We start from the raw sequence: 69,708 nt of genomic DNA on the forward strand, positions 1-69,708 counted from the left end.
ACAATTTCTCAGAGCCTATCACGTGCCAGGGTGCACTTTTGAATCTTCACATCAGGGTTTAGCGTTCCCACTGTACAGTTGAGGAAACTGAGGCCCAGAGAGCCAAAATCATGTGCCCCAACTCGCACGGAGAGGAGATAAAGGAACTCAGAGCCAAGCTCCTGACCTTGGTGCTGAACTGTGGCTGCCGGCCCTTAGGCGGTGGGATGGGAGGAGACCCGACCAGAGATGGAGAATGGGAGGGGGTGCGATGGCTGGAGAACTGGGATGCGGTTGTGCAGGGAAGGGCTGGGGCTAGTAGGGGACCCACAGAGCCCAGGGTAGCCTAGAGCCAAACCAGGTGGGTGCGGTTAGGCATCGGGTGTGAGTCACAGCCCCCGGGTGGCCCCAGACATCCTAGCGCCACAGAAGGGCCCTGGCAGGAAGAGCATGGCAGTGGGTGCACTTACCGCCGTCCTGGGGAGGGCGTGGGGGCTGGTGGCGGGGGGGAGGGGGCTGCAAAACTGTCAGGGAGGCCAGGGTACGTGGCCATCCAGGCTGCCCTTGCTCCTGCACTCCATCCTCAGAGGGGGCCCCCCTCACCAGTACCCAGGCTGGACTCCCCACTCAGCCCCACATCCCATCAGGTCCTTCGCCCAGATGTTCACGCCCCACCCGAGCCCCGTCCTTCCAGGCCTGTCCACTGTCCTCCTGCCCTCTGTCCCCAACATCTGCCACCTTGATCCTCCCCTCCCTGCCTGACACTGCCCAGCTGGTCTACACCAGCAGTTCCCAACTGCTATGACAATCCCTCCCAGTTTCATATCCTCCATGGCTCCCCGCTGCCCTCAGCACAGACCCCTTGACCTGGCATTCAAGGCCATGTGGCCCCTGGCTTCATCTCTACCCTGTCACCTTCCCATCACTCAGAACTGTTTGCTACCTTCCCAGTTCCATTCTCCATACCTCTGCACCTGCAGTTTCCTGCCCTAGGGACACTTTCCTAAGCCTTTCCAGGATGCTCCGTCACCACTGCTGCAGAGTCTTCTCCATGTCTCCCTCACCCAGCCTGGGCCCCGCCTTGTGCACATGACCCCCCCCCCCCCGCCCCCAACCCCGTGTCACTCAGTACCTTTGATTGTAACTGCCCTGTGCGGCTGAGCCCCCACCCCTGCCCCCATCAGTCCTGGTAAGCGATCCCTTGGCGCCCCCTGGTGGCCACATTGAGGAAATTCTTGGACTTCACTGAGCAAGAGAAAGGAGAGAGGGAAGCTGGTCTCTGAACACCCACCGTGAACCAGACGCTGTGGCCAGGTATTTGATATACACCGGCCCAGCGAACCCTCATCACAAACCCTTGGGAGAGGTACTACCGCTCCCATTTCACAGAAGTGGAAACTGAGGCTCAAGTTTCTCAAGGCCACCCAGCTAGTAAGAGATGGTGCGGGGACTCGAACCTAGGTCTGCCTGACTTCAGAGCTGTATTCTCCACCCCTCCCCGCCCCCCTTGGAGAAGGGGAACAGGGTGGAGGGGAGGGCAGCACGGTGGAAAGGAAGCACGCCCGGTGGTCACAGCACCCGTGGTTTGACCGCGGAGGTGCCCCCAGAGCTTAGCAGCTCCGAAGGGTAGGGTGCGGGGGACGGGCAGGCTGGTGCCTCGGCACCACTGAGATCTGTCCGGAGTCGGGCGGGGCAGGGTTCACACAAAGCCAGGCCCAACTCGGGGTACAATAGCGATAAATAGAATTTATTTTGTACAACTGTTACCGACATACACACAGCCACGGGGGCTTCCAAAATGGGTGTTGGGGCCGGAAGGCTGGCCTTTGGCGTGGTGCCTAAAAAGTGTGGACAGACACACACAAGGATGTGGACTCACAGCAGCTGTGCCTGGCTGCCCCTCCGTGGGAGTTGGGTGGAGGGGTCACAAAGGCGAGGCCCATAACTCTAGGCCAGTGAGACCCCGCGACCTGGAGTGCCCAGAGCATGGGATGGCAGGGGTTAAGCTGGGTGCTGGCTGAGAAGCCAGGGAGGTCTCCCTTCCCCCTAAGGGGGTCACTTGTCTGTCACGTGGAGGCAGTGGCCAGGGCATCGGCAGATCTGTGGTAGAGCTTGAGGGTCCAGGAGGGGCAACAGGCAGAGCCAGCTCCCAGCCCCTCAGCCCACCTGGGGTCCCAGGGAGCCCAAGAAGCAAGGGAGGGCAATGGGGGCCCCTGGGAGGACAATCCCCCATTCTGGGGCAGGTGCATGGAATCACAGTCTTCACTGACCTCTGAAATAATCTTGTCCACGTGTAGCAGAGGCGCCCAGAGAGGGAGACTGACTTGCCCAAAGTCACACAGCAGAACCCATACTGGAAGCCAGCACTCAGGACTCCCAGCCCAGTGCCCATCCCACCACGTTTCACGTCCCACCGCCTCTGCAACGGGCTCTGTGTACACCAAGATATCTCAATCCTGCCCTCCCGTCCTGCTCCCCAGGGGTCCGGAGATGCACCCGGGTGTGACGAAGGGCCCGGAGCGGGGGCAGGCCAGGCCTGGAGTTCTGCTTCAACTGACCACTGCCTGTCCCAGCCTGGGGGGTGGGGATGATGCCAGCAGCTTCCCCCTCCTGGGTCCGGATGGCTCCGCCCCGCAGAGACAGTCCAGACAGGTGGCCAAGGCGGGGGCAGGGGACAGCCCACAGGCTGGTGCTGGCCGTGGGGGCAGAGGTCCTATCCACCTGGAGTTGACACTGTGTCTTCACCTTGTGCTTCTGCGGCCTCACCTGCAGGGTTAAGAGAGAGGAACACACCACGATGCGGGGAGACGGGAGCGGGAAGGGCCTGCCCCAGATCCAGGCTCTGGGTCTTTCCATCCCACTGGGGACCCTCCAGGCCCCTCCCTCCCGGCAACCACCTAGTCCCTTGCAGGCTCCCACCAAATCCTCCCGCTGACTCGTGGGCAGAGGTGAGGCAGCATTTATTAGCCCGGCTGCACAGATAAGGAAACTGAGTTCCGGAGAGGGGCCGATGACCTGCCCAAGTCACCCAGCATTTAAGTAGCAGAGGATTCGAATCCAGGTACACAGATCTCAGCCCAGGAAGTGACAGAGGAACAGGAGGAGTCACCCCCCTCCTCCCCACTCCCACCCACTCCCACCCTCTCCCCCCAAACAAGAGCTGAGGACTGGGTCTGACCTGCTCAGTTTCACCTTCAGAGCTGGAGCCTGGCTAACAGCCCTGCACAGACAGAGTGGCAGCGAGGCAGGCGACAGGATAGGTGAAGACATGGGGCAGGAGACACAGGCAAGCAGAAGACACTGGTTGTGCCCAGGCCAGATGAGCCCAACCCCTCCTGGCCTCAGGGGGACCTCGTGGTCCAGCACCCACCCCTGGTCCCCTTGGACACCTGTCCCCTTCCCCCAACAGCTAACCCCCTCCTGGGTGAGTGTCCCCACAAGGCAGCCTCTAGGCTGGTCACATCCGCCCTGGCCAGCCCTCTGGCAGCTGCACGTACCAGCTGGGGCGTGTGCTGCTCAGATGCCTCCAGCTGGATCTTGATCTCGGGACACGCAGGGTCCCCCGACTTGCTGGCGTCGGGATGGGGTGACCGGGAGGGTCCTGGGGAGGGGGGCAGGAGGGAGCCACCTCACTGGCCGCGGGGAGGCACCAAGGAGATGGACGCATGGATGGGCGGTAGGCACTGGTGCTCCGCGACCCTGCCCCACCCTTAACTCCCATCTTTACCCACCCCTCTGTCATCCTCCGAGACCCTTCCAGAAGCCATGAGCCCTCAACCGTCTTAGGCCAGATAATGACCCACCCACTGTCCCCTATGTCAGGGGAGGTCCCATCACACACCCACCCCCTGGGGCATGAGAAGTCGTCTCGACCCTCTGTGCCTGTCCCTGTCCCTCTCCTGCCACAAGAATGGCTTGGCAGGGGAAGCTGTCTGCGGCCTGGTACCTGGGGAGCTGCCCCCACTCGTGGTGCTGACACTATCCTCCAGCCACGTGCTATAGATGAAGGAGTCCCGCTTGTGGGGCGTCCCTGAGGACGAGACGCTCTCCTGGGGATGGGAGGAAAAGGGAGGTTAGCCCTCGTCCGTGGCACTGGCTTTGCTTCCCTCCCCTCTCCCAGCGTCCTCTGCCTGCTGCAACCCACAAACCCTCACCCTTGTGCCCCTGCAAAGAGGATGGGGGCCCAGCAACGTCTGCCCCGGGGAGACCCGGAGGGCAGAGTAGGAACAGGCACAGTCCCAGCCGTTACACCACACACCCCCACGCGTTCATTCAGCAAACATTCACTGATGTTCTCCTGGGCCAAACCACTGAGAGAAATCAGGCCCGGTTCCCGCCCTCAGACAGTGAGGTCTAGGAGGCAAGACAGACTGTGAAGAACTATTACAATCCTAGAGTCTGAGCCCCATCGGGCAGGGCCACGGTCTGCTGTTCCCTGCTGCACCTGCAGCACCTGGAGCAGGGCCTGGCAAGGAACACATGGCCACTAAAGGTTTGATGAATGAAGAATGACACAAGGGTGCTAGGGGCAAAGCCCCAGGGGGGCCTGCGAGAACATTAAATGGGGGGGGGGCGGTGGGGGTGGTTCCTAACCTACCCTAGGACTAGGCGGCTTTCAGAGGTGATGTGAGGCTGAGTCAAGAAGGATGAGTAGGAGTCAGTCGGACAGAGAGGGAAAGAGGAGGCAGGCAGAGTCTTCCAGACAGAGGAAATGGCAAGTGCAAAGGTCCAGAGGTAGGGTAAGCCTGGTATGTTGGAGGGACTGCAAAGGAGCGCAGATTGGCCGAAGTGGTGAGAGATGCGGGGGTAGGGAGGGACTAGATCTTCAACGGTCTCAGAGATTGGGTGCTCTGTGGGCAACACTGGGGAGCCATGGAAGGCTTTACAGTAAGGGAGGGTTAGTCTGCATTGTTCCTTTGGACTGGGTCCCCTGATCTCATCTCAGTCACACCCAAGCTCATGTTTCTGCCTGCAGCATCTACGGGGACCAAAGAGCCCCCCTCCGGGCCACTGTAGAGAGCCAACATTCCCTGGGCCTCTCACCAGGCCTGTGTCATCTGCGTCCACACCCTCGGTCTCCTCCACCACGCTGGCGAAGCTGCTGGCACTGGACGAGGAGCGGGAGAAGTCCTTCAGCACCTCGGCTCTCTGGGCTGCCGTCTCCGCTCTGCCAGACAGCACCCCGTGAGCCCACGTCTGTTCTGGGCTCCTCCTGAGCCAGACCCCGGTTCCCTGCCCCGGAGGCCCAGCCTGCAGCCAGCCAAGTACCTCTGTGCCCCCCATGACGGCTGCCTAGGCCTCTGAGGCTCCCCCCCCACCACTGTCCTTCCTAATTCATGGATCTGAGCATGCCCCTCCCCTGTACAAAGCCCTCTCGTGGCTCCCCGTTGTCCCAGATACAGTCTAATTTCCCTGGCTTGGTATTCAGTAATAATAGTAACTATTAACAATAAAACTATGGTCTAGTGCATGCTTGACTGGGCCAGGCACTGTTTCAAGTGCCTTTGCCCGAGTGGTCTCATTGCTATCATTATTAGACCCGCTCTGCAGATGAGGAAACACTGAGGAAACACCATTCAGAGAGGGTGGGTGCCCAGCCCAAGGTCACCCAGACATAGGTGGGAGAAAGGGGCTTGGACCCAGGCCTTCCAACTCCACACTCTACTCTCAACCCTCTCAGTTTTGCTCCAGGCCCAGGACTTTGTGTCTCCCACCTGGAGTCTCACTCCTTCCCTCAACTCCCAAAAAGCAAATTCATCTTTCAAAACTCAGCCAAGGTTTTGGAGCGTCTCCTCCCTGATTCCTCCTCTCAAGGTGGGAATAGACCTCCTCACTCTGGGTGTGCGAGCCCTGTCTCTCCCTGTCCCTGCCATCCATTCCCGCTTCTCTGTTTACCTGCCTGACTCTTCAGCAGAGCACAGTCCTCTAGAGCCACAGCGTTGAAGGGAGGGGTGGCCCCTCCTGCGTCCGTTCTTCCCCGCCCCACCTCTTCACATCGTACCCACAGTCAGGTTCGAAAGTCTCATTCCTCTTAACTAAAATCCCAAAGGCTCTTTCCTGGCCCCACTTAGAGTAAAACGCAAAGTTCTCAATATGGCTTCCAAAGCCTGGATCTAGCCCCTGCCCACCATGTTGACCTCATCCCCGACATCACCCAGCACAATGTCTGCCGGGGCCCAGCTCCTCGCTCACTGAGCTCCAACCATACCACCCTTCTTTCAATCCTTCAAGCACGCCTCAGGGCCTTTGCGCCTGCTGTGCTTCTCTTCCTTCTGCCATGCCAGTCCTAGCAGGGCTGGCTCTTCACTGAGCTCTCAGTTGAAGCCTCCCCCACCTCTGGATGTCTTCCCTGAGCACCATCTACCCCCCGCCCACCTTATCATTCCCCACTGTACCCCCAGCTTTGTTGTTCTCTTGTGGCACCGTCTAGAAATAGCTCATCAGGTCATGCTACGCTGGACTGTCAGCTCCACGAGGCAGGGGGTGTGTGTGCCCAGCTCACTGCTGGATCTGGAGCCTGGCATGGGGCCCGGCATGAATGAAGCTCTCAGTGGGTATGGGTACGTGTCAACGGAGGGCCTGTGAGAGTACCCAGGCCCCCCTGACGCCCTGATGTGGCAGCACCAATGCTCCCAGGCAGCCCCAGGCCCACGCAGGGACTGGAAAGGGTGAGTCCGAGCCCCCTGGCTCGGCGTGCCCCAAACCCCAACCTGTTCTTGGTCGTGGGCATCTCTGGGGAGCTCTGAGTGGATGAGTTCTCCGACTTGGGCTCTTGTGAGACGTGCCCGCTGTCTGGGGTCTTCTGGCCGGCGGGGGGACTCTCCCTGCGGGGCACAGGGGGGCAGCGGGGGGATTCAGCACCGGGCCTGGCACCAAGGGTAGAACGAGGCCCAGGTGGTGAGAGAAGGTCACGGGCGCCTCCTGCCTCGTCCCCACACCCTAGATCCTCAGGGGCCAACCCCAGAGCAGTCCCTGCAGCTCCCTGGCTGGCCTGGCCGACGAGAGGAACAGGCAGTGATGGAGCGCCCACGTAAGACAGCACCCTCCTTATCCCTGGTACGGATAAGGAAACTGGAGTCCAGGGCTGGGAAGGAATCCGTCCAGGGACGCACAGCTAGGACATGGCAAAGCCAAGGCTTAAATCCAGGCTTCACAGGATTCTGGGCTCTCGTGGCCGTGAGGATGGCACCACCTCCGCTCTGGGGGGCACACCATACCTCTGCCGCAGCCCCGGGTTGTTGCTCATGTGCTTGTCCTCATTTTCCGGATTGGGACAGTGGGGCTCAGAGAGGTACGGTGACTTTTCCAGGGTCACACAGCCCCAGTGTGGTAGAGACAGGACTCATTCAGGAACTATCCTCCGCTTCCCAGGGGCTGTTCCGCTGCTCGCATGGCGTGCCGCCTGCACCCTGCCCGCACAGACGCATCCGCAGACCCCCACAGACCAGGCCGTAAATCCCGGCTCTGCCTCTCCCTGGTTGCGTGACCTGGGCAGGCAACTCCTGAACCCTCTCCCCTACAGCATCTTGACATGCAAGGTGTGACCCCCTGGGGAGCCACCAGAACCGCTGAACCGATGAAGGCATCTCACGTTAGGTGACGAGCTGGCCCTGGGGCCTGACACACAGCAGGTACCTGACTGTCCCCAGTAAGGAACAGGGAGCAGAAGAGTGGGCACTCCCTCCTGCCTGCGTACCTCTGCCACAGCACGGGGGTCAGGGAAGGGGCTGGGGGTGACAGGGGACCCATCCCACCCACCTTTTCTCCTGCACTTCCTGTATATTCTCGATCCCGATGGCGCTGCTGCGGCGAGAGCCAAACGGGCCCGACTTCTTCCTCGTGGGGCTCTTCCCAGGGACGATCAGTGACTGCAGGGAAAGGGCCCAACTCAGTGCCCACCTGCCCTGGGAGAGCCACTGTCCCCCACATACCACCTGGAGCCCTGCTGCCCCAGGCCCTGAAGCAGAGGCAGTGAACAAGAAAGAATGAGAGGAACGCCCATCTCCAGAGACAGCCCTGCAAGTTAACAGAGAGGGAAGCAGGCCCGGTGAGGGCGAGGGCGCTCGAGATCACATAGCAGGGCAGCGCCTGGAACCGCATCCCAGGCCGAGTCCTCAGAATGGCTACCGGCTCTCGGCCCCTCAGGGTATCATGGGACCTGAAGCCTCAGGGCAGCGGGGAGACAGTGGATGCAGCAACATAAGCCCCTGCCCCACCTCGGAATCTCCAAACTGGCTGGGGGAGATTCGGGCCCAGCAGTTGCAAGATACCTTCCCTCCCCCGGTTTCTAACCACACGAGGGGGGGGATGCCCCAGGCACCAGAAGCATGCCCCAGCTTCTCCGGGGAGGCGGGAAGGCGGGCCCCAGGGAGGCACGGAGGGGCAGGAAACCCTAGGCCAGTTCATGGTGCGGAGGGGGAATCAGGGCAGAGGAGAGGGATGGAGGTCCATGCAGAACTGGCGATATTGGGGGACGTGCGGCTGGGCATAGGGTCTTTGGGCACCAGATTCTGGCAGGGACTGGGTGAGGGTCCCCAGGGCCAGGGCAGGGCCAGAAGCCCCAGGTGGGGGGCGCTGGCTCTGACACAGGTACCAGGCCCCAAAGCAGGTGCTGAGTGCCATCAGAGCTGCCGGCACCCCATCCTGCACACCCCCGGGCCCAGCCCGGGGGAAGGGGGGGGCAACGTCCCCAATATGGCCTCCGTCCTGAGAGCGAGCAGAGAACAGCACGTGCAGGCAGCCTCCAGAGCCGGCGGCCCCGCGGACGACAACCTCTTCCACCGTTCCTATGCCTATGGCACTGCCCCGGCGTCCGAATCTACTCGCGCTTTTCCCAGGAATAAGCAATGACTGGCAAGCAGCAGAGGGCAGGGGCAGAGAGAGACAGACAGACAGACATGGAGAAAGACAGAGAGAGATTGAGATGGGGTTGACAGAGAGAGACACGGCCAGGAAGGGGTGGCACAGCGGACGGGGGAAAGATTGGCCAATAGACAGAGACACAGGTAGGGACACGTGGGGGAACACACGGAGGTCACAGAGTGAAAGACAGACAGAGAGACAGAGATGGAAAGAACAGGGAGGCAGAAAGGAGGAAGCAGGGAGAGAAAAGTGTGGGGAAAGAGGAAGAAGAGGAGGAGGACAAAAGGTGTCAGTGGGGGGAGCAGGAGGGAAAGAAAGAGAAGGGAAACCAGGGAAAATGCAGACGGTAGAAGGAAAAGGAAACAGCAGGAGAGAAGAGAGTTGTACAAAAAACAAAAACAGAAATGGGTCTGGTTACTGCCATGGTGGGTACTGCTGGCCTGGCCCGGCCCCGGGGCCCCTTCTACAGCACCCACAGGAGGCTAGGCCACTCGGAGGGAAGGGAGGGGGTGGGCCGCTTCTCCAGTGACAGTGGGCTTGGTGACTGCAGGACGGCAGAGGTCCCGCCTTGTTCCCCGGGCCGGGCCAGACCATGGGGCAGGGGTGGCTGGGGGGTTGGGGGGTGGGGAATCTCCTGCCATGTGACACGGCCTTACAGCACTGAGCACAGGGCTTGGCATGCAGCATACAGCGATAAAGGACAGAAGTAAGGACGGACAGATAAGTGGAAGAAAGATGGACAGACAAGGAGGAGCAGAGTTGCGTGTGCAATGCCAGGGGTGGCCACTAGGCGGCGGAAAGCCGATGAGCCCACAGCCGAAGGCCTCACCCACCCCGTGCGCCCAGCACCCCCGCTCAGTGTTAGCAGCAGAATCCCACAGAGGCTGGCAGACAGGAAGTAATCACACAGCAGGTGCTCACACAGAAGCCCAGTTCCTGACACACAATAGGGAGCCACAACCACAGAGGCCCTGACACACAGTAGGTGCTGACACAGCAGTCTAGGGCCAGGGACACAGAAATAGATGCTCACAGAATAAATGCTCACACCACACAGCTCACTTCCTGGCACAGAGCGCAGATTCACTGATATCCAGGGCTTGGCACATATTGTGTGCTCAGTCAGGAGTTCATCTCCTGACATACGCTGGGTTCTCACAGAATAACCCAGGGCTGGGCATACAGTAGATACTTACAGAGTCGATGCCCGCACAGCAGCCCGGGACCTGACACACAGTAGGTGCTCATGGAAACTCAGGGCGGGCCCACTGTAGATGCTCACACAGTACACGTCCACACGGCAACCCAGGTCCTGACACAGTAGGTGCTCACATAACAGCCCAAGTCCCAACACACAGGAGGCACCCACCAGCATCTCAGAGCCAGGCACACAGCAGGTGCTCACACAGAAATCCAGGTCCTGACACACAGTAGATGCTCCCGGCAACTCAAGGCTTGACATTAGGTGCCCACAAAGCAGCCCGATTCCCAGCACATGATAGACAGTAGGTGCTCGATAAAGAGTGTCAGATAGAGATAGCCCCAGAGCTGACCCACAGAAAGTCACCTGAATAAGGGGCCAGGGGGAGGGAAGGGGGCTGCAGGCTCTGTGCACCCCAGTGTCATGGCCCGGACATTGGACCCCCATGGAGAGCAGTGGCTAGACTGAGTCTAGAACCCAGGCTGGGCACTCAAATGCCAGGGCAACGGGAGGAGGCGGGGCCGGGCCTCGGAGGTCGGGGAGAGCGGAGGGCTACTGGGGGTGGCACTCACTATTCCAGCTGCCTTGGCCAGGTCGGGGTTGTTGGGGGCAAAGCTCCCGCTGTGGCTGGTGGACACGGTGTTGGGTTTCTTGTTGCTTAGTCCCATGGCATCCATGGACTGGCTGCGGCTCCGGATGACCCGCTGTGAAGGTGGGGTGGGAGTGGAGGCGGCACAGACTTCGTGAGGTCCCACCCCCCACAGAAACCCAGGAGCCCAGGCGTCTGGCCCCTCCCCACCAATGCCACTCCAGGGGACCTCCGGAAGTCCCTGCCTGTGAGGCCCCAGGAGAGGTGAGTCCACATGGTGCCTAAGGGCAGTTTGGGCCTCAGCTCTGCCACCAGCCTGCTGGGGGCCGTTGGGCAAGCCACTTCACCTCTCGGAGCCTCCCGGCACTCTCATGTGGCTGTTGTAAGGACTGCAGAAGATGCTGGGGCATGAGCCAGAGCACGCAGAGAGCCCTCCAGAAACCTCAGTTTCTTGCTTTTAGGGTCCTTTAGGGCTTCCTCTCCTTGCTTTTCTTTCCTCCTTCTCTCCTTTTCTTCCTTGCTTTCTTCAGCCAATCTACACTGAACATTTCCTATGGGGCCAGGTACTTTATTCTCATTTTCTCACTCAATGCACCCTACCAGGTGGGCATTATTATCATGCCCATTTTGACAAATGAGATGAGCCTGGAACCCAGATGCCAAATCACATGCCCTGCACTGTGGGCTCTACGGCCTCTAAGAAATTCTTTGACCTAATCCGGCACCTACTAGATTTGAGACCACTGGAGCCCTCCCTCAAGAGCCCCCAGACCCATGTTCACCCCACCCATTCCCGGTCTCTGGTGGGCACAGGCAGGGCTCTCCTCAGTCCCCTTTCTCAAAGAAAGTCTGTTGGCCTAAGTCCAGGGCAGGCCCGGGCAGCTGGGCCAATCCCCTTATGCAAACCCGCGTCTCCAGCTTTGCTGTCTGCCCTGGGGTGATGGCGAGGCCCAACCAGCCTGGCTGGGCACCCAGAGGATGGGCAGCCCCCCTCCTGGGAGTGGAGAAGGTGGCAAAGGAGCCACAGCCTGGGGACCTGCAGCTTGGGGGCGTCCAGGCCCTACGGGGGAAAGAGACACTCCCTCCTCCTCTCTCACTTTGGACAGCAGTTGCTGAGGTAGGTTGGCTTTTGAACTTACGTTGCACTAATCTAGCTGCTTTACAAATAATTCTCAACAGTTGTATGAAGTAAACGGCCATTGCCCTACCCAGGAGATAGAGAAACTGAGGCTCAGGGGTGCCTGGCTGGCTCGGTCAGAAGAGCATGCGACTCGATCTCAGGGCCGTGGGTTTGAGCCCCATGTTGAGTGCAGAGACTACTTAAACAAATACAACTTGAAAAAAAAGAAAAGAAAGAAACTGAGGCTCAGAGGATGCTCAAGCTGGTAAGTGAACCCAGGCCGTCTGTACCCTTAACTCTAAGGTAATGCGGAGACAGCCATGGTAGGTCACACAGGCCTAAGGTCATACAGGCCAGGTTCCTCTCCTACAGCCACTCGGTTCACAAATGGCATCTCAGACTTCTGTTTCTCTCCCTCAGTGAGGACGGAGACCTCCTCCTCTCTTCTCTGCCTGCTGACCTGGTAGCCACCACCAGAGGCACCAGAGGCACTTGGTTGCCGCTCAGAGGCTCGAACCTTCGCGGAACTCCCAGGTAGACTCCACCCCCAAGCCTAGGCCCCGCCTCCAACCATTAACTCCTCCCAAGTCAGAGCCCCACCCTAAAGCCTAGGTCCGTCCTGAGGCTCGCTGTCACCCAGACTCTACCCCCAGGTACTTGCCACCTAGCTCCTAGCTCCTCTCACGTCTAACAACCCCACCCCCAGACTCCACCCAGAGCTCCGCCCCCACCCGACTCCACCCCCAATGCGAGCCGCCTCCAGCCGCCCCTCCAAGCCTCGTCCATAGTCCCACCCCCGACTCCACCCGAGCCAGTTCCCAGTTTCTCTGCCCCAGGTAGACCCTGGCCCTTCACCTTAAAAGACTCGAAGAATCCGCCGCCCCCGCCGCCATTCTCCATCTTGTCCTCGTCACCGCCCAGGCCCATCATGGACTGGCTGTGGATGTGCAGTTCCTCATAGAGCGTCTCCAGGAGGGCAGCCCGTGTCCGCTCCTGTGGGCCAGGTCCAGGCCATCAGGAGAGACCCCAGTGATCGGCCCTTGGTTCTACAATTCGAATCCTGGCCACCTTCTCTGCGTCAGCAGGGAGTGGGCCTGGGCCCCGGGCCCCAGGAGCCCATGCTGGCTTCCCCGGGACCCCCACCTCGCAGCTCCAGCAGCGCTCAAGGCTGCTCATGTCCCAACCCACGGTCTGCCCCTTCCCTCATGGTGCCCTCTGTGCCAGCCTGCCCAACTGCGAGCACCTCCTGGGACATTCCTCACATACCCCTAGAAATGCCCTAATTCCTCTCCCTGGACCACAGCCCTGCTGCCCCTAAATCCACCCCACCCCAGACAGCTCTCCCGGAGACCAAAGTCTGAACCTGGCATTTCCCTCCCCAGGGGCAGGGTTGAAATGCCAGGTTGCAGGCAGGGGTCCAGCCCAACAGCCCATCCTCACCTCCAGTTTGGCAAACTTCTCTGCCTTGTAGCAGGCATATTCAGCATTGATCAGCTTTGTCAGCAAAAACTCCTGGAACTCAGGCCCCTGGGAGCCCCCGAGAGTGGCGAGGAGAGAAAGGGCTCGGGTGAACACAGAGACAAGGGGCTGGAGCTCCTGAGCCGCACCCTGCTGGGGCCCTGGGGCCATCCTCGTCTCTCTCAGAAGGGGGCCTCCTTGGCCTCAGCCCCCCAGCCCAGGTACCTGTGAGGGCCCCCTAGGCCCTTCATGGTTGCCCACCCCTTGGAAGAGCAGACCTCATAGATGCAAGGGGCTGGCTGGGATCTCCCACTGCCTCAGTCTGGGGGAGAAGTGAGGGGTCTGAAGCCAAGGCTCGAGGTGTGGCTTCTGAGAGATGAGAGAAATGTGTTGCCCCCTTCCCAAACATTTTAGAAGGAAGAAGACTGTAATTGTCAAAAAGATAATACAAGTTAGGAAGGGCCACAGAGCCTCTATGAGAAATCTAAAATAATGATGCAGATTGTTCCCTGACTTTATAAATAAAGATCACAGTGTGTATCCATCCGTGTGAATGAGAAGCCAGTCCCCGGTGACATGGTTAGGGGAGCCCAGCTGCCCTGGCACACAGTGGGGCCTCAGGACCTCTTACAGCAGACTGTGCACCCCCCCCTCGGCCCCCACCCATTTTGTCCTACTCTGTCCATGACTGGGGCTGGGGGCTGCCCCTCACCTTCCTGAACACAGCAGGGTCCGGGAGGGGGGGCCCAAAGAAGGGCACGTCGTCTCTAGCGGTGACAGAGACCTGCAAGGGAGAGCAGCAGTCTCTGTGGAGTCCCCACCCCAGCCAGAGACCCCTAATTCATCCCTGGCCTGCCCCCTGCTGGGGAAGGTTCAGTGACTGCAGACTGGGTGAGTGAACCCCAGGATTTCAGCTCGTCCATCCTTGGTCCTGAATTTGAATGGTGAGAAAGGGTGGAGGCTCTCAGAGGTCATAGAGGATAGGGAAGGCCTAGGAGGCTAAAGGGTAGAGCAGGGCAACCAGCTCCTTTGAGGCGGGAAAATTGGGGGAGCAGGGAGGGTGGGATGGGAATCCTCTGTCAACAGAGCAAGGGGGTGCTCAGAGCCCTCCGGACAGTCCCCCTATTTACAGGTGGGAAGACTGAGGCTCAGAGAGGTCTCAGAGTGACTCAGGGAGGGGCTGTGGCTGAGAGCCCTGGGAAGCTCCACGATCACCCACCTTGTAGAGCGGGCCATCGGGCCCCCCGCCCTCGGCCTGCACCACCACATAGGCATGCAGGAAGTTGGATGCAATCATGTCAGGCACAAAGGGTGTGTTCTCATCCTGGAAGACTACAGCGACAATGTCGTTCCCGATGTGCCGCTTCCGCTGCAACTGAGCACAGGGCCACAGGCCTTCACAACCTGGCCGGAGAGGGGCTCCCTGGGCACGGGGGAGGGTGCCCGCGGGAGTGTGGGAGGGCTTAGGGTAGGCAGAAGGGCACGTCTAAGAATTTGCTTCCCCTCAAAACAAGGTCGTGAGAAACTTGTTTCAAAATTATTTTAGTTTGCTTGGAATCCCGCGACAGATGAGGAAACTGAGGCCAAGAGAGCAGTGACTTGCGAGGCCCTGCGGTGAGTCAGAGGACTCGAACAAACTCAGGGCTCCTGGTCCCCAGGCTCTACCTCCCAGCCCTTCTCCTAAATGCCCCACACATGGCCTCTCATGAGCAAACGGGTTCCGCTCGGTATACACTCATGTTGCTGAGATGAACGGAGGATCTTCTTAGAAGAAAATCAAAAGACACTAGAAACAAATATTTCCATTTTTCTCACATTACCCTTTTATCCCCCTGGGGTGGGGGCACGGAGGAAGGTAGACGGCCCTGCAGGCAGCCTAGGACAGGAGTTCAGCTCCCAGAATATGCCCCCCACTTCCTTGCCTCCAGGCCTCTGAAGAAGGTGGAAGCCATTTTCTCCACCTGGAACATTCCCCCTCCTTCTCCCAGCAACTTGGCAGGCTAAAAATCACTTTATCTGGAAAGCTTTTCTTGACTCCCACCTCTGCCACGTTTAAGTGCCCCCATGTCACCCCACAATGCCCCTTCCCCCGTAAAAATACTAATTCACATTTATGGAGCTCTTGATATGTACCAGAGACTGTACCAGCCACTCTAGATGCATCCCGTCTTATGCTCATCTATGAGGTAGGTGCCATTATCATCCCCATTTCATGGATGTGGAAACTGAGGCTTTCCCAACACTGTAGCAGCTTGTCACCCTGCCCCCGCTAGAGCCCACGAGTTGGGAGAATGGATCATTTCCATCTCTATATCCCAGGGCCCCCTGAACCTGGTGTGGTGAACACTGAACAGACAGGTAGATGCGAGGGACAGGAGGACAGGTGGGAAGCAGGTGGCGGGGGGGGGGGGGGTGCCCAGGCTACCTGCTGGGCGTCCCCTTCTGTGTAGGGCAGCTTGGTGGACACGTGAAACATGATCTCCTTGTTGCGGAAGTTGCAGTACACAGACTCGGTCCCCGTCTGCCCGTGGGTCACGTCCAGGCCTCCTCGGAACCTGCCCCGGCCCCCCCCAGGCCATGGCTCAGTCTCCAGCCCCAGCCAGGCCTCTGTGGGGCCAGGACAGGGGCTCCCTCCCTGCCCGAGGGCACAGGTCCAACTAATCGATGCTTGTCCCCCCTAATGCTCACCCTTTAAAGTCCTGCAGTTTGACCTTCTGGCCGAGAAATTCAAGAAACTCCACGAAGGCAGGGCTCTCCTCATTGGTGCTGAAGAGCTCTTCCTCGGAGGTCTGGGGACACATGGAGAACTGAGGTCACCGAGCTGGCGCTGCTAAGCAGCTGCTGTCCCTCCCCCCACCTGCACCCAGAGAAGGCTGGGAGCCTCTCGCACCCCACCCCCAGGTCCTGGGAAACGGAGTCCCTGGGCAGGTGCTCCCAGTGGCAAAGGATCCACAGCCAGGCGGGTCGGAGGGCAGGGAGGAGAAGGTGAGCGCACCTGCCCCAGCTTCTGATAAATGACTCCAAACTTGAAGTTATTGCTGATAACATGCTCATCAAAGGTGACGATGAGGCGGGAAGCCTGGGGGGAGAGGGTGATGGGTGAAATAGGCCGCTTTTTTAAGTTGCCATTTGCTGCTCTTCGTGCCAAGCACTGTGCCACGAAGTTTACCTGTGTCATCTCATTCAGTCTTTAGGACAAGCCCACGAGGGAGACAATGCTGCTGTCCCCATTTCCCAAAGGAAGAAACCAAGGTTCAGAGAGCTTAAGTAACTTGTAACTTGCCTAAGGTCAACTGCTGGCAAGTGGCAGCGCTGGGACTTGAACTCATGTCCAAAGCGTAAACTCACTGCTCCTGAGTGTTGCCCACAGGCCCCCTGCCCTATTCCATCCACTCTGTAACACCTGACTTGTTCCTTGGCTCCTCTATAAACCCACAGCGTCATTCTAGAATGAGCCAAGTCTCACCAACTTGAGTGGAGCCTTGAGAAGTAGCCCCTTCCCTCACCTTGGGCCTCAGTTTCCTCTTTTGTATCCAAGAGGTAACGTCTGATTTCTGAGGCCCCTTCCTTTGGGGGACCTCTCCTGTACCCCACCACCCCTCTCCTCGCTCCAGAATTCAGTCAGAGCCACAAGGGCTTACATGCCTTTTGGGGCCACCTTTTCCGGGAAGCACCCCTGACTCACTGAAGACAAGCCACCATCCCTTCCCCACATGGTCATAGCACCTCAAACCCAGCGCCAGAGCTGGGAGCGTGGCTGCTGTCTATGGGGCAGCATTTACAGAGGTGCCTGTGTTATTATTCCCCCTCCCCTGTTCCCCTTGGGTCAGAAGGCAAGGCCAGTGGAGTCCCCTGGCTCAGGCACACTGACTGCCTTGGGAGGGTCCCCAAAAGGCATTGAGAGTAAGGCCGGCCTCCAAGGCGGACAATACCAAGTTTGAAGGCAGGCCTCCTTTATCCACTGTGCATCGCTGGATAAGACACAGAACAGTTCTGAGCCTCTGCTTCCTCTTCTGCAGACTGGTGACTATGCAGCATTGTTGTGAGGGTTAACTGAGAGGACTTAGGGGAGACACCCGGTACGCAACAGGTGCCCAATGAATGCCCAGTTCCCTCGTTCCCTACCCACCCCAGGGAGCAGGGCCCAGATGCAGCCATACCTTGGGGTAGAGCACAGGGTAGAATCGATCCACATTCACATCTTCACACACCAGCTGCAGGAAGAGAGAAGGGAGAAGCTGAGGCTGGGGCCTCAGGGCCTCCCTGGCCACCGGCCGCGCGGGCTGGAGAGGACAGCAGCAGAAAGGAGAGGGAACAAGGGAGTTTGCAGCAGGACTGGGGGCTCGCTGTTGCTCAGAATGGGGTCTCCCGTATCCGAAGGTGCTCTAAAGTGACCCAAAAGCACCGGGCAGGGGACAGGAGCCCAGAACACGTGGCAGCATGCCAACGTCATGGGACACGTGAGAGGTGGGACCTTGGAGACAGGGCTGCAGCACGCAGGGCTGGGATGTGGGGCTAAAGATGACAGCGTGCCAGCTGTGTGCCCACCTAGGGTGCCCAAAGAGGCCTCACCTTTGCCATCTGGACCACATTGGGGAACTCAGTGAGGCAGGAGATGGGGATGACATCATGGTGTGTCCGGCACTTGGTCCTGGGAGGAGAAAGCCCGCGCTGAGGGGCGAGGCAGTGGGAAGGAGAGATGGAAGGCCCTCCACACACAATAGGGGCAGAGGGGACACACCCCGGGGAGGACCAGAGGTGACGACGGGGCCAGGCCTGGTTGGGGTGCTAACTTGCTGAGCAGCCTCAGGCAATTCCCTGCCCTCCCTGGGCCTTGGTTAGAAGAGTGGGCTTTTAGATGGCAAGACCTCAGCCCCGGCTGCTGTCGCAGGGCCCCTCACCCCACCCTCACCTGAGCAGCAACCGCAGGTGCTCCTGGTCCCCGATGACCTCGTACTTGAGTGAGAAAACAAGGTGGCCCAGGGCAGTGTCCAGTGAGTAGTAATTGAAATGCTCCTGTGGTGGGAGGAGGGGGGGCGGACAGAGGGCAGAGCTGAGCTTGGGGTTCCAGAAACCAGGCCAGAGAGCCAGCTCGCTCCCAGATGGGGGGCTTTCACCCAGCAGCCGGTGTCATGGCTAATGGCAGACTCTGCATCAGACGGATCTGCCTTCAAATCCTACCTCTGCCACCTGCCAGCTGGGGAGCCTGAGAAGGTCACCTCACCTCTCTGTGTCTCAGTTTCCCGTTCTGTAAAACGGGAGGCCAACTACCTCGTGGGATGGTGGCAGGGGCTGAAAGAGATGAACAGTCCAGCATAGAGTAGGCGTTCAGTGACGGTTAGTTACTTTGTCTGTCGGGGTCCTCATCAAAGTCAGGACCACATTTGTACCTGCATCTCTGTCTCCCCGCTCCTGCCCTTCTCGGGGCTGGGCACACAGTAGGTGCTCAATAAAAATACTCTGATTGATTGCTCAATTTGTGGCTCTCTGGCCCCTGAAGCCAGGGCTCGTGAGAAACAGGAAGTGAAACATCTCATGAACACACTGGGCGGCTCACCGGACAGGTTCCCACCCTCCTGCCTCACCTGGAGAAGCTACAGGGTTGGGAAGAAATCTTGCAGAAGGCCCGAGGGGAAGCTGTGGCAGGAACGGTACCCCCAGAGAGGAGCCCGGGGCTGGCACCTCCAGAGGGGGAAGTCCTCAAATCAAGGGCAGGCCAGGAGTGCCAAGATATTCCACCTCAGCCCGGCCCTGGGCTCCCCCTGCTGGCCCTGGCCCTGGCAGTGGGGCTGGCTCCCAGCCACACCCTAGGAGTCATCCTGGAAGTCAGTTCTGTTGAAACGTGAACACCTGTGCTCGGAGGGCAGGAAGAGAAGGAGGCAGGGGCAGGGGATGTGCCCCACAAATCCGCAGCTCGGGGACAGTCTGAGTGGGCCTGGAGCCAAGAGTCCCCCCCAGCTCTGCCTGGGGACAGAGTGGCGGAAACCCCCGAATGCTTGGCACCATCTGCAGAGAGGGAGTGGCAGGTCCTTGGCAAAGAGGGCTGCGCCGAAGTCCTCGAGTCCTCTGAGCCAAGAGCATAAACCCTCCCGGCACGTCTTAATGGAAGGTCAGCTGGAGGTAGGTCCAATTCCTGGCTCAGTAATTGTGTGACCTTGGCCAAGAACTTCACCTCTATGAGCCTCAGTTTCCTCTTCTGTAAACACTAGAGCAATCCTGATCTCACACAGTAATTATGAAAATGTAGTAATAGCTAACGTTAAGTACTTACTATGTGCCGGGCATGGTTCTCTATACTTCACGTGTACTTTTATTATCCTCATTTTTACAGATGAGGAAACGGGCTCAGGAAGGTCAAACGACTTGCCCAAGGTCACACCATCAATAAATGGAAGAGCCAAGATACACACGCAGGCCATGAGACTCCAGAACCCACAGCCCACTCCACCAGCTGGGCTGGAGATGGGTAGAGGTACAGCAGCTGGCATGGGGCCTGGCACGCACTAGGTCCCAGCATGGGACCTCCCCTCCAGCTACCACAATCTCACCCAGTAACTTCTGCCTGGAGCACTGCTGGGTGACACTCTGACCAGTTGTTACCGGGCAGGATCCCTGCTCTGGGGCTGGAGACGGGGCAGGGGTTTGTGCCAAGCCAGGTCAGGCCATGACACTACACTAGTCTCCCAGCCCTGACCTCATGGTACCTGAGGGCAGGGCCCGGGTCTGTTTGGTTTGCTGCTGCACTCCTGGTGCCTAGAACACGGCTGGCACACAGCTGGTGCTCATTATTTTCTAACCTTGACTGAGCACTCACTCTATGTTGGACCCCATTCTAAATACCTTACAAGCATCGTTCTCATTAAAGCTGTGCAGCATCCCCCTGAGGTGGGTGTCATCACCCTCTCCGTGTTTATGGATGAGGAAACAGAGGCACGGGGAGGGTAAGTGACTTGCCCATTGTCCCATGTAGCAAGTGACAGAGCCAGGATCGTGCCGCGGTACAGTCTCTGATGTTAACCACTATGCCATAATGTTTGTTGAATGAAAGCGTGAATCCACCACAAATGTTCCGGGACGTGGGACTCAGGACTACCACCCAGCCCCAGCCCTTGGGTTTGGCTCCCTCCCGGGCCCAGCCCCCAACACCAGCGGGCCACTCACCTTGCCAAGAAAGTGCTTCCGGTAGATGCGGGCTGTGGGGTTGCACTCGAGCTTCACCTTGGTCGTGGGTGACTGCAGCGGCTCTGTCTCCGGGATGCTGGTGATTTCGTGGTTGGTGCCTTCAATCCAGTAGCCCCCGAACTGGGGCAGCAGGATGAGGGGGAAAGGTCCTTCTCGCCCCAGGACCTGACAGAGGACTCAGCTGAGAGCCACCCACACTGCACCCTACCAGGGCCTCAGGACATCCCCCAACTCAGACCCAGGGTCACTTCTGCCACGGCTTAGGAGAGCTAGGGAACAACCCAGAGCCCACGTGGACCCCAGGGCTTGCATCCACCCCCCCAGCTTACTTGCTCCAGCCCTTTCCCTCCTACTGCAGGCACAGACCCAGGCCACATGGAACTCCCTGTTCCAGTCTCCAAGAATGGGGACTTGGTTCGGGAAGGTAGAGCTGGGAGAATGACCTTGGCCAAGAGGCTGAAACATCGGGATTAAAGGCCTAAGGGTTCACATGGACTCTAAAGACTTGGGCCAGTAAACTGAGGCCCCAGAGCCCATGGCAAGGTCTATGGTCAGGCTCCTGGCAGGGAGGAGGACCTGAGAGTCCAGACTCGGGGTGAGGATGGGTTCAGGGGGTCCAGCCAGTTACCTCATGGACGCTCGGATAGGGAATGTAGTCCTCCTCTGTCTACAAAACACAAGCAGGCCAGAGACCCAGCTGGGGTGGGACCCTCACCCTTTACTTACTTCCAGTCTCCCCAGAATGCTCCATTGCTCAGCCAGCCACCTGGGCTGGGAGTGTGGATGGGGCTGTGTCATCTCCCCAGGGCTTCCCAGGGGTGACCCCATGAGGCAGGGGCTGAGCAAGCTTAGCTCACTGAGTGCTGGCAGTCTCCCCTGGGTGTCTCTCTGCCTGGGGAAAAGGAGGCTCACCGCCTCCCCAGAAGAAACCCAGGGACCAGTGATTCTCAGTGCATCAGAATGGCCTTGAGGGCTCCTTAAACACGCACTGCTGTGCCCCATCCCCAGTTTCCCAGGGTCTAGGTGGGGCCCAAGAATTTACATTGTAACAAGCTTCCAGGTAATGCTGTTGCTGCTGGTTCAAGGACCACACTTTGAGAACCCTGCTCTGAACAACGAATCAGGCATATGCTCACAAGCCCCCTCCTCAACCCTCACCTTGAAGCCCTGGGCGTCCCCCTGTTCCCTCCCAGGCCAGCCACCAGTCTTCTTGGATTGCTGAGGTCCCAAATCCAGCATAGAACCACATGCCTATCTGGAGGGGATGTGCAACTCCCACCCCAAGAAAATCCTGAGTCTAAACAAGAGCCTCCCTGCATCTCCTTCCATCCCCCGCCTCCTCTCAGTCTCCTCGCAGCAGGCTGGGGGGCAACCAGGCCACTCCTCCCATCTCCTCCTCTCCTCCCCTCCCCATCTGCCTTCCCAGGCAGAAGCCTCCTGGGTCCTGGGTTTGAGTCTTCCTGTAACTGCTGATCACGATTGGCGAGAGAGTCTCCCCAACCCCTCCAGGTCCCAAGGCCTTTGGAGAGACTGCTCGGGAAGCAGCACAGGCAGACGGCCACAGAAGGGTAGGGTGGGGCCACGGTTCCAACCTACTTTGAGGGGTGGTGGGAAGGAACATCGTTGTTCATCCATCCTGCTTCCCTGCAAAGAGAAGGTAACACGTCCCGTCACACCCCCCCATGCCTATTGCCAGCGCTCCCATGGGAGGCTCATACCTCTTCCTGTGAAGGGGGAAGCCAGGGCTGTGCGGGGGTACTCCCAGGGCAGGGTGTTGGCCGGCTCTGTTACTCAGGCCTCTGCAGGGAGGGCTGGGGGCTCTGTGCAGGAGTGTGTGCCACTGGGGCTGGGGGCAGGGGTGGTGACAGGGTTGGGGGCACGCACTAGTGTGTGAGTATGGGGCAGAGGCCATTGCATCTACACAGATGTGTGTTTTTTAAATTTACTTACACAGATGTGTGTTTTTAAGAGAGAGAAGGAGAAGAGGACAGAGAGAGAGAGAGACAGAGGAGGCGAGAGGCAGAGATAGAAAAACTACAAGAGGCAGAGAAACAGGAAGGGGCAGAAGAGAGGGTTTGGATGGTGAACTGACATGGGGGGGAAGCTCCTGAGGTTTGTTCAAGTTGCCCCACCCCCACTCCCGCCCACCTCCCAACATGTACCCATGCACCAGAAAGAGGCCTGGGAAGACCAGGGCTGGGCATGGAAAGTGGGCAGGGGTCAGGCCAAGGGTGTGGGGCACCTCCCCCTGCCTGTGGCACAGCTTCTGGTCACCCTGTGCCTGGTATCTGTCCCTTCTCCCATTCTACATGGGGGTCCTGTAGAGCCTGTGACGCCTCTCAGGGGGATGGGAAATGTGTCTGTGGATGTGTGGATGTGTGTGCGTGTGGGTGTGTGCGGGAGATGTGTGTGCGGATGTGTGGGGGGGGATGGGGGGATGAGGCACCGAGCCCAGCCCTGCTGGGGACCTGCACAGGAATGGGAGAAGGGGAGACACAAGTGGGGCCCGGGCCTTGGGTCAGACAGGGAGTTAGCACTGCCGGTCCCCATCCTCTACTCTGACCCCCAGACCGAGGGCTCAGGAAACTCACCGCCGCCATCTCCTGCCAGCACAGTCTGCCTGGGGCTCCCGGCCTATCCTCAGAGAGGCTGCAGGACTGGAGCTAGAGCAAGGGCCCTCACCCCAGCCCACCCCTCTCCTTGGCTCCCCGAAAAGGGCGACAGAGCCAACCTCACCTGCATCCTCTCAATCATGTCAAACAGATCTGTGCTCTGCAACAGAGACGGGGGAGGGCGGGTCAGTCGTCAGGTGGCCCAGCCGACCCTGCTAAGTCCCCGAGGAGTCTCCACCCACCTCTGCCCTCCTGGTTCCCCCAACCCTGACTAACCACGTGGGCCTGTCCGAGCAGCAAGAGGAAGTGGAAAGGGCATTGCAGAAGGGAGCTCCGTGCAGCTGACCAGCAGGCCCTGACCAACTGCTCAGTGAAGTCAGCCCAGGGCTCCCCCCCTGGCCCTGTAAGCAGTATGGACTGGGTTGGGGGGGGGGCGGGGGGCTGTTGGGAGAGACAGCGCCGGGATGTCCCATTGGCCCAACAGCTGTGTGAGTCCACACGCACCCCCTCCCCCCTCCTGCTCCAGCCAGCCTCTCCCAGTGCCAGCCAACGGCACACACAGGGTTAATCCGGGCATCTGCCAGCTGTGCTTGGCAGCTTCAGCCTCCTGGAAGGCGGCATCCTTGCCTGCTGGTGGGGTTGGGGGTTGGGCCTGGGAAGCCCCCAGGGTCTCTAGGACAGTGCCCCTCCCCCAGCAGTTCCAAGGCCTCAACTCTTTTGGCTCCTGCTGCCCAGTGGGGGCACTGCCTGAGCTCACATACATGTGCTATGGGGTTGTGCACCAGGAAACACATTCTCTCTCTCTCTCTCTCTCTCGCTTGAACGCACAGCCTTGTACACCAATATTTAAACACACTCTCACTGTACCAAAGAAACCAAACAGACATGAACACCCCGCCCCCAAACCCAGGGGATCTGTGCACACCAATCCTGAGCCTCAGAACCGTGCGCTAACAAATACACACGGCAGCGTCCGAAATTACACAACAGCACACACGCATAGACCCACGTACCACAAAGCCACACACACAGATGCAAACCCACCCCTGTGCAAATGTGCACACCAGTAATCGAACACGAAGCTACACAAACACCACAAAACCACTCTCGCACCTGTGCGCCGAGAGACATGATCGCAGGCGCTCGCAGACACAGGCAGCTGTGTCCACAGCAACTTGGCCACAGAGCCCCGCTGCCACATACAAGCTCACCTTTCCCTATCGGTCACGCAGCCCGGTAACAGGCAGGACAGGCCTGACGCCCCCAACGTTAAATGAGTTTTGAGAAGCAGGAAGAAACAGAAGCACGCAGCCACCGTGGAAGTGGTCAATCGGCAAGGATGGGGGTACAGGTCTGGTCCTCACACACGCCCCCTCACATCCACCTGAGTGCACACCACCCATCACAAAGACACAGCTTAAAGATCCCGAGACACAAACACCCCAGGTGCACACTCGAAGGTCCGCCACAGAGGCAAAACCCACACTGTAAAATGCACTATGGGAGGCCAGAGGAGACACTGACCTACGGTCACCTATGGCCACACGCAACACTCTGAGCTTGGAAGAGCCAATTCCATAGGAGCTACAGCAGAAACCACTGATGGACGCCTGCAGTCCAGGTAGACAAATTTGCCTGTTAGCACCCTGTACAACAGCAACATCGGCATCTATGCCTGGGTCACACAGTCTCAGCTCAGCACAGTCCCGGCACGAGAGTGATGTGGGTGCATTAATGTCTCCCAGAGCTCCCCACTCAGGGCGACCAGGAACAATGCACCGGGAGTCACAGCCATATAAACATTGACACATGGTACTGTCACCCAGAGAGCACACACAGCAACAAGTGACACCCACAGTTACAGCCTCACAGGCGCAGCAAACGCCCTGACACATGGAAGACTGTGAGCAAAGTGGCCCAGAGCACCAGTCAAAGTTACACCGCGACATCCAGACCCCTCCTAAAGGGGGCAGGGGACGGTGGAGCGGTCCCTGAGGCTAACAGGCACACGGACTCAAGCACGCACAGTACCACTTCAGCCCAGAGCCACGGTGCCACCACGGGCACTCTGATCCGGGGACAGCTGCAGAAAGAGCCCCAGGCCCGGGACCCCAGGGCAGGGCTGCGCCCTGTGGCCGCTGTGGCCGGGTGTCAGCCCAGAAGCTAACACGCCCTCCATGACGGAGACTCGCACACCCGCCCTGGCTGGGGCAGAGCCTGCCCGGCTCCGGGAAAGTCGGGCTGAGCCGGCTCCGCGGACCCCCTCGGGCAGGCCGCCCTCGCTCTGGTCCTCACCTGCCAGCCGGCCCCAGCGGGCAGCGAGCCTCTCCGCGGACGGCCGGGAGGCGCCAGGGGCCGCGGCTGCGCCATCCCGAGCCTGGCCCGGCCCGGCCCCCGCCCCGGCGGCGCTTCAGCTGGCCCGGCCGGCTCCCGCCCGCGCGCGCCCCTGCCCGGGCCCCGCAGCGCCGAGCTCCGCGCTCCCCGCTCCGGGATCCCGGCGGCGCGCTGCCTGAGCTGGGCTCGCCTGGCCGCCGGGCCCGGAGGGGGCGGGGCGCCAGGTACGGGCGTCGCGGGGGCGGGGCTTCTGAGATCCGGGGCGGGGACAGAGGAGCCCCCGCCCCCCCCCCCCCCCCCCCCGCCCCGCCGTGCGGGCCCGGCTCGCGGTTCCCGGACACTGCGCCTGCGCGCTCTCGCCGGCGCGCTGCAAGCTTTTGGCGCGTGGGGCCCTACGGAGACCCGAGGCTCTGCTCAGCGCGCCCCTATCCCGCCTTCTTTGTCTTCCCACACTCTGGGGATCCGCCTCGGGGCCTCAAGGACGGGGTTCTTGGGACAGGCTGTGAAGCCGGGCAGGAAGAGGAGAGAGGGTTACTTCATAGACAGCTTTCCTTGAGCACCTACTTAATGTTGGACTCTTGGCGAGGATGACCTCTCCCCACAATCCAGGAGGTACGAGTATCATCCCCATTTTACGGAATAGAAGACTGATTCCAAAAAGTGAAAGATCATGCCCAGGTTCACACAGCTAGGAAGAGGCAGAACTGGGAATCCAGGGAAAGGCCTGGAGCTGCTCTCCGCTCCCTCCTCATCTCCCCTCACCCTCTAATGCCTGACAGTGGCTGGTGGGTTTCCTTCCTTCCCCGGTTCCCGTGCCCACACCGGACCCTAACTGCCCCTGATCCTAGGGGAGGGAGGAAACAGGGACTGCCAAGACCCCACCGTACAGAGTGCACTTCGGGACATGAGGGTTCTAGCACTGGCCTTGCCACAACTTGCTGAGTGGACTTGAGTGAGTCCCTGTCACCTCTGTGGGCTTCAGTTTCCCATCTGTAAAATAGAAGGCCACCAGTCTTCCCACCTCTGCAGACCCTTCCGGCTGACCCTGCATTGTGTCTGCCGCCACTGTGCAGTGGGGGGCCGGAGCCTCAGCACCCCTTCCCCAGACATACTGGGAAAGCGGCAATTGCTTCCTGAGCTGTGGCCAAGTCAACACCTGCTGCTTTGGACCCTGCAGGGGCAGGCCTGCCCACCAGCTCGGTGCACAATCTCTCTTCAGCTTCCTGGAGAAGCTGCCAGTAGCTGCCCATCACCCTCCATCTCCAAGGCAAGGGCTCCTGGAAGGAAGGCACTGGACCTTCCTTTCCTCCAGACCTGGCCCTCGGTCAGGCTGGAGCCCGGCAGCCGGCGGGAACTCTGGAGATGTGTGTTCCAGACACGGTGTAGCTTTGTTTTTAATAATTAACAGCAGCAAATATTGATTTACACAGGCACTTCCAGGCCTGAGCGCTTCCGGGCACCCATCGAAATGCAGCCAGAGAAATGTCCATTCCCATACTGGGAGGAGGTGAGACCTGCTCACATCATTGGAGATGTCTGTGTGACAGGTGGAGTGGAGAATGTACACACCCCATGGAGAATGTGCATGCAGCTGTGTGTGTGTGTGTGCGCGTGTGTGTGTGTGTGTGTGACTCTCAGACCAGATGAGGCTGTGTGTGCATGGACATCATGGGTACCTGTATTTGTGTTTGTACATGTGTATCTGTATACACATGCATGTGTACATGTGCAAGTCTCTGAATATGTTTGCAGACATGTGAATTTGTCCATGGACATGGGTGTGGGCAGATTGTGCACGTACATGTGTGCAGATTTCTGAATTCCTAAGTGGAGAAACCCCTATGGGGGGCAAGGTAGGAGGGCCCCGAATAGCTCAGTGTCTGTACAAATGTGGTCTTCCAATGAGAGGGGAATGTCCCTTCTGGGTGTTCTGTCCTGCCCTGGAAATGTAGCATTGCTGATACAGTTCGGCGTCTTGATTTCCACTTTCCAAAGTTACTTTCACGGTCATCGCCCAGCTGCAAGCCAGCAAGGTGAGTAGAGAAGAAATTGGCACCTCTGTTTTACAGATGATGAATCTGAGCCTCAGAGAGGGCCAGGGACTTACCCTTGGCACAGGGAGGTCACCTGCCCCTCAGACTGGCTCCATCAACATGATAAATGTTCACAGACTTAGGGGTGCTGGAGGAGGGGCATGAAGAATGTGTCATTGGCCTGAGTCCCCTCAGCCCCACCACTGCTCTGCTGGGCATCCAGGGAGATCACTCAGTCTCTCTGTACCCTGATTTCCACCTGTCCTCCCCCTACCCCCGTCAAAGGAGGATGACCCACAGACTGGGTCTTGATTCTGGAGTAGGGGTGGGCTGTCAGGGTGGGAGTGGCTTGGAGCCCGCTGTCTGGGCTGTGTTGGCACAAATGGAGGCTTTTGGCCAGCTGGGTGGAGAGGCCAGGAAGCCTGAGGGGAGGCGGCTCAGAGCTAATCCACGAAAGCCAGCCCCAGGCTGTCTGAGCAGGCAGGACTCAGGGCGAGGGGTTGTTTCAATCCTCATTTTCCTGATAGATAGTCAGAGGCCCAGGGAGGGGAAGCTATGGTCTAAAGGCACACAGCCCGTGGTGAGAATCAAGGCCTCTTCCTGTATGCTTAGGGGGAGAGGGACTAGGGGGCCTCAGTCATGAACCCAGGTGCCATTGGGTTGTTCCCTTCCTGCCAAGCCCCAGGATCCACATGGCCCCATCTTGGGCTTTGGCCCAGGCACAGGGAGCAGGAGATGGTCTCAGGAGCCCCCTGATGTTGCCCTAGGATCCCCCTTGGAGGTGGTGGAATCCCACAAGGATTCCAGTCCCTGGCCATCTGCCTTCCTGGCCAAGAAGAGGTACATGGCCCTTCTTCCAGGCCCGAGTGTGGGAGAAGAGCTTAGCAGGCCCTGTGCTTGCTATTTCCTGACTGTGTGACCTTAGGAAAACCTCTCTGAGCATCTGAATCCTCACCTGGAGAATGCCTGCCATCCAAGGTTTGATGAAATGACCAAGAGGCATGATGATGTCTGTGGACATGCTTTAGAAACTATAAAGTATACTGCAAAAGAGAGGGTTCATTTCCTTCTGCATCAAGGAGGCCACAAGGCCAGGCACTCTGGTCACACAGCCTGAGTTCCGACCCCAGCCCCATCATAACCTATTTGTGTGTCTTTGAGCAAGTAACTTAACTTCTCTGAGCCTTGATTTTTTCCATCTACAAAATGGGACTCATAGTAGTAGCTATCACGTAGTACTTCCAGTTTGAGGATGAAATGAAATACTGCCTATAAACCATTAAGTACCCATCTGGCATATAATAACTCTCAATAAATGCTGGTGGTCGTTACTGGTATTCTGCACAAGTTGCTCAGTTATTTATCTCTTACCTGGACTATGGCTCCTTGAGGACAGGGTCTGTGTCCAATTGATTTCTGGCCCCTCAGCGCCCAGCACAAAGTCTGATACAAATCAAGTGCTCGGCGAACACGTTTGATTTTGATGATCTCATTCACAGGGCTCTCCCCCTGTGCCAGAGATCATGGGTGGAATGTTTTATTGGCACTTTTTTCATTAAATACTCACAATAGCTCCGTGCCAGGTACTATCATTATTCCGGGCTTACAGACAAGGAAGCTGATGGGGATGTTGATTATGAAGGTGATGGAGAATAGCTGTTTGGCCAGTTTGTTCCCAGCTGTCCTGCCCCCTCCCCAACAGTGATATAGGCCCCGGCCCAACGCGCTCAGGGGTGAGGAGTGGTGTCCCCTCGGGGAGCTAAGCCTCAAGCAGCATCTGCATGAACACTTGACCGCTGTCCGCTAGTCATTCTTAATTCTCTGTCAGCCCCAGGGTCTCCAGACCAGGGGCAATGGGGAGGGGGCACTTACCTTGGGGTGGAGTGAAGCAGTGTGGGAGGGAACGAAGTCCACTCGTGGCAGGTCTAGGGCATGAGGAAAGCACTGGTTCTGCCCATCACTCCTCCTGGGAGAAAGAAGGGGTCTTATGGTCAAGGAAGGCTCCAGGCTGGGAGGTTTGTGAACTCTGGGAGGAAGAATCGCTCTCAGAGTCGGAGGACAGATTTCATGGAGGGGAGGTCATGGGTTGCCCAGGAGGAGGGAGAGGAGGGGCTTCTGGAGCAGGGTTGCCAAACAGGCTCTCCTTCCCCGGAGATCAGAGATGTGGACAGGGTCTCTCCCTGAGTTCTCCATTAGGCCTGCCCAACACGTTCCTGTCAAGAGGACGTCCACAGCCCATTCTGAAGCCCATTCTGAAGATGGGTAAACTGAGGCAGGGGGCAGTGAGGGTTGCTGTAAAGGGCTGAGTCCTGATCTCTGTACTAAGCAGGGAGCTCAACCTCTATAGACCCCTTCCTGAGCCTTCAGAGAAACGCAGCCTTAGGGCTGAGAGGACACTTGGGTGACTGCTATTCTTTTTTTTTTTTTTTTTTTTTTTTTTTTGAGAGAGAGACAAGCATGAGTGGGGAGGGGCAGAAAGAGAGGGAGACACAGAATCTGAAGCAGGCTCCAGGCTCTGAGCTGGCAGCACAGAGCCTGATGCAGGGCTCGAACCCACGAACCACGAAATGGTGGCCTGAGCCGAAGTTGGATGCTTAACCGACTGAGCCACCCAAGCGCCCCTGGCAACTGCTATTCCTAATGACAATAGTAATAGCTGACAGCCACTGGGCCTACTATGTGCCAGGCCCTGTGCCAAGCCCCTCTTTCCAGGCCTGAGGGCACAGACTCCTCACCACACTGGTATTCTCATTTAACAGATGAGGACCCAGAGGCATGCAGAGGTCATACAGCTGGTCAGGGGCAGAGCCAGCCTCTGAGTAAGGCCTGACTCCAAGCTCAGCCTCTTTGCCCACACCCACACCCCTCCCTGAGGAAAGGAAGCAGGTCTGATGAGGGCGAAGTCAGCTCCTGTGACCCTAGAAAGCCTGCTGAGGAGGCCACCTCTGGGGTCAGGGAGAGGAAATGCCCAGTGGCTCCTGGGACCCAGGGAGCCCAGGGCCGGGCGAGCCAGGCCGGCTCACCCGGCCCTGGGCTCCCTCCTGCTGCCCAGGGCCACCCTGACGTGTCTGCAACCCCGCCCCGGTCCCATCAACGGAGGCTGGTCCTGAGAGGGTGAGTCATTCCAGCTGCCAGATCTTCCGTGGCCCACAGCAGCGGGCTTGAGTCAGGCCGGTCTGGGACTGCCCCTCCCTGAAAGGGGGAGGGGCTGCAGGAACCTGGCCCAGGAAGGAGACCCTGAGGACCCTCGGAGCCCCCCTGCCCACTCTCCTCGGCCCAGCCTCTCTGGTTAGGAGAGACAGCTGAGAGGAGCCGTCCACATCCACAGCTCGGCTGCAGGCACCAGAAGCCTCTCCACCTCTCGGGGGCTGCTGGCATCTAAAAGCGGGGCCTGCACTAAGCAGTGCCCTTGACCCAGAAAAAGAGATATGGTGGCAGTGGCATTTCAAGCATGGCATCACTGTGAAGAAGAACACTTACCTGTTGTATGACCTTGAGTCAGTGCCACACCCCTCCTAGCCTCTGCTTCCAAAAAAATTTCATCATAGAGCCTGGGTAGCTAGTAGGTATTTACTCAATAAGTTCTTTGGTATTCATTCATTCATGGTAAACTCTGGCTCCCCAAGTTAGGTCTCTTCAGGTATTTGTTGAATGGGTAAATGATTGAAGTAATCAGTGACTGAATGAAGGCTGGCAGTAGGGAGCCACTGGAGGTGTGTGAGCAAGGGAACCGCCTGTACTTAGGTCCCCGTAGTTTGCCAGGTATGCTGACCTGGGGAGAGACTGGAGCTGGGGGAGTAGAGAGAGGCCCACAGAAATGGTCCAGGCAAATTCCACTGAGGTCACCCTGGGGACTCTTTGTCAAGACCTGGGTCATGTGCCTAGAACTGTATCAAGCATTTTACACCCTCACTGCAGTGCTGGGAGATTGGCGTCATGTATCCCCAATTTTATAGATGGAGAAACTGAAGCTCAAAGAGGTGAAGCCACTTCCCCTAGCAAATGGGTGACAGAGCCAGAACTGAAAGCCCACGCCCTTGACTGAGTAAGGCCGGCGCCAGCGGGGTGGAAAGCAGAGGCTGCCCAGGGACCAGGAAGTGCTGGGGTTGCAGCCCAGCTGAAGCTGGATCCCCTTAGTGGTGGGGACACGGGGACAGTGGTGTTGGCGTGGCCCTGGCTGCCCAGCGGAGGTTGTCGCCTATGATGGAGCTATTTGGGCCCTGTTCTTCTGCCTGCCCCACTCAGGCCCCCAGGCTCAGACCATGGCCACTGCAGGTCAGTCTGGCAACAGCTCCCTGACGCACTCCCCTTCCAGAACCCGCTCCGTCTGAGCTTCCCCATGGCCATTTATCCGTCTTGCACAGGGCTGCTCATGCTGGCACAGGACTACGGAGGTCTCTCGAGACAAGGAGGCGGGCGGCGGTCTGGCTTCCATCGGGGACCCTGCCGTAAGGCCCTCAACTCTCTAGTTCTTGGCTGGCTAGAGCAGGCCCCTCACAGGCAGTACCCAGCACCCCACCCCCTGCCAGGCAACTCCTCCACCTACGAGGTCATTGCTGAGGCCCTACAGGGCAGGGGAAGGGAGAGGCTCCACAATGGGGACAGAGCAGGAATTGGGTGCTCTGGGCCCTGCCTGCCCCCATCCATCCCAGCCCCGAGGGAGCAGAAGGACAGTAATGACAAAAGCCACAGCCTACCTGTGCCTTGTATGATTCCACTTAATCACCACAGCAACCCAAGTGAGGCAGGTGCTCAAAAACTGCCTGCTTTACACACAAGGAAACTGAAGCTCAGAAAGGTATGTTAACTTGCCCAAGGTCACACAGTGAATGAGGCAGAGCAAACATTGGAATCCAGGTTTGTCACTCTAGAGCCCAAGATCTGAACTTCATAGCAGGGGCAGACCTAGCAAGTCCCATTCGAGAGGTAATGAAAACAGCAACAGCAAAGGACAGCCAACACTGATACCCGACCTGCCCCGGGCAGGCTCTGCTCTAACTGCTTCGCTTGGATTCACTCACTGAACACCCTTCTTTCAAAGGAGGGCACTAAGACACAGAGAGGTTCAGCAACTTGTCCAAGGTCATGCTGGCAGTAAGTGAAATACAGAGGATTTGAACCCTCAACCATCCAGGTCTACGTACTGTGCCCTAATGCTATACTATACTGACTGAGCAGATACTAGTTGCTCAATAAATAACCTGGAAGGGATGAATAAACTCAACCTGCCACCTCCCTCCCTACCTCCCCAGCCTCCCCTCCCCCTGTCGGCCTCCCTCATCTCACACCCATCTCATCCCCACCTTTCTAGCCATCCTCCATTCCCCTTCTGCCTCTGCCCTCTGTGGACCTCCCCCAACTTGGCCATTTTCCTCCCTCTCATGAACTTGAACTTCTCTGTCTCTCCTCCCCTCTCTATCCCACCCTCGCCTCCTTCCTTCTAATCTCCACTATTCTGTTCACGTGGGGTCTGGCCCTCTCTGCTTCTCTGAAAACCTTCCAGACCCAATGGCCTGGCTCAGCTTAAAATGCTTTGCATTCTGGGGCACCTGGCTGGCTCAGTCGGTGGAGCATGTGACTCTTGATCTCCAGGTTGTGAGTTCAAGCCCCATTTTGGGTGTGGAGATTACTTAAAAATAAAAAAATATATTTTAAAAATGCTTTGCATTCCCTCTGCACATGCAGCAGCTGGAAGGTGCCTGGAGCATGCTGGGACTCAGGGAACTCTCCCCTTTTCCTTTCCCCCTGCCATGACCGAAGTCATATCTGCACAGCACTCTTGCAGTCTAGTGTCTCATCTGATCACTGCAGCAGCTTTGTGAGGTTGGCTATTATCCACCTTTTTTCCAGATAAGAAAACTGAGGCTCAGAGAGGTTAAGTGACAAGTCCACGGTCACACCAGGGAAAGGGGAGAACAGAGGTTTAACTCCAGCTCAAGGTTCTTCTCCTACATACATCACGGCTGCTCTCAACCCAGGACCTCAGCCCTGTCACCTAGCCTTGGCCCCCGGTGGCCTCCCCATGGCAGCCCTCCCCAGCTCCTGCAGCTACCGCCAAGCATCTTCCAGGTCCAGCTCCAATCCTTTCCTGTCTGGCCTGGACACTTGCCTACAGGTACAGAAGACCTGGACACAGAAAAAGGTGGCAGCCAGAGAGGAGGTAACTTGCCCAAGGTCACACAGAAAGCCTGAGCCAACCTGGCATCTGGGCCGGGCACATTTCAGGGTCACCTTCAGGCCCCGGAGGTGTGTGGCTGCCGGCCAGCTGGCCCCAGCTCCCCACCCTCTCAACGCACCCATCTCTCCCAGGGAAAGGGCGCAGCAAGGGGGTGGGGGAGGGGCCCAGTGGCCCAGCTCCTGAGTGGGATGGGCCAGGCCGGAAGCTGCTGCTGACAGCTCCTGGGTTTCTTGGCAACTGTCACTGTGCCTCCTCCCATCCCTTATCTCCACATCGAGGTAACAATAATAATCACACTGTCATGAGTACAGCTTTTTGTACTTTTCAAAAGTGCTGTTTATCTGCTCACTCCTGGGAGTCTCACCGGAACTGGAGTGGGAGATAAGGCAGTCGCTAAGATCCCCAATTCCTGGAAGGATAAACTGAGGCTCAGAGAGGTTAAACCACCACCTTGAGGTCACCCAGGAAGGCAGAAGTAGACTGGGGACCAGAACCCAGGCCTTCCATTAGTCCAGGGCTCCAGATGCCACACTGGGGTAGGGGGCATCTCCGGGTGGTTCCCCACACTGCCAAACCACAGGCATGGTGGGGGGGAGATAGGTAAGACTGAGGACAGTTGGCCAGATGCCTTCCTGGGTTGTTTCCCCACTGTTAACCAGCTGGAGAGTTGATGGGAGGGTCCTGTCTTTCTCCTCATAAGGCTGCTGTGAGACACAGAGTAGAGTAAGCACTATAGAAGTATTTGCTATTATGATTAATTATTATTAATATTAGCCACTCTCCTGGGAACCTCACCCTTTCAGGGCATTAGAGCAGTGGCTGGGCTGTCCTTTGGGTATGACTTGGTTCTTTGGCCACCCAAAGATAGTTGCCCTGGATGGAGGTCCCCAGGTGGGTGTGGCCCCTGCTGACTCTCCTAGCCTCATCTCCACGCACACCCCTTTCCTGTCCTGCCCCAGGCACCTTGTCCTAGCCTGTTTGGGCTGCAAGCAGTTTTCCAAATAAGCCACGCTGTTTCACACTGCTGAGCCTTGGCACAGGCTGTTTCCTCGGCTGGGGGCTCCCTTTTCCTTCTTGGCTGCCTGGTGAACTATTCATGCTTTAAAGTTCATTTTAAACAGGTGAAACTCTGGTGGCCAGAGCAGAGAACACATGACCACCAAGGCAGGAAGCCTGTGATGGGGAGCAGGGGAGCTAGACAGGTACAGGACAACACACACACAAGTTGGGAAACCAGACTTGGGTGGTTGGGGGGGCAGAGCAGGTGCTCAGCTAGCCAAGGAACACAGGGCCAAGAAGGACTTGTGAGGGAGGCTAGCCCAGGATAGGGTCCTGAGAGGTCCAGACGAGCCCAGCACTGGTCACCAGAGGACAGGGTCCCTTGAATCTCCCTGGTCTCCATGAAACCAGCTGGTTCTACCAATCTGGTGACTCATGTGGGGGACAGCAGAGAGTACAGACCTCAAGGCGAGAAGCAGGTACAGAGGGCTACTCCTGTGGGCCCTCACCCCCCCGAGAGAGGCCACTCTGGATGGGGCTTGGGGGCTGCCTATGTCTCCCAGCTGTGGTATCGTGTCTGAGGGGACTCTGATCTCCTGAAACCAGAGACTGGAGGCTGCACTGGAATTGCCCCTTCCCCTGGGGGCCACAGAGGCCCATTGTCTCCAGTGCTCAGACATCCGGCACTGCCTCCCCCCACCCTCCCGCTTGCCTCTGTCTTGCCAAGATGCCACGGAAGGTGGCCAGGGACAGCCCGGTGAGCAAGTTTCTGAAGCTAGGCCCAGGGAGCCCAGCCCCCTCCACCCAAGGCCCACAGGGAGGGGAGGGACACAAGCATGGCTGCTCTTGACTATCCTTTCCCCAGGCACCTTCCACCGCTCTACCAGGATTCAAGAGGAAGTGTGGGGGTGGGCGGGAGCCGAGCGCTGTGATGTCCCGTAATCCGTAACTGGCACAGCCCAGATCGCTGTTTCAGAAATAAGGAAGCAGAGGCTCATCGAGGTTGCAAGATGGGCCAGGGGGTCCCGCAACCACCAAATGGTAGAGCTGGCAGAGTCACCCTGGGAGTGGGGAGCAGGCCTCAGTCTCCACGCTGCACAGAGGGGGTGGGCAGGGACGTAGCACGTGGAGTCCCCACCCTCACTCCATGCTGGCTGAGCGCCAAAACACCCGGATGCCGGAGCCGGGCCAGGTAGTGGCCTCCTGAGCAAACAACAGGTTGGCAGCCCAGAGAGGAGGTCATGGGACCGGCCCCCTCCCGGGGGCGCAGCACCTAAGGACCGGGCCTCCCATCCACCTGCTGAATGCCAGGGCCTCCCCTGCCCAGGTGCCAGAGCCAGGCTGTGGCCTGGGCCTGACCCTCCCCGCCTCCCCGGGACTGACTCCTCCCGGCACACGGGGCAGGGAGAGGAGCCATGCTGAGGTGACCCAGCCACCCAGCCTCTTCCTGCTTGGGTAATAACAACACCTGCTGACCCAGCCTGGTACTTTACAGAGTGTCCTTTCACTAGGCCCCCTCAACAGCCTCACAAAGAACCCAAGGCGGTAACATTATCTCCATTCCACACGGAAGAGACCTGAAGCCAAGATGGCAATGGTGACTTTCCCAACGTGCCGCACCTGAAGCTGGAACCCACTGCTCCACTCCTTGGCCCACGGCTGCAGGACGGCTCCCACTGATGGGCCTGCCACAGGCTGCCACCCTCAGCGCCCAGGGAGAGCGTGAGCCAGAGGCCATGAGCAAGGCCCTTCCCGGCACCCGTGAGCTGGGGCCCATGCCACCTACACCGCACCTCCCTCGTTAACCTTATTGTCCTTCCCTGCCTGTGCAGCCCAGGGGGTCGGTGTCCCTTTTCTGAGCTCCATGCATTCCTTCACTCACGCACTCAAGCTCCGTCATCTACCCGCTCCCCCACTTGCCCTTCACTCCTACACTCAGTTATTCATTCAGGATTCACGTCCTGCTGCCTGCTCTGGGCCTGACCGTGCTGCTGGGCATGGGCATCTGAGCGGGGTGAGCCAGGCCTCCCCCATCTCAAAGCAAAGCCCCAGTGACACCCGCCCGACTGTTCTCTAGCTGTTCTCCAGCTGTTCTCCGCATTCCTTGGGCCTCAGTGCCCAGACACTGAACCCTCCAGTGCCGAGGTCTTGTTTAATCCATCCCTCTCCCTCCCCAGCTGGTGGGCTTGCCACTTCGTGGGCCCCGGGCCAAGCTGGTGAGCAGAAGTCCCTGCCAGGCCAAGACAGAGGGGGACAAGGTCACCATCTCCTAACAGAAGGTGACAAGGAGAAGCCTTAGCTCTGTCTCTAAATCACCATGTGGACAGAATTAAGTCACCACGACCTCTCCAAGCAGATTCCACTGGGAACTGGGACTCAGACTGGATGGTGCTAAGGGGCAGCTCTGACATCCTACAGGAGGATGAACAGGAAGATGAGACACTACACTGAGCTGGGTCTGCTGAGGACTGACTGAGTGAACCAGAACCCTGGAGGGCTTACTCTGCCCGGCAGGGGCTGTGGAGGGGCCCTTCAGCTCCTCTAAGCCTCTTCTCTTCTCTGAGCCTCAGTTCCCTCATCTCCCAAATGAAACAGTAATACCTACTTTGCAGGGTTGTTGTATAGAATAAATTAGAGGTTATACATACAATCTGACTAGCCTGGAGCTAGTCAGTATATAGTAAGTGTTCAATAAATCACTGGCTCCTGCTGGGAGAGGCAGTGTAACATCACAGGTGTGGGTTCTGGAGCCAGACTGCCTGAGTTTGTATCCTAGCTCTGCCACTTAACAGCTGTGTGACCTTGGGCAAGTTGCTTAACCTCTCTGAGCCTCGATTTCCTTATCTGTGCAATGGGGATAACAACAGTGCCTGCCTTCAAGGGTTGTCATGAGGACTGAGTAAGTTATTACATGCAAAGTATGTAAACATTAACCATGAGCATTTCCTGGCCTTCCCTTCTCTCCTCCTTTCTTCCTTCTTCGCTTCCTCTGTGGGCTGCTGAGGACTCAGGCAGGACTCCTAGGTGGAGGTTGTGAGAAGGTAGACTAGAGCTGCCCAAGAGTAAAACAATGAGCGTGTAAGGTACTGAGCAAAGGCAGGCAGAGCCTCCAGGGATGTAATGGGGAGACAGGTGTGGGGACAGGAGTAAGGGCAGCATGACCTCTCAGGCACCTCCCCCACTTGGAATCTCTGCCTCTTGATGGCTCTGGGATCTCTGTGGTCAGGGACAGAGGCAGTGGGTAAATCTCCATTATTTTGAGGAAGTAGACTTTTCTACTGGGGCACATGGATTGCTACCACCTCTCTGTAGAGGTTTTGGCCACTCCTGTTATGGACAAAAATGTAAATACTCTTTGGCCCAGCCACTCCCTTTATACACAAATGCACAAGAATATATGAACAAATGACATTCACTGCAGCAGTGTTTGCAATAGCCAACATCTGGAAGCCACCTCAATGGTCCATTAAAAGGAGGCTGGATAAATGCATTAAGGCACATGCAAACAGTCGGGGACCATGCAGTGATCACAAAGGGGGCCTCTGTCCTGATGGAAAAAGGGGTTTGAGGCATACTGTTAAGTAAAAAAAAAGCAGGTTGCACAACCAAAATCTCACTTGTGAAAATTAAAAATTAAATGCAAAAGTTCACATGGCTTGTCTCTAGGAAGCGGGACCACCAGGAACTCCTGCCTTCTATAGGATATATTTTTCTGCATTGTTTGGAGTTTTTCTTTTTTTTTTTTTAATTTTTTGAATGTTTATTCATTTTTGAGAAAGAGAGAGAGGGTGAGTGGGGGAGGAGCAGAGAGAGAGGGGGACACAGAATCTGAAGCAGACTCCAGGCTCTGAGCTGTCAACACAGAGCCTGATGTGAGGCTTGAACTCAAGAACCATGAGACCATGACCTGAGCCAAAGTCAGACGCTTAACCAACTGAGCCACCAAGGTGTCCCGTTTGGAATTTTTCAATGAGCACTTATTATTTTTGTAGTTGGGGGTGGGGTGGGGGGGGAGATTTTGTTTTTAAGGAAATCTGAGCATTTACTATAAGTCAGCTCTCTGAGTACCTGACCCTTACCTTTCTCAATCATCTTAAGGAGATCCTTACTCCTTAGTCCAAGAAGGAGAAATTGATATGGAGAGAGGTTAAATGCCATGGCCAAAGTCCCCTGGCCAGGCGTGACAGCTGGGCTGTATCCCCAGTTCTGGCTAATTCTAAAGCCCACGCTCTTTCCCCTACATTAAGCATTAGGCAACCTTTTCTGAGGGTCAGGGAAGAGAGAAAACAGGAGAAAAGCAGCCCAGGCAGCTGGGCACAGGGCTGTGCCCCCCGGGACCTCAGCTGTCATGTCCTGGGAGCCAGGCCAGCTGGGGTTAGCCCACTGGGGACAGGGCTGTCTGCTTCATTTGCAAATGCAAATGCAGGCTCTGCTCCTGGCTTCAGCTCCATGCCCTGAGCTGCCCCAGGCTGGCAGGCTGGCAAGTGCCCAGCCCCTCCACTGACTTCACCCCCCGAGGCTGCGGGGTCACTAGGCAGGTGGGCATGCACTGGGGCTCCAAATAACTTTCCATGTTGATCAGCCTGTTTCTTGAAGAATTTGTCATTGAAGGTCGCCTGCCACATTTCCAGTGACAGGCTGGAAAGGTGACAAGCACGTCCACTTGTGCCCGAGTTTGGAAGGGCCAGTGAACACATCTAGAAGTTAGACGGACCTGAGTTCCAATCCTGGCTGGGTCAAGCTCTAGCTGTGTGGCCTGAGGCCAGTCACTTCACCTCTCTGGAACCTGTTTCCTCAGCTGTAAAATGGTGTGGACAACGCTTTCCTGCAGGGCTGCTGGGAGAATTCAATGAGATAATGCATGTCAACGTACTCCTTAAGCTAGAAGCCGCCTTCCACGTGCAGGGGAGGGTTACGATCCTGCACGTGTGTGCGCAAGGCACACGTGCGCATCCGTGCGCCTGTGGAGTGGACAGCGGATCCTGGCTGGACCAGAGGGCCCTGCCACCCACGGTCAGCAAGCAGGCGGGGCAGATGTCTGACACTTTCTCTAGTAGCCCCCTCAGGGTTTTCTGCAGCTCTGCCCGGTGGTGAGAAAGGGTGAGTGTCTCTGTGGGGGAGGTTGTAGATGGAGGCCTGGCAGGAACGTGAAATGTGGGTGGGAGAGAAAGCATTCGTGTCTGGGCCGTGCGGGGGTTTGTACGTGAGCATGTTTGTATCTAATCACGTCACCCGCCTGCCTAAAAGCCCTTGGTGGCTTCTCACCGCATGCGGGCTGCACGTGGCCCACGAGGCCCTGCGTGTCTGTCCCACCCCCAGGCCTCGGCAGGGCCCACACCCCCTACCTGTTACACTCTCCCCGTCTTCCCCCGTCACACCACATAAGCTACCCTCTTATCCAGTCTTTCTGGAGCCTCACACTGGGGCAAGCTGTCACCACCCTGACCAGCCTCCCCAGAAGCCTGACCTGGGCCATCGCAGACTGGCCAGTTTGGTTTGCACATGTCCTGGTGGGACCTAGACCAGGATCCATCTCTCCTTCTAGAAATGGAGCTTCCTCGGGTGAAGACAGGGTCTGTTTGGGGGCCTGGCACACTGTCGACGTCCAATTATGCTCTGCTCCAGGAGGGACTGTGTGTGTTAATAACTCTGTGTTCATGACAAAGCCGTCTGGATGAGAGTCAAGTCCATGAGCATAAGTATGGAAATTATGTGCACGTGCATGTGCGTGTGAGGGGGTCACCTCAAAGAAACTCTGGCCCCGTGGATGGGCCAGATGTGGGAAAGGCCAAGGCACTCTGTGGCCAGTGTCCACACCCAGGATGGCTTGGGGGGAGAGAGAAAGCAAGCATGAGTTCCCTGCCCCAAGCCCCTCCTAAAATAGCCAGGCTCAGGGTCTCTGTGACAGACCCCAGAATACTTCTGGGCAGGAGGGCAGCCAGGCGGGCGCCAGCTCAGAGGACCTTCTGCTCGCTTGGGGCCCAGCCCAAGCCTGGTCCTGCATGCCTGCCCACTTGCCCACTCCCTCCCCTGGACCTGCCTTGTGAACAGCAGTTCCTGATCGGAGAGAAGGTAGGCCTCCAAACCCCCTGCCTGCTCAGCTGCCTTCCAGCTGCTGCCAGGAGGTGATCTGGAATGTTCCAGATTTGGGATGGGGCAAAGAATCTTATTCCTGCCTCAAAGCCTTTATACTCACTCTGCCCTCTATTTGAACTACGCTTCCCACGACCAGCTCCTTCCCACTTAGGCCTTGAGAGGCCCTCCATGATACCCTTAGAAAAGGGGGACCCCGGGGCGCCTGGGTGGCTCAGTCGGTTAAGCAGCCGACTTCGGCTCAGGTCACGATCTCGCGGTCCATGAGTTCGAGCCCCGCGTCGGGCTCTGTGCTGACAGCTCAGAGCCTGGAGCCTGTTTCGGATTCTGTGTCTCCCTCTCTCTGACCCTCCCCTGTTCATGCTCTGTCTCTCTCTGTCTCAAAAATAAATAAAAAAATGTTAAAAAAAAAATTTAAAAACAAAGAAAAGGGGGACCCCTTCCCACCCACCCCATCCCTCATTACTCATCATCCATCTGAAATTCCCTAATTTGTCTGTTAGCTCATTTTGCATCTGTCTCCTGGACTGTGGGGCAACCTGCACGAGGCCAGATACCACGTCCATCAGGTTTGCCTCTGGATCCCCAATTCCTAGACGCTACCTGGCACACGGTAGGGACTCGATGAGTGTTTGTTGGATGGACAAATGGCTAATGGAAACCATGAAAGAATCCTGTGAGGTGAAGACTGTCCCCATTTACAGGTGAGGAAACTGAGGTTCAGAGAGGTGGAGTCTTTAGTCCAAGATCACACAGCAGTCAGACCAGGCCAAGATTAGGGACTATCTGCCTCTGCTAGAAACCCAGCACACTGAAGTGTTTTGTAGCCAATCTTCCCATGGTATAGGTAGGAAAAGGAGCCTCAGAGAGCGAGGGTGATGTTTCTCCAGGACACCTGGGAGGGACCCAGAATGTTCTACCCTCCTCCAGCATGTGGCTCGAAGCTGGTGCACTGGCCAGCCCTTTCAAAGTGCCTTGTCATTCCTTTCACTGTCGCTGAGGTGGGGACTGCTAATACCCCCACTGGACAAAGGAAGAAACCACGGATCAGCCGGGGGGGGGCGGGCATTGCACAAGGTCACCCAGCCAGGACTCAGTGCAGGCCCGTCTGGCGGCATAAGCCAGTGTTCTTAGGGACAGTGTCAAAGTTGGTGTCCACGGCTGGGGAACACGCTCATGTGTAGGCAGCTCTCACCTCCTGGCAGCTGGTGAGCCTCCAGAGGACAGAATCCACACAGTGCTGCCCCTCCTGCCGGGCCCAGCACACAAGGACGACAGGCACTAACCACCATCGCCGGCATCGCTCTGGGCCAGGCCTGGTTTTCCACCTTGGAACACATGATCTCATTTGATCCCCACAATAATCTTCGAAGTAGGTGCTTTTGTTTTCTTTGACTTACAGGTGTAAAAAACGAGACCCAGAGAAGTGAACCTACATTATACACAGCACTAGACCGACAGCACAGGGCAGAGAAGTTCCAGGAGAGGGGAGGAGAGCGGGTGATGGGGGCCATGGGAGGCCTCTGCCCAGTGGTGATTTGGGGGTTCAGACCCTCTGGAGCACCCACAGGGAGTTCTGGTGGGGCTTGCAGGATGTGACCTGACGGCTACCCCCGCCACCTTCAGCTGCCGGGTCCAGTTCTGTCCTGTGTCCAGCACGTGCCATCACACGCCTTTCTCTTCCACGTTGCTGCTGGGTCACCTCCTCCAGGAAGCCTCCCCCGATTCCTAGGTGTGGGGGAGGAGTCCTCAGAACTCCCCATAGCCTCCCAACCGATGCTTATCGCCTCCATTAGAACCACCTCTTTCCTCATTTCCTGCTCTGGACTGAGAACTCCACAAGGGGCGTGGCCTTGTCTGTCATCTCCAGTGCCATGTCCCCACTGTCTGGTTGGCCCTCAGAGGGCATCCCCACACTAAATATTTGTTGAATTAATCTGCTGAATGAATGAACGACTGTCTTGGGGAAGACCCTGCCCCGAGGAAAGTCTTTAGGAGATTTGGGAATATTAGCAAAGTCCCCTTTTTAACCACTGCTTCTCAACCAAACCACCTCAACAGCGCCTAAAATTCTAGTACTAGAATCTTAATGAGTCTCTCTTTGGTTTAATGAGTCTTTTCTCTCAAAATGCAAATGCTCTGCGAAAGGGAAAACATCCACCGAGTACACACACTGGACTTATTTCGTTCTAAGACTCCCATGGGGTAAGCAATACAGTTCTCATTGTTATGGACCATCTGAGACTCAGAGAGCCAAACTGCCTTCTGCAAGGCCGCACGGCAAGTAAGAAAACCCGAAGTTGGTTCTAACTCAGGTCTGCCTAAAAACAGAGCCTAAATCTTCCCATGTACCACCTACAAAGGGACCTGAGTCTGACATCGTTGTGACGGAGAAGCAAGCAGGGCCACCAGACTGAGAACCTGAGAGCAGCAAGAGTGCTCGAGGACCTCCTGCGTCTCTTCGTTGTGCCAAATGTAGGCATATGTGGAAACTAGCCAGAGATGGGGACTCACTGCCCAAGATCACACAGAGTAACAGTGGCAGTCTCAGGAACAAAACCATCTGGAGGGGGACCTTCTCTTGTCTCCTAAGCTAGAGGGGCTCTTTCTTGGAAGAAGGGGGGGTCTCTCTGGTCTGAGGTCTCTCCCAGGAGTTCCCACCCCCCCTTGCCCCAACACACAAGGAAATGACCTTTCTCAGAAGGGGGCATCTCTTGGGCCCATAGAAAGATAAGGGAGTCCAAGAGCTGAGCTGAATAGAAGATGAGAATGAGAAAGGGCTGGGACAAGTAGCTGTGGAGTGTAGAAACAACAGACTTGGGGAGGTAACATCACTGCCCGTATCTTGTTAAAGGGCCACTGTGGGCAATGGGAGGCCCCAGAGGCTACATCCAGGCTCAAGCAGCTGATTGTAAGTATGGAAGAACTTTTGATATCCAGCAATGGAGTGGGCTACTTTGAGGTAGTGAACCTCCTATCACTAGGAGTGAGCAAGGAAGGGCTAGTCAAGGAGCTGCTCGGAGGTCAAGATGGTCTCAACTAGGGATGGTGGGCTTTGAGAGGTCTTGAAAATAAAAGCCCATTTTTCGCAGGAGACCCCTCCCAAAGCCTCATTCCAATACTCAAAATGGTCATGAACCAAAAAAGGGGTTCCTTGCTAGGTGGGAGGCCACAGGAGGGTATCTCAAAGGTCTCTTCCATCTCCCAAGATTCCAGAAGGCCCAAATTCTCTGATTCTAGAATTTTACAAAGCCAGGAGTCTGAGACTCAGTTGTTCTGCATGTCAGTTACTGACATTATATCCAAACTCCTACCTTGACTATAAGCCCCTGCTCAATCTAGCTCTTCCTCTTTCTCCAAACCCACACCTGATCTCATTTTTTTTAGATGTTTTAAAATTTTATTTTGAGAGAGAGTGAGAGACCATGAGCAGGGGAGGGGCAGAGAGAGAGAGAGAGAGAGAATCCCAAGCAGGCTCTACACTGTCAGCGCAGAGCCCAACATGGGGCTTGAACTCATGAACTGTGAGATCATGACCTGAGCTGAAATCAAGAGTCGGAGGCTTAACTGAGCTACCCACGCGCCCGGATCTCATTTTCCCTCATCCCTCCAGCCATACTGGCCTCCTCTCTGTTCCCAAGACACACTAAGCTTGTTCCTGCCTCAGGGCCTTTGCACCTGCTGTTCCTGCAGACAAGAATGCCTCCTTCCCCCTGCTATCTCTTCCCACATCCAGCTCCTCTCATTGTTCAGGTTTTGGTTCAGACGCTACCTCAGAAAGGCCTTGCACGACTCCCTCCATCATCCTCCAGCCTTACAGCACAGGGTGATATGCAAACTGGAGCCTGGCTACTTAGGTTCAAATTTCAGTCTTGCCAAGAGAACTTACAGGCTCTGTAACCCCTCTATGTCTCAGTTTCCTCGGCCCTAAACTGGGGGTAATAACAGTAGCTGCCTCATGGGGTGATTATGAGGATTATATCCATCAATATATGGAAAGTGCTTTTGGAACACAGACCTGCACACAGTAAGATCTAGGTAGTATGAATCCTTGCTTTAAAACTCAGCACAACTGGGGCACCTGGCTGGCTCAGTTGGTGGGGCATGCAAGTCTTGATCCTGGGGTTGTGAGTTCGAGCTCCATGTTGGGTGTAGAGATTACTTAAAAATAAAATCTTTAGGGGTGCCTGGGTGGCTCAGCCGGTTGAGCGTCCAACTTCGGCTCAGGTCATGATCTCGCAGCTCGTGAGTTCGAGCCCCGCATCGGGCTCTGTGCTGACGGCTTAGAGCCTGGAGCCTGCTTCAGATTCTGTGTCTCCCTCTCTCTCTGCCCTAACCCACTCGCATTCTGTCTCTGTCTCTCTCAAAAATAAATAAACATCAAAAATATATATTTGAAAAAAATAAATAAAATCTTTAAAATTGAGCACAACCACTGCTGTTCTGTCCTTATCTATTGACAGACTGTCTCCTCTATTCCCCATTTTATGGATGAGGAAATTGAGGCTCAAAGAGGTGAAATACTGGCCACACCAAGCTCTCTGAAGATCGGGACTGGGTCTGTCTCATTTTCTGCTGGAACTGCAGTCCCTAGAATGTACCTGGGATGTAGTGTTGCTCAGTAGTTACTTGTGGCTGAATAAATAAATGAATGAATGATGAATAAGTGACCACACTTTATCTGTGCAGTCAGGTGCCTGTGCACCTAAGATTCTGTTTCAGCCTACCTCTGCCCACCCTAGCCCCAAGTGAGCCCAGCTCAGTCAAGGTCCCAGCCTCTCTCAGGAGTGGCTGCGGGGACAGGCAGGCTAATGAGCTGGGGATCAGCATCCGTGCCTCTGGCTGCAGTGGGACCCCCTCACCCTAGCTGGGCCAGGGGGAATGAGGCAGGAGCTGCCTTGGCATGCCTTGGGGGAGTCCCTGCCCAGAGGTGTGGTGGCAGGTGTGGGCTCAGGAAGCAGCTGCTGGCTCCCCCATCCTGTGCTCTGCCAGCTGCCCGCCGGGGGCCTGCCCACCAGATGCATAATAGATGAGGAGGCCCAGCGGGCTGTGCCTGCCTGGCATTTCAGAGCCACTAATGAGGCCAGCCTCATGCTTCCTGCAGCAGCACACGGGCCCCCAGGGCTTCCAGCTCAGTGATTACAGAGAGGAGCCACCTGAGGACAGGGGCCACCCACCGCAGCCCCGCACTCAGCACACACAGCATCCGAGAAAGCGAGGGCGAAAGGTCTGGGCTCAGGGGCTCAGGCTGACCACACTACCAGTCTTGGTTCACCGCTCACTGTGTGCCCCTGGTCCAGCCACGTCTCCTCTCTGAGCCTCAGTTTCCTCATCTGTAAAATGGTGAATGGATGGTAACAGTCTCCACTTTGTAAAGCTGGTATAAGGATGGAATGAAGTGATTCATTTGCAGGGCTCGGCCCAGGGCCTGAGACCCAGGAGATGCTTCATATATGGTAGCATTTCCTGGAGATATCTGGGCGACCAGATGGGCCCTCCCAGTGGGATACATGGGGCTGGGCAGCGGCCTCTGTTTTGGAGGTGCTCAGGATCAGCTCAGCCCATAATCAGAGCTTCCCTCATTCCTGTGGCTTCCTCATTTGGCCAAGGTCCCTTCCTTGGCAGGAGAAACGGCTGGATTCAAATCCAGCCCTCACCAGTTCTCAGTCTTGCTTTTGGCCTCCAAAACGGGGGCGCTCTTGCCAACCTGCAAGAGTGTCATCATAATGGACCACCGTAAACAAATGCCTGGAAAAAAGTGTCATCACAACGGAGACCACCATAAACAAACGCCTAGGGAAAAAATGCTCAGCACCCGCTGGCACTTAATCCTTGCTGGGTCCTGCCTCCTCCTCCCAGGCTCCCAGCTTTAAGGTCCTCTTCTCAGGCCATTTCCAGAACCCCTCCCCTGCACGACTCTACCTGGCCATTCCCCCACCCCGACATCACTCCACCTCCTTCCTCCCCTCACCATCTGAATCCACCTTAAATGCCCAATGCCCATTAGGTCTGCAGAAGCAGAGTCACCCACTGTCCCACTGGCTCCTAATCCTCCCACTGGGCCCCATTCTTTTTTCACACTTGTTCTGAGCTTCTTCACCACAGGTAACCTGCTGATGAGGGACAGGGGGTAGGGGAATCCAGCCATGATCTGGCCACATCTGGCCTCTACCAGGCCTGACTCCTCCTCAATTTAAGCCCCAACTTCTTAATCCTTTTTAAACATTGAAAAGTTTTTAAAAAATCTTTTTTGTATTCTTTCCACCCAACATGGGGCTCGAACTCACGATCCCAAGGTCAAGAGTCTCGTGTTCCAGCTCCACCAACTGAGCCAGCCAGACACCCCTCTTAACCCTTTTTTAAAAAGGGGCAGAGGAAACCACATCTCCTCCAGGAAGCTCTCACAGCCTACTTGACAAAGTTTCAACTGTTCCACTCTCTGGCCACATTTAATTCAATTCCACCAACACTTATTAAGCATTTACTGGGTTCAGGCAGCTGTGTAAGACCGTGCGGAGGACAGAGAGATGGGAGGAATACAGCTCAGCTTTTTGGTGACTCATGCTAGAAAATGAGCCTAAGTCAAAAGTAACCCAGGGAACCCCTGTTCTCGAGGATCCTGGAGCCTGCCTGGTACCACGGCATTATGTGGACACATTCAACTGGACTGAGAGATCCAATTCAACATGCATTGCACAGCAAGTGGCTCAGAGGGGACGTGACCTGCCTAAAGTAACACCACTAACGTGCAGCAGAGGCCGATTCAAGTCAGGCTCTGAAGGTCGTGCTCTTTCCACTATCCCAGAAATGAGACTAATGTGAGGCATAATGAGCAGAGGGAGGGATTTTAAGGATAGAAAGATGGGGAGTGGGGATCAGGAAAGAAAACCCTCAACAGACAGTGATAAAGGTAGGCCGGAGGTGTGGCGGGGGTTTGTGGAAATGGGAGGGTAGGACGTGCCAAGGGGATGGGAAAATGTGAGCAAAGGTATGGAGGTGGTATTCTCAGGGGCCATATTCCCATTGATCAGAAATGCAGGTTACAAAAGGGGCACCTTGTGTGGCTCAGTTGGTTAAGCGTCTGACTTGGGCTCAGGTCATGATCTCGCGGTTTGTGAGTTCGAGCCACGCGTCGCGTTCCGTGCTGACCACGGAGTCTAATGCCTGCCTTGGATTCTGTGTCTCCCTCTCTCTCTGTCCCTCCCCTGCTCACACTGTCTCTCTCTGTCTCTCTGTCTCTCTCTCAAAATTGAGTAAACAAGAAAAAAATGTTTTTTAAGAAATGTAGGTCACGAGGGACATGAGTTCCAGAATGAAAAGGGTAAGTGGATAAAGGCTTTGAATCACAGGCCAGGAAATCATAATAATCAATATGACTCCCATTTACAGAGCAGTAACTATATGCCAGGCACAGGCTGGGAGCTAAGCAGTTGCTTAGGAGAGAGGGCCTCAGGGGTTAGCACCTTGGACAGCATCTCCAGCGAGGAAGGTGTGGGGCAAGGCATTGTGGGTAATGGGCAAATCCTGGTGATTCCAAAATCTTACTTTAGAGTTGTGTCAACTGTGGCCCAGAGAGAGGAATGGATTTGCCAAAAGTCACACAGCTGGTAACTTACTCTCAGTTCTGGGCCCTCATCTCTGACACTTCCTTCAGGGTTCCCTAGAGAGAGGGCTTTCTGGGTCACCCTTCCATCTTCAAGTCTTCCCTCAAGTGCTCAGACCCACCCTGTGGCCTGGAGGTCCTGGGACAGAGTGCATGAGACTCTGGGCTCTGCAGTCTGGAAGGTTAAGATTCAAATCCCAGCTCTGCCCCGAATAGCTGTGTGACCTTGGGCAAGTCACTTCCCTCCTCTGTGCATTACTGTTCTCCTCTGTAATTAGAGGTTATAGTCCGTAATTCAGGGAGATGGTAAAAATTATGTGAGATGATACAGTGCAAGCAGCTAACAGTACCTGGTATACAGCAGGTGCTTAACAAGTGGCAGTTGTTAAGATGTTTTTTTATATATATTTATTTATTTTGAGAGAGAGAGAGAGAGAGAGAGAGAGAGAGAGAGAGAGAATCCCAGGCAGGCTCCATGCTGTCAGTGCAGAGACCAACACAGGGCTTCAACACATGAACTGTGAGATCATGACCTGAGCCACAATCAAGAGTCAAACACTTAACTGACTAAGCCATGCAGGTGCCCCAGTTGCTAGGATAGTATTAATGAAGTCCTTGAAAAAAGGATGGCATCTTCCTCACCTTTATCTGTATCTCCCCTCATCCTATCCCTGCTCTGGGCTTAGCATATGGTCTTGCCCTAGTCGTAGAGGCTCGGATTAACTGGGTCCAGCAGCAGGAGATAAAGCCCAGAGAGGGGGAGTAGCTGGACCTAGGTTGCACAGAGAGCATCAAAGGAAAATAAAAGGGCAAGCTCTGGAGCTCAGCCTGGGCACCTGTGTGCCTCCCACCCCAGATGTGGCTTCCTAGGGGGGCTCTGGCAGCAGGTGGGGCAGTGGGGTCGGAGAGGAGTCACCTAGTACCTGGGAGGCACTGCAAGGCCTAGGGACCCCAGGAAGCCCCCAGCAGGGGCAGGAAATGCGAGCTTTCCCACTGGAGTTGAAGCTGCCGCAGGAGCAGCCAGCTGGGCCCATGTGATGCTGGTGCCAGGAAGCTGGGAGGCACCCGCCTGCTGGGCATCGGGGGTGCTGTGAATCCCGAGGTGAGGCTGCACCTCCACCCGCTGCTCTCAGTGCTGGGGAAGCTGCAGACACAGCTCCCCCTCTTCCTCCAAAGCGAGGACAGCCTTGGACTTAGGTCATGGGCTGCAGGAGGGGGTTCTGAAGGCTATGTATGGAGTGTGACTAGAGGACTTGGGGTTCAGCGAAAAGGCTGAGGGCACTCCCACCCCCACCCCCCGAGGAGCCGTGAGGTGGGAAGGAATAGAGAAGGAAGGAAGCACTTTTGGTGAGGGGCTTCAGTACTCCAGGCCCTGTTTTTTGTTTTTTTAGGTTTGTTTGTTTGTTTACAATTTTACGCTCTGTTAAGTAGGCATTTTAGTCCCCATTTCACAGATGAGAACACTGAGGTTCAGAGAGGTTAGTGAATCACTAAGGTCACCCGGACAGTGGGCAGAGCTGATATTTAACCTGATTTGCCTTGACTCCAAGTTGGAGCTCTAGAAAGAATTGTAGGAGAAGATTGGTGGGGGAAGAACGGGTAAGGGGGTCCGTCCACGCCGTCACCTGGAGAGGGTGGCTGAAGGGTTGGTGGGGTCTGGTCTGTCATTATAGGGGGTGGTAATGGTTTGGGAATGTTCCCAAGGTCCAGCCAAGCAGCCCAGCCCCTCCTGAGAGCCCCCAGTACTCACCACACACTCCGGCGAGGGGAGAAGGACTTGTCCACCCTGAAACATACATGCAAGAGGGGCAGCAGCTGAGGGGGCAGCCCCTTCCCACTCAGCCTTGCCTAGCACATCAGGCCAATCCCAACTCACCCCCCACCCTCCCAGAAGGGCCTGGAGGAGATACTGCTTCTTGGGTGTCTGATGCACTATCACCATCCCCCATAGGCTGCAGGGGCCCCAATGTTAGATTAGGGACATGGGAAGGTGTGGGGTGAGAGAGTATGGAATAAAGGCAGGGTTGGGGGCACAGGGGTCGGGGAGCAGGGGCCCAGGACCAGAGAGTGGGGTAGCAGCAGAAGTGGGGGTCAGCGTGGGAGGTTTTGGAATAAGTGGAGTGAGACAGTGACTAAAGCAATTTGGGGTCAGAGCAGAGATGTAGGGGTGCAGCACGGGCCAACTTAGAGTGTTTCCAGACAGGATTGAAGGGTGTGGGTGTTTATGGTTTACGGTGGGCAGGAAGAAGACACCCCCCTTTCCTGGCAGCCTGCCTCCATCCCGGAGCTGGAGCTCACTCATACTCACCCAGGGGACAAACGCCTGGGGATCTGAGAGCAGGAGCTCACGAGGAGCTTCCTCTCCCACCCCACCCCCAACACACACACACACACACACACACACACACACACACCCTGCCCCTCAAAGCAGAGCCAGAGGAAGACCTTAAACCCCAGGAGCTCAGGCTTTGTTTCCCCCAAATCCCTCCAAGTCCAGCCTCAGAGAGAGGTGTGGACATTGCCCTCTGAGGGCACCTTGGGTGGGGGGGGAGGGCTGGAGAGAGCTCCACCCCCCTGCCCAGCTGAGGGCCAAGGGGCTGGGCAGCTGTTGGGACAACAAACAACTCTTGCCTCTTGCCCAGAGGCCAGAGGAGAATGGGGAAGGGGCCCCAAACCACTCTGCCAGCTGGGGAGGCAGGGCTGGGGTCTCCTTAGGGATCAACTCATGATCTGCAGACAAGGAAAGTGAGGCGAGAGAGGCCAGGCCTTGCCCAAGCTCCCACGACAGAACCCAGCTCCACAAACCGGGGTGCCCCTCCATGTCAGCTGACCAGGACTCTCAGGCTGGCCCAGGCTCCTCTCATTGCTTAGCGGCTAGCAGAGCCCCTGAGAAGGAGGGCAGCCCTCCCATCCCCCACCCCACCCAGCCTCTCTGCCAGGGTCCCTTTAGAGGCTGGGCATTCGGCAAGGGGTGGCACCTTGAACACAACCCCTACAGCCCAAGGAGCACCTGTTGTGCACTGGTGGTGTTATAGGTATGAGCTCCAATTGCTCTGCACCTCAAAGGTGAGTCCTGTGTGCTTCTCTGACCACAAGGAGGCAGGGCCTGGCGGGAGGTTATGCAACTACTCCGCCGGACAGGGAAGGGGCCCCAGCCCCAGTCTCTCTGCCCAGTCCTTCTTCCAATTTACAAAATCCCTGCCTAAGGCAACAATCCCCCCAACACTCCTCTGATGTGGCCGCTTGGGGTCAGGAGGCACAGCGACCCCCAAGATGGACCGGCCACCACTCCGCCTCCCCAGCCTTAGTTCTCCAAGCCCCGACGGCCAGGAACCCCCGGGAGGAGAAGGCTCCTGTGAGCCAGGTGGCACGAGATAGGGGCAGCCCAGGTGTCCTAGGGTGGGCATGGGCCTGCTAATGGCTTCCAAGTTCTCTCCTTCCAGCAACTTCAGAGGTCAAGTGGGAGTTCCTGCAGGGCCTCCCCCTGACCTAAGAATGCACACACACAGGCCCAGCCGGCGGGTCCGCACACTAGTCACATGCGTAAGCGCTGTCACGCACTGAGCAGCCCACCGTGCCCACGCGTGCCCACGGGCTGCCAGCTGGAACCCACAGGCACACGCGCAAACACACACACACACACACACACACCGCCAAAGCGCGCCCCTCACACGCAAACCCAAACTCGCGAGTGCGGAGCCACCCGACCCCCAGGCCGGGCGCGGGGAGGGGGCTCCCACCGCGCGCACACGGGCGCCCCCGCCCGGCGCACCTACCCTCCGTAGGCCCCGAAGGTGAAGCTGCGCTTCCGGCCGCTCATGGTGCCTCCGCCGCCCGCCCGCCCGCCCGCGCCGCGCCGGGGCCGCCTTCCCCGCGCCCGGGTCACCTTGGCAACTCGGGCCGCCCCGCCCCGGCCACAAGCCCCGGGATTGTCCGCGCCCCCGCGGGCTACGGGCCAGCTGCCGGGGGCCGCCGCGCGCAGAAAGGGCCGCTTGTTCGCGCCGCCCGCGGGCCGGGGGCGGGGGCTTCGCGGGACTTTCCGAGCGGGGACCTCGGAGGGGGGATGGGGGATGCGGGGCGGACTGCACGTCCGTGGGGAAGGGACCCTCCACCCCCTCAGATCAGGGGCGCACGGAGCCGCAGAGCCTCTTCTGGGGGCGACACCCTGTTCCATCTCCCTAGAGGCGTTGGCCTGTGCCGGCGGATCTGTCCCCCGCCATCACGAGGGGGGAGCTCACAGTGGGCCGGGTCAAGAACTTGGAATCCAGGAATCCAGGGTCAAAATGGTCTCACTGTGGGCAAGTCCCTGCCGTCCCTGCCCTCCCTGCACCTCTAATTTCTCACCCGTAAAATGGAACCCCCCTCCCCCCCTCAAACACACACACACACACACACACACACACACACACACACACACAGACGGTGATGGAATGAGTTAATTCCAGCCCAGGCCTGGCACGCAAGAAATGCTTAATAAATAGCTCCTACAAGAGTCCCGCTCTGCTCTTGCCACAAATGGATGAGTGAAGGAAGGAACAGTCTCCAGAATGCCCTTCTATTGCCCATTCTCATCCCCCTCTCCTAGGTGCCCCCCACTGCCCAGTGAGGAGGAGAAGCAGGGGGGCAGGAATAGAGATGCCCCACTAGGTTCCCTCCCTCAGCAACCTTCCGACGAGGAACTGCGCTCTGAGTCCTACAGCGGGTCACTCACTTAACAAACGCTCTGAGCCTCTCCTCTGCCTGCTGCTCACCCAGAGCTGACAGCCCAGGGTTCCACCCTGCAGGAAGCAGTCTCTCCCACCCCCAGAAAAAGATGTGTCAGTAGGCACCGAACACTGGTCCTGCCCCGAGGACTCACCCACCCCTTCCAGAATGCCCACTCTGGCCCCCGAAGAGGGAGGGATCACCCCAGGGAGGCCCTCAGAGTCTTGAGGTTTTCTGTGGGGTTTTCTGATTAAGGGAATGCACAGAACAGATGCGGTGGGGGAAGGGGGGGAAGGACGACCAAGGGTACAGCGATAGGGCAGGGAGTTAGGGTAGGAGGGGTTCTTCAGAAGCCTTTCAGGAATGGTTCCGCCTGGGCCCTGGGCCGGGGCTCAGTTAGCCCCAGCTTCCCCTGGGAAATGTCTGGTCTGGGTATCGACCTTCACAGTTAGCTTCACTCAGGCAGAGGGCTGTGGTGTGCTGGATCTCCCCATCTCAGACATGAAGAAACTGAGACCTTGGTTCACAGTAATTATGTCTCTCTTGGGGGGTCAGCCCCCAGATCCCCCCCGCCCCCACCCTACCCCCACCCTGGGCCCCTTCTCCCTGCACACTCTGATGGGCAGAGGAGCCCTCAAGAGCCCCTTGTTCAGAAGCCAGGCAGGGCAAAGGAGATTCTCTTGTGCCTAGAACTATCCCTTTGGTTCGGTTTTTAGAGGAGCGTCTGGTTCCCTCTTGGCAGGGTGCTCTGGAGCCAGGGCTGGGCCCCTTCTGCTCTGGGCAGGCCCACAGATTCCTGGGTGGAGGGACCAGCCCAGGCCAGTGTAGGAAGCCCACTCCCCACAGGGCAGTCCAGCAGGGCTCCCGAGGGGCAAGCCCCTAGGAGAACAGAGGCTGGCCTAAAGAGGAGGAAGTCTTCTCTTCCTAAGCGGTAGCAGCAGCAGGGGTGCCCAGAGCGCTGGGAGAGACGGGGACCAGGAGCTGGGCCTGGGCCATGGTGGGGTATACACAGCGCCAGAACTGGGGCCCAAGACTCCAGGCCTTTCCAGGCTGCTGTACCCCCTTGGACATGGCCCTCAGCCTCATCAGTCTGTCTTTTCAGTGGGAATGATTTCTGAGTGGACTCTGCATCTCCAGTTGGCAGGGTGGCCAAGCAATGTCCAATGTGCCAAGTTTCCCAGCCGGGCCTGGCCCCCGGGAGGCCCTGCTGGTGCTGGGACAGTGGGCCCTTGAGAGGGGTTGTGGGGGCTGCAGGATTCCCACCGAAGACAAAGAGCCCAGTGTGGGCTCCAGCCTCTTGGGTTCTGACCAGCTGCAGCTGCCTCATTGGCAAGAGCTGGGGGTGGGGTGGGGGTGGGGGTCACGTTCCCTCAGCCAGGGACGCACAGGACACTCCCTGGCCAGCTTCTGGTCCCTCCAGCAACAGCAGAATTTAAATGCACTTTTTTAAACTGCAAGACCACTTCCGAGAACTTACCCCTTTGCCACATCACACCGTGTAAGCCTGAAGAGGAATGGCCAAGGACAAAGGGACAGGGAGGCAGGTGCTTAGATCTTCATCAACTCTCCCAGGGTTCAAATCCCAGCTCTCCCACCTGTCAGCTGGGTGACCTTGGGCAAGACACTTAATCTTTCTGTGCCTCAGTTTCTTCATCTGCAAATGGGGTTTATGACAAAAATAACAGTACCCATTTCAAAGGGTTTTGCCAAGGATTAACTACATTGATAGCTCTAAAGCACTGCAGAGAGCCTTTGAAAAGCATGTGTTGGTTAAATAAAACACCGGCTGCAGCCTCGTTTTTCATTAGGCTGAACTACACGAAGTCATCATTTTTGTAGAGTTAGCGAAGATTTATTAGTAGGAGTTCCAAAACAAACTAATGACCATCCAGAGGGAACCAGATAAATAAATTAAGGTCCACTTATACCATGCAGCTGTTGGAAAGAATGGGGCAGATCTATGTGTGGGCAAGTGAAATAACCTCCAAGACAGACAGACACACAGACATACACAGAGGCAGTGCAGTGAGGGCGTGGGCGCTGAGGCGCTGGACCAGGCTCTGACTCTTCCTAGCTGTGTGACCTCAAACACATTACTTAACGTCCCCCCCGCTCCCCCCAGACACCTGGCCTCCACTGAGAACTCAATACTCTCAGGTCAGCACGGACCCAGTGCTCCCTGACTGGCACTGGGAAGTCCTTGCCATCTCTGAGGTCGGACAGAGCTCCCTCCTTTTCCCTCCAGCCTCTCGCCTAGAAACCAGAGCCAGGCTTCCCCCCAGGGTTCAGGCCCTCCCTTGGTGGAAGCTTCCTCTTCTGGGCCTCCTAGATTTGTACCCAAGTTGTTCAAACAGGTGCCAGACTGTGCGAAGGAGGAGGGAAGGGTGCAGAGTTCCCTTTCCAAGTTCACCCCTGATTGAACTCTGGGAGTCCCACCTACCTGCCTCCAACTCCCCCTTCTCAACCCTCAGCAGGGAAATGTAAGGGCATAGGGAGGGGCAGACTCCTGGGAAGATCTCCAGCCCAGCCTCCAGATGGAGCTGGTGGGGTCAATTCTTGTTTCCCATTCAGGATATCTTCCTGGAACCTCCTGGGCAGGAGACAGGGCGGTCCTGGGCTTCCTGCCCAGCCATGCAGCCTCCTGTGTCACTCCACACTAATCAGCTTTCCTCCCTGGGCCTCAGTTTGCTCATCTGTTAAAACACCCACACTCATTTTGATGGGTTAAAGACATAATAATGGAAAAATGTACTTGCCTTTAGAGAATTCCATGGATTCAAGGCATCATTATCCTTAGCTCATGGCTTTTCTGGCCAAGCCACACCTACCCAATCCCAAGATGCTATAAACCCTGAATTCCCAGAGGAGTCTCCTGGGGCAGTCCCAAGGCCCTGTGAAGGGAGGAAGCTGCGCTGCTTCCTAGTGAGGTTATTGACCTAGCCATGCCCTGTCCTGGCTCTGGGACCTCTGTCTCATTCAGTGGGTTCCTGAGAACTCAAAGTGTCCCCACCAGAGACCAGGACAATCTGGCCTGGCCTGGCCAGAATGACCAGAATAAATGCCTCCACTCAGACCCCCACCATTGAGGATGTGTCTCTGTTCACCATATGGACTGTGTGCCTGGAGGGTCCCTGAGAGCAAAGCCCTTCTGGAAACAAACACAACCATGAGGGTAATTCTTTCTCCCTTCAGTCACTCCACAAATACACACTGAGCACTTACTGTGTTACTGACGCTGTTCAGGCACTAGTGATAGGGGATGGACGAGACAGACAATGCTGGTGGCACGGCTGCATGCACACCTGCACAGAAATTCCACCAGGCCACACGTATGCTCGCCCTTGTACTGTGCCCAGAGACGTCTGGCGTGCACCTATAGAGATCATATCAAGATCAAATGCATGCAGACATGCTTACATAAACGTCAGTCCCTACATCGCAAAGCACCTCCATACATATACACAAAGGTCAAATTGAGCTTACACACAGGCCCCAAATCAGTGTGCACTCACCTACTGACTGTGGCTGCATCTGTATACACATCTGTGTGTTTGTGAACACACACCAATGACAACAGATACATGCACATGCACTTAGAGTACATTATGCTCACACAACATACACATACAGACACATGTGCATGCACATATCACACACACACACACACACACACACACGGTGTGGCCAGCTAACTATTGGAAGAAATAGAGGTTGGAGAGAGGATGGCTTTGGGGGAGGTGGACGGGGGTGGTCCACGCAACTGCTGCATCCCCAAGGACAGGGGAGGCCGAGGCCCCTCTCACATGTTATAAGCTGGAATCCAGCCAGCCTCCCTCTCCTGTCCCCCTGCTAATGGCATGGCCCTCTCTGCCCATTTTCAGGTAGGCTGAACTGGAAGGAAGACTGCTAGATGCCCAGAGCTCCACCCAGGGCAGCTGGGCTGAACAAACCCTGTACTGGGGGCAGGAGACTTGGGTTGCAGCCTCCCCCTCCCCACGCCGAGCTCTGTTGGTCACTCATGTGTCCTAGCACAAAACCCTTCCCACTTGGAGCCTCCGCTGGTGCATCTTTAAGATGGGGGACAGGAAAGCCGCCTGGGTGGCTCTGTCGGTTAAACGCCGACTTCAGCTCAGGTCATGATCTCACGGTTCGTGAGTTCGAGCCCCTCATCAGGCTCTGTGCTGACAGCTCAGAGTCTGGAGCCTGCTTCGGATTCTGTGTCTCCCTCTCTCTGCTCCTTCCTCACTCGTGCTCTGTCTCTCCCTCTGTCTCTCAAAAATAAATAACTTTTAAAAAAATAGAAAAAAAATAAGGTGGGGGACAGGATGCCCTGACAATTCCCTAAAGTGCCAGCCCTTCCCACCCAGCCACTCTAGGATTCTGTGAACCCCTCTTCACCTGGCCAAGGTCCTCACCATGACAGTGGTTCTCAACAGGGGTGGTTCTGCCCCCTAAAGGGCATTAAAGAAATACATGAGGGTGGTTTTGCTCTTTAGCAATTACTAGGGACCACTGTCGTTCAGTGGGTAGAGGCCAGGAGAGCTTTGTCAGGAGAGTCCCACCTGAAGAAGACCTGCCATGCATCCAATATCCTTGCAGACATTCACGTGGATGAAAGGCCTGTTTATCCCTTCCTAGAACCTAACTCTGGTTTACATGCGAGTATTTTTTAGTGTGGGTTTAATACATACTGAGTCTTCCAAAGATGCAACTACTGGAAGCCACTCTGAACTAGAAATCAGGTATAGTTATAATATTTTTCTGCCCTTAAATGTAAAGGTTACACATACATATCACACAGGCGCAAGCATTTGGTTACTCCATTAGGTCCTGGGGTGTGATCATGCCAGGGTATTTAGCTATGGAAGTAGAGGGCTTTTACTTCTCTTAGGGCATTATATTGTTTGGCTTTTGAAGTGGGTGTGTAGGTAGGCTTATTATCTAGGAATGCCGTTAGGAAAGTAAAGAATGCGCTTGTAAATAGTGTTCTGAATCGGGCCTGAGGAGTCCGCCGCGGTCCCGGACGCCCTCAGCTGGCCATCACAGGAACTTCAGGGTGAGGGCCAGCCGGGCTCCAGCACCAGGGACAGCGCCCCGGGACAGCGCCCCGGGCGTCTCTCCTGGGGCGAGTGGAGACCCTGAGGGCGCCCGGAAGGACCGTCTTGTTTTCTCGGCTGTGCATTTGCCACCACCAGCCCCCCGCACTCCTCACTCTTTCTCTTGTGCGGAGGTGGTCCTAGAGCCTGCCGTCTCCCTTCTCCCCAGAGCGAACTGCCGCGCCTCTCCCGACCCACAATGGCACACCTGCGCGCCACAATGGCTGCACCTGTACCGCCGCCGCCCACCATGTTCCCGCCGCCCCCTCTCCCCGGGACCCGTTCTCTCGATGTGCAGATCACAGGGCCGCACCTACGCGCTCTGGGACCTCTTTGATCCCCACAAAAGCCCCATGATGCAGACCATGCAAGAGTTATACGGCAACCATGACCGATGGGGAAACTGAGGCTTGTAAACAGAGCAGAGCCAGCTTCTGACATCCCCTGAAGACCTCAGCCACCATCACACACGCATATGCCCCAGCTCAGTAAGAGCAACGACTAGTTCCCGAGGCCCTGTACCACGCACTCCGGTTGGTTCAGTTCTAATGATCACCCTGCAAATTAGATGCAATTATCACGCCCTGTTCACAGAGCAGGAAACTGAGGCCCTGAAGGGCTAAGCAGCTTGCCCCAGGGGTAGTAGAAGTAGAAGTGATTGTGAAGACCCTCTGAGGTCTTAACTCTGCTGTGAGTCGCTCTCAGGGACACTCTGCCAAGAAGAAAACCCTTCAAACAGCACATGCTGCCTTGCCCTGACTTGGAGGCCTGAAAGCCTCCTGTACTTCAGGACTGGGATGGGGCGGTTGCACCGGACTCCTGACCCCTCACAGAGGAACTCCTATCTCCCCATCCTTACAAAATTTGGCCTCACAAAGCACTTCCCTAAAGGCACACGGTAGGTGTTTAATATACACTTACTGCTTGGCTGAAGCCCTGCCTTCCAAGAACCAGGTTTCTAAATGCAAAACCACACAGCCTGAGCACAGAGCCTGGACACAGAACAGGGCAGAGTGAGCCACGAGGTAAGGGTTCAGGCATGAGACCCGGACAGAGCAGAGCTCCAGCTCATCCCTGAGCTGTGTGACTCTAAGCCTCAGTTCCCACATCCGGAAAATGGAGATACACTAGCTGGTAGCTCACAGAGCAGTGGTGAGCCTTAAAAGAGGTGATGTGCACAGAGAATGAACTTAGCCCAGTGCCTTATGCCCACGGAAGGCTTGCACGCTAGTGGTTGCCAATGCCATTGTCAGCGGAGTCTTCTTTGGGATGTGCAAAATCCAGAAGCCCCTGCTGAGTCATGCCCCCATTTCCACAGCGTAAAGCAGGCTGCAACTACACCATAGGCAAGCTGCAGGACAAGGAAAGAGGTTGAAAAATGCACAGTCTGTGGCTGGATTGGGGGCAGGAGGAGGGGGAAGAGGCAGCCGTGGAGGCGGGGAGTTTAGGAATGTTTGGAGACCTACAATCTCACTGCCTCATCTGTGACTCTCAATTCCCCGTCTCAGACTCCGGATGAGCTCCCTGGTTTCCTTAGCATGGTAGGTGCTCCATAAATGCGCAATGAATGAATGAACGAATGATGTCCCAGTTTGGCTATGAACAAAGAGAAAGATAAAACCTAGTTTATTCCTATCACATTACACATAGGGGTTAACACTGGCATGGGTTCGAGTCAGACGGACCTATGCTGGAACCCTCACCTCTGTCACTTCCTGGTTTGTGACTTCTGACCATTTTCATAAATTTCTTGGAACCTCAGTTTCTTCATCTGTAAAAGGGATGGTAATGATAATAATAGTACTTCATAGGCTTGTTCTTAGGATTCAGCGTCAAGTGCTCAGCCCTGGCACACAGTAGACATTCAATAATTAGGGCCCATCTTTAGTACTGTTACTGGCCATGTGTTAGCACAGCCATATACTGAGTCATGAGACCCCGGTCCTAGGCCCAGCTCTGCCACTGGATCACTGGCTCAGTGTGACGATGGGCAGGTCCCCATCCCTCTGGGCCTGGTTTCCTTCTCTGTATAATGAGGGCTCTCCAAGGCACCTTCTCAGTCTGATTTTCTGGGGCAGCCTGGCGTGTCAGGCAAGAGGCCTCCAGGGAACAGCTCTGCCCCTCAGTCTATCACTCTCAGAATGGAGAAGGAAAGTGTGTTCCCAAGACAGGGAGAAAGACGGGCATCACTGGGAGACCCAGAGCTTCCCCTGATACCTGCCCTATGCCCACTTCCACACTTCTCAGAACGGAACCAGCCCCCCAAGACACAGCCCCCTGCCCTGCCCCTAACACAGAGGTGGTCCTGGAGGGATACCAGGTGGGCTCTGGGCCTCAGGGGTCCCAGGATGGTGCAACGGGGGAGAAGAGATCTGGGTTTGGAGTCCAGTAGCATAGCTAGCTCTGTGCTCCTGGGCCCATCTCTTGGCTGCTCTAAACCTCAGTTTCCTCAGCCGCTAAGCAAGGAGGTGAATAACAACCACCACCGAGTTCCTCGGGCCTCAAGGGCTCTGGCGTGCATAAGAGGCAACCCAGATGTGAAAGCCCTTTGTGAATTGCTACCATCAGGCATAATCATAATAATTATTATCTGTAAAACAAGGGGGTTGGACCAGCTGATCCCATGGGCTCCTCTCCAGCTCTGATGCTGAGGATTTCTGTTTCCAAGCTGGGAATTCATGCAGACACAGGCCAGGAGAAGCCAGGGTCTGCGGGATTGTACATCCCCAGGAGCCTCTGCAAACAAATCTCCCCATTCATTGATCCCTTCTCCCAACCCAGCCTGGGTGCTGAGCCTCAGCTACAGGCCACAGGGAAAGGGAAAAAGAGGGAGGAGGACCTGGGAGGTTCAGGGCCATGTTCTCAAAGTGTGGGGACAGCCCGAGTCTGTACCCCATCCCTGCCTCTGCCCAGAACTATCCCAGAACTATCCCTTCCCCTCTCTACTGCACCCTTCCCCTAGCCCCATCTAATTCTACATGCAGTAGGCCAAAGTGGTTACGAGTGGAGTCAGACAGCCCTTAATTCAAATCTCAGCTCCAGCCACACACCAGCTGAGTGACCTTGGGCAGGCTATTTAACTTCTCTGAGCCTCAGTGGACCCAATAACGGTTACTCTGAGGATTAAATGAGATCCGTGAAAAGTGCTCAGCATTGAGCCCCACATCTGTAAGTGCTCAATTAATGCCTCCCCCCCACCTGTGTTCTGTCACTCGGCCTCTATTCTGCTTCTCCCTTGCCAGAACCTTCCTGGAATCCCTGAGCCAGTCAGCTAGTTCCCACCCTGGCTGACACAGGGCAGGCCCCGACAATGTAGCATGAGGGCAGGGGTAGGGGACAGGTCCCAGGTTTCTCTGCCCATCAGAAGACCACAAAGGGCCAGACCTCCCCAGCCAGGGAGGTCTGGGGGCCTGCCTGGTGACTAGGAGAGGTGAAGGCTCTGCCCCAGGGACTCTGTCCAGTCTTGTTTCTGGGAGCTTGAAGCCCTGGAGGAGGGGCTGAGAGGGCACCCGTATGCACCTGGAAAAGCCCCAATATCTCAGGTGGAAGCAGGTGGTGAACGGGATGAGGCTGGAGCCCACAGCAGTTTGCCAGGAGCGGATGGCCTCTCTTTGGACCTCCAAGATCAGGAAGGGGCAGGAGGGTGCGAGGCTGGCCTTGTCCTCGCAGTACCTTGCAGGTAGATGACACACCCTAGTTTTGCGAACGGAGGGATCGGGTCTGCCTCAGCAGTTCTGGCACTGAGCGTGCAGGCAGCACAAGAGAAAAGTTCCCAAGGTCACCTTCCATCAGCCGCCTCCATCCCACCCAGAAAGCCCTAACTTAGAGGATCAGGACCTTGGAGAAGGCTGTCCTCTGAGCAGGGGTTCGGGGTATCTTTCCCTCACAGACCTGGGGCCACAACTCAGGAGCAGAACAGAGGGCTGGACCCACATGTGTCTCCCTTCCATTCCCACAACAGCCTGGCTGTGACAGGCAGGTGGCTCCTGTGGCCTTGAGCAGGTCACTGCCTCTCTGGTGGCTCAGGAGTCTGTCCTCACCCACTGTATACCCCAAATCCCAGCTGCCCCAAATCCTCAGGGGAGCCTGAGGAACAGGTAGTTACAAGAAACAGCACAATTCCCCCAAGAGACACAACACACCCGAGCCTCATATAGCACGGTCACCCGCTCAAGTCTCATTGGAGCCACATTAGAAAGGCAGAAACTGGGGCGCCTGGGTGGCGCAGTCGGTTAAGCGTCCGACTTCAGCCAGGTCACGATCTCACGGTCCGTGAGTTCGAGCCCCGCGTCAGGCTCTGGGCTGATGGCTCTGAGCCTGGAGCCTGTTTCCGATTCTGTGTCTCCCTCTCTCTCTGCCCCTCCCCCGTTCATGCTCTGTCTCTCTCTGTCCCAAAAATAAATAAAAAAAAAAAAAAAAAAAAAAGAAAGGCAGAAACTGCATCCGCCCATTCTACAGATGGAAAGGGGGGCCTGAAGGGGTCAGTGACTTGCCTGAGATCACTCAGCTAGTGGGGTGGGGTCAGAGGGGGAACATGGGTCTGCTGACTTCCAGCACAGATGGCAATGCCCTAGCTCCCTGAGCAGTCGGTGCCTTGGTCCTCTCGCCTGTCCCGGGGATGGACGATGCTCCCTGGCACACACGAGGAAAATGAGACGCAGGGAACCAGGCAGTGGAGCCGTTCTTACACAGTGGGCAGGGCAGAGAATGGCGCCAGGCTAGTTCCTCCTTCTTGACTGGTGAGCAGGTACCCACGGCCTGCCCACGGAAGGTTCGGCCAGCCCCTCTGATGGTTTCCCACTGGCTTTCAGGGAAATGCAAACTGCTCAGTCTGGCATTCAAGGCCCTCCATACCCAGACTCCAGCTCATCCCTACACACACCTTCCACTCCGCCAAACCTGATGTCCACCTCTCACACCGTAGCCAGTCACGCCCCAGGAACACCCCCACCCCCTATCACTATGCAACTCCTAATTCCATTAATAGCTGCCATTACCACTGACTGACTACTGTGTGCCAGGCACTGACTCCCCCAGGTGGGGAGACCACCCATCTCCCGTGATTGCAATGCCAACTGCCTTGGCAATGTGAAGTTACGGGAAAAATTCCCACTATCCCAAAACATTGAAGAAAAGGCTTGTTTTTTCTTGCTGTAGTAAAATATTTGAAGTTTTTTAAAATAGATCTTTCTTCACGTTTTTCTGGCGTTTGTTTTTCTGTGCATTCCTATCTCTGAGTGCGGCTCTGTGATTTTCAAAGCAGCTCCCAGCCATCATGTCTGATCTGCACAAACAATGCTCCCAGGTAGGCAGGCAAACAAGGGCTCACCATCCCTGTCCCATGGAGAAAGAAAGGAGGCACAGAGAGAGTAAGTGACTTGTCCAAAGCCACACGGCAGAGACCAGACTTGGGTTCCTGACAACGCCCAGCCCATCTCCTTTCAGTCGCCAACAAATACCTACCATGAGCTGGGCACTGCCTTGGGTACTTGCCTATATTAGTCTCCTTAACCTTTGGAACAACCCCATCAGGCAAACAGAGTGGGTGATCTGTACTTTACAGATAAAGAAATGGAGGCCCAGAGAGAGGGAATGACTTGCCCTAAGTTGTACAGCTATTCAGTGGCAGTCAGAATTTGACCTCAGGCCCTCGACTTCCAAAGGGCTTCCCCGGGGGAGGGTGGCTCATGTTGGCAGAGGTATTTACTAGTGGAGTGGGCACAGCACTTTACCTCTGTGAGCCTTACCTCCTCATCTGAAATGTGGCCACAGTAACACCACACTGGGCTGTGGGAGGGACCGAATGATGCCACACCCAGCTCATCTCTGTTGTCCCTGGGGCCCGTCCCAGTCCCCTAGGACACTCCCCCTGCTCAATAAATGCTTACCAAGTGTGCCAATGAGGTTCCTGCCGTCGTACCAGCACACGGCAGGTGCATCATAGGTTTGGCTCCTTTCTTCCAGTGGGACCTCCCTGTTTTGGGGTGCCTCTCCACGAGCACCCCTGTGCCTCTTCTCCCTTCCTCCTTCTCTGAGTCACTGCCTGCAAGTTGCTAGTCTTCAGCCCTAAAAATAGAGCACGTTTGGGGGCATAAAAATACCTACAGATGTAAACTATAGCTTCAGCCCCCTGCCCTCAGGTCCTACTCTGTTGACCCCAGGTTGGCCATCCCAGGGGGTCCCAGGACTGATGACCCCAGCCTAACCTAGTATGGACCTAGTTTTCAATCTGCCAGAAGGCCTTAGCCAGCAACACCCTTTTGCCCCGTGATGTCCAGCAGAATGAAACTTCCTTTCCTCGTTGGCATTCGGACTACCACCTCACCCCTCACACTCCCTGGCCAGGCTGAGCTGCTCCCAGAGCTGGAGAAGGGCCCAGAGAAGTGAAATGATTTGCCTGGGCTGCACGGCCAGCAAGAGGCATGGCCAGGCCTGGACTCAGAACCAGCACTCTGGCAAGCCTAGGACAAGTGCCCAAATGAGAATGGCAAAGCCCAGAGCCCCTCGCTGCCCCCACCTAGCATCGGTCGGCCCCGGAGACTTTATCAGAGCCCACAGAAGCACCTCTCAGAAAGCCGCTCTCCAAGGAGCAGGGGTACAGCCAGGGTGCCAGGGCCCAGCCTGGCAGAGGATCTCAGAGGATTCCCCTCCCTTCACCCCAGCTGGCCTCTGGCCTTGCCGGGAGGGCAAAGCCGAAACCAGGACTTGGCAAGCTTTCCTGGCTAAGTGGCAAAGGAAAGGGAACCCCGGGGGGCTGCTTGGGCTGGGGTGTGCTCTGTGTTAGGAGGGGCCTGTGGAGCAGCGCCTTCAGGGACAGCAGAGGGGCCGCAGGGTGAAGAGGCTCCTTCGGCAGCCGGGCAGGTATGGGGGGAGGAGAGGAGAGGAGAGGAGTACGTGGAGGAGGAAACACCAGACACTCCCAGTGTTCTTAGGGCCAGCCAAGCTGGGTTCATGTGAAACAGAAAAGAAGGTGAGGCTTTTCTGGGGGAGGTCAGAGGGGCCTCTGCCACCCCCTCCTGGGGTGATGAGGAGTTCACGTCCCACACACAGGAAGCTGATGTAATGCACACGTGTGTGCGCCCGTGGTGGCCCGGGTGTGGGTGGGTGCAAGTGCACGTCTGCCAGGTTAATTTCTAAGGGCGTGGGGTTCTCTTGTGTTCTTTCCTGTGTGTGTATGGACCACGCATGTGCCCAGCGGGGGTTAATAGAAGCAGCTATCAGTCCGATGGGGGCTTCGAAGGAGGCTCTCCTTGCTGACAATGACCTCCATCTCTGTGTGCACATGTGCTGGATGGCGTGCCTCTTGGCGTCTGTGGTGTCGGTCAGAGTTGGAGGCGGGGGTCTCGGCCTGGGTGCGCCTGTGTGTTCCCGGGTTTGGGTCTCGGGGTGTTTGTGACTCACACCGTGTGTCTGTTTGTGTCTGGCTGTGCACGGGTCTCGGCTGTTTGTGCAGCCCGTGTGACAGCTCAGCAGCCTCTGACAGCCAGGACAAAGGCCTCCATAGACAGACAGGTGTCGTGGAACACAGACCTGCCCCAGGAGTCCTCAAAGGGCCTCTCAGCTCTGGGACACGACAGCCGGGCAGGGGGTGGGGCCAGGTGAGAAGGGGCTAAAGTAGGGTCTCAGGACTCCCTTACCCCAGGCCTGTGCAGACGCTGAGGATCCTGAGGCCCGAGCAGTAGAGACGCCCCCCCCCCCAATCTGGAGCCAAAAAAGAGAGACCCCCTCTGCATTTCAAAAAGCCAAAGGAAGAATCCTTTTTGTCTCACGGGGGTGGAGGGTCTCTTGAGACCCCTGCCAGGCAGGCAACCTGGCACAGAGGGAAGAGGAGTAGGCTTTGCCCAAGGAAAGCTATGAGTCCCAGGGTGGGAACACCATCGTGGCCGTGGAAAGGGACAGCAGAGCAAGCACGGGGCTCTGGGAGAGGAAGAAGGTCTGAGTTCTGGACCCCGAAGAAAGGTGGAGGGGTCCTCCTCAACCTGACCCAGCTTCCGCACCCCATCCAGATGCACATCCACCCCCCCAAGCAGCACAGGGAGCAGGTCACCTGTGGACCACTGCACACATCACAGACCCCCGCCCCCTCCCCAAATCCATCTAGATCAGGAGTCAGAGAGTTGATTTCAGCCCTGGCAGAAGGTGGCTCCACGAGTTTGGGCAGTTTATTTAGCCTCTCTAAGCCTCAGTTTCCTCATCTGTGCAATGGAGACCTCAGTGTGCACGCATGCGTAGACACACACACACACACCCCCACCTGAAACACTACTGTGCATGGGGAAGGTGCTCACGCCACCTGGGGATTAGTTGTTACCTAGAATCCTTTCTGAAGCCATTAAGGCACTCCCCCGCTTGAGGCTGAGGTCCTGGATGGAGAAATGTGGCGGGGGGGGGGGGGGGTGGGGGGGGTGGGGAGGGGATCTCTGGGACCAGCTGGGCAGGACCACCCCACCCCCACTCAGCTGCTGTCTTCTCCCCATTCAGGGTCAACTTTGGCTGACATTACTACAAAACAGACCCTCTTCCCCCCAGCTTCTTCTTCCAGACACCCTCAGGAAGGAGGGACCACTGCCCTCTGGCAGAGTGGGCTAAGAGCTGGGGACCCAGCTCCCTTTTGGGAGGAAATGACACCTCCTACTTCATTTTTCCTCTGCCTTTCTCTCCGGCTCTGTCCTGACCCAGCTTCTCTCCTCGGCCCTTCCTGCTGGCCTCTGACTACAGCGAGGGAAAGAATGAAGAACGGGGACAGATGCCAATGTGCCATGTGTGAGAGGTGGGGTGTTCTTGTTGATTCCACCCCCAGGCCTGTGCTATGACCCCAGCAAGGACTCGGGGGTCACGCACAGGTTGGGGTCTAACCACCACAGAAGGAGGGCGCTCGCCTCCTGAGCTGGTCTGTGTGTGTGTGTGTGTGTGTGTGTGTGTGTGTGTGTGCGCGCGCGCGCGCGCGCGCTCCCGCGCGCGCCCAAGCCCAAGCCCAAGCCCAGGCGCCCCAAGGCTGGCACCAAAGCGTCTGCGGGGCGCGGGGACCGCCCTGTGGATTCCCACCGAGTGTTCTGATCCTGCGGAGCCAGGGGAGGGAGGCGGCGAGGGGGCGCCCGGCTGCGTGACGCGGGTGCCCCGCTCCGCGGCGGGTCGGGAACACGGGCGGAGGGAGTGCGCTCTGTCCCTGGGGAAGCAAGGACATCACCGCCCTCTGGGCTCAGGGTCGTTGCCCCTGAGGACCCCCACTTCCCTCCTTTGAGGACCGGAGCGCCTCCTCCTGGCGGGGTGGGGGGGGCGTTAAGGCCCGGGGCCCCTGCCCAGGGATCGAAGGAACGCGCCCACTTCTCCGCGTCCCCTCCTCTGCACCCAAGACGCCCCCTCCCCAGGTAGAGGGCAGGCGGGACTCCCACCCACGCAGGGGGGTGGGACCCGCACCCCCTCAGCGGCGGCCTGGACCCTGCCCGGCAGGCTGGGGTGGGGGGGTGCTCAGCCGCCTCAGCCCAGGCCTGCCCCCCACGCCCGCCTCCGGCCGCGGCCAACCCGGCCCGCGCCCCCTCCCGCCGACCCTCGGGCCCCGGGTCCCCGCCCGCCCGCCGGTGCAGGGTCCTGGCGGCGGGCCGAGGGGAGCCGGGGCCGTCCCTTCCCCGTCCCCGGGCCGCACCCGGGCGGGGCGGACTCACCCGCGGGCCTGGGCCGGGCGTCCTGGGCTCGGCACTCCGGTGCCCGCGGCAGCAGCTGCAGCTCTGCTCGGACGCGGCTTCGCGTTCGCCGCCGCCGCCGCCGCCGCCGCAGTTCGGGGAGGGGGGGCGTCACGTGACCGCGGAGCGCTCCTTCCCCGGCGCCGCTCCCCCCGTCACTGCGGAGCCCGAGCCGCCGGCGAGGGAGCGGGAGCGGCGGAGGCCCCCGCCCTGCCGGCCCCGGCGCGCCCGTCGCCCCTCGCGGCCGGTCCCGGCGGCAGGCACTCTGTGCCCCCATTTCGCAGGTGGGGAAACTGAGGGCCGGCGAGCGCAAAGACTGGCTCAAGGTTACGTGGCTGGACTGTGGCAGGGCCCCGGGCGAGCGCCCAGCGTTCTGGCCAATAGCCCGTGCTCCGAGGGGAGAGGGACAGCTTCTGGGGCAAGTGGGGACTATGGGAAAGGTGCGGGACACGCCCTAGACCCCCAAGGGCTCCGCGTGTCTGCAGGGACTGGGGAGGAAGGAAAAGGCGCTGGGTTAGGTGGGCCAGGAGGCTGTGCCCCGACAGCACGTCCTCTGCACAGAGGAGCTTGGTGTGAGTCCTTCGGGAGCCTCGTGGTGACCGTCCCACCCTCAGCGGGTTAGCGGGTCTTGGACATCCTCCCCGGACTCGGCAGCTCGCTCCCCACTCCCAACCTAACCCAGAACGGGGGAGGCGGGCCCCTGGCCTTTAAAGAAGTGGAGGGACAGCGGCAGGAGGCTGCTGGGGCCGAGAGTTAAAAACCCAGGCAGAGCGGGGTTCACTTTAGTCTGCTTGCTGAGGCCCAGAAAGGGTAAGAGATTTGCACAAGGTCACATGCATGTCAGCAGCAGCTCCTGGGCCTCAGGGAGGGGACTCCATTTGTGTCACACATGTCCCTCTCTTCTCCATGGGGCAACTCTTCGGGGAGTAACGGCTAGATGAATGAACAGGCAGTGTGTCGACAAGGCCGGAGCTCTGGGGGACAATGAGTGAGGGCATGCTTGGTGGCCCCATGATCATGCCCCATGTCACAAACAACGTTAATGTTAGAGGAGATCTTTGAGACCTCTGGATGTCACTCCTTTGGTCTTTTTAAATTTTTTTTTTTTTTTAATGTTTATTTATTTTTGAGACAGAGACAGAGCATGAACGGGGGGAGGGTCAGAGAGAGAGGGAGACACAGAATCTGAAACAGGCTCCAGGCTCCGAGCTGTCAGCACAGAGCCCGATGCGGGGCTCGAACTCACAAACTGTGAGATCATGACCTGAGCCGAAGTCAGACGCTTAACCAACTGAGCCACCCAGGCGCCCCGAGGTCTTTTTAAAATTTTTAAAAAATTTTTAATGTTTACTTTTGAGAACTAGAGCCAGCATGAGTGGGGGAGGGGCAGAGAGAGAGAGGGAGACACAGAATCCGAAGCAGGCTCCGGGCTCCGAGCTGTCAGCCCAGAGCCTGATGTGGGGCTCAAACCCACCAACCGTGAGATCATGACCTGAGCCGAAACCAAGAGTCTGATGCTTACCGACTGAGCCACCCAGGTGCCCCTCAACTTATTTGTTTTTTATTTTTATTTCTTGGGGACAGGGGTAAAAAAAAAGGGTGGGCGGGGCAAAAAAATAAGTAAATAAAAATTTGTATTTATTTTGAGAGAGAGTGCGTGGGCTGGGGTGGGGAAGGGGGAGGGGGGCAGAAAGAGAGAGAGAACCCCAAGCAGGCTCTGAAATGTTAGCGCAGAGCCTGACACGGGGTTCCATCTTATGAAACCGTGAGATCATGACTTGAGCCTGAGCTGAACTTAACCTACTGAGCCACCCAGGAGCCCCACTTATTCAACTTACTTATTGACCACCTGCTGTGCTTAACGAGAGTGACTGTCAGTTCCACATCTCCACTTCCTCTCTCCTCACCGTCCCCAGTCCCCATCTTTCCAGTCATGGAGACCGCATTCCATTATGGAAAAGATCTGGGACCTCAGCAACCCTTGC

The 69,708-nt window shown here is 57.1% G+C and overlaps 1 protein-coding gene across 4 annotated transcripts; it reads right to left on the reverse strand.

Annotated features, from left to right (window-relative positions):
• Positions 1 to 2,290: 2,290 nt before the first annotated feature.
• On the reverse strand, positions 2,291 to 25,365 carry LOC122227524 (RAP1 GTPase activating protein). 4 transcript variants are annotated; one of them, XR_006206094.1, is made up of 24 exons: positions 25,299 to 25,365; positions 23,128 to 23,163; positions 21,988 to 22,035; positions 21,020 to 21,058; positions 20,371 to 20,556; positions 18,122 to 18,225; positions 17,782 to 17,860; positions 17,370 to 17,423; positions 16,205 to 16,288; positions 15,898 to 15,998; positions 15,635 to 15,764; positions 14,429 to 14,584; positions 13,922 to 13,993; positions 13,192 to 13,278; positions 12,607 to 12,744; positions 10,615 to 10,746; positions 8,752 to 8,829; positions 7,738 to 7,847; positions 6,690 to 6,803; positions 5,023 to 5,146; positions 3,926 to 4,028; positions 3,477 to 3,611; positions 3,158 to 3,199; positions 2,660 to 2,745 (listed from the first exon to the last, which is right to left on the reverse strand). XR_006206094.1 is itself a non-coding variant. In XM_042952093.1 (24 exons), the coding sequence occupies exons 2-23, from the start codon at positions 23,143 to 23,145 to the stop codon at positions 3,191 to 3,193; spliced, it is 2,070 nt and encodes a 689-aa protein (XP_042808027.1). In that variant the 5' UTR covers positions 23,146 to 23,163; positions 25,299 to 25,364; the 3' UTR covers positions 2,660 to 2,745; positions 3,158 to 3,190. The 4 variants fall into 4 exon arrangements, 3 of the variants coding, with proteins under 3 accessions (XP_042808025.1, XP_042808027.1, XP_042808026.1); XM_042952093.1 differs by having other exon boundaries at positions 3,477 to 3,580; positions 25,299 to 25,364; XM_042952091.1 differs by lacking the exon at positions 3,158 to 3,199 and having other exon boundaries at positions 2,291 to 2,745; positions 3,477 to 3,580; positions 25,299 to 25,364.
• Between the last annotated feature and the right edge of the window lie 44,343 nt (positions 25,366 to 69,708).

Source organism: Panthera leo, chromosome C1 (assembly GCF_018350215.1).
Source record: "Panthera leo isolate Ple1 chromosome C1, P.leo_Ple1_pat1.1, whole genome shotgun sequence".
NCBI lineage: Eukaryota > Metazoa > Chordata > Mammalia > Carnivora > Felidae > Panthera > Panthera leo.

Excerpts from the sequence above, each read along its gene's own strand:
- LOC122227524 (XM_042952091.1), bottom strand. Across the intron at positions 13,279-13,921 it reads ACCCTGCTGTGTTCAGGAAG|GGGCCTGAGTTCCAGGAGTT; the intron begins GTGAGGGGCAGC and ends GGGGGCTCCCAG. Across the intron at positions 7,848-8,751 it reads GCATAGGAACGGTGGAAGAG|TCACTGATCGTCCCTGGGAA; the intron begins GTTGTCGTCCGC and ends CTTTCCCTGCAG.